This window comes from Budorcas taxicolor, chromosome 11, assembly GCF_023091745.1.
Source record: "Budorcas taxicolor isolate Tak-1 chromosome 11, Takin1.1, whole genome shotgun sequence".
NCBI lineage: Eukaryota > Metazoa > Chordata > Mammalia > Artiodactyla > Bovidae > Budorcas > Budorcas taxicolor.
Window position 1 is genome coordinate 140,257,361 of NC_068920.1, and position 71,770 is coordinate 140,329,130.

Below are 71,770 nucleotides of genomic sequence, written 5' to 3' on the forward strand. Positions count from 1 at the left end.
CCGCGACCACATAGCTATTTCAGAGCAGACGGGGTGCTCTGTGGGAGAATCAAGGTGGTCTGGGGACAAGGTAACCCCTCTGAGCTTGGACCCTATTGTTTGTCAAATGCAGACAGTAGTTCTTACTTTGTGTGGCTGTTGGGGGGAAGGCACACAGTGAATGCCAATTTTCTTCTCTCCATCCTTTCACACGTTTCCTTGGGTTTTGCAGAGTGCAGACAAGCGCCCAGAATGCTTACACTCAGGATGACCAAAGCCAGCAGCTCCAGTAAATCCAGAGCCTCAATGAGCAGGAAATATCCTCCAAGAAGCTTAAAGCCCTTGCTGTAACTGAGCAGTTTGGGATTCCTCACAGCAAACAAATACCAGGAAGTAGAATGCTCCTTTTAGACAGGACGTCTGCAGAATACCTGGCATGTAGCCTTCTGAGACTTTTTAAAATCCAGCTGCAGAGTCACACCTTGTTTTTTGAAATGTATAGAGGAAGTGTGAAATTAACTAGGGAGCCCGTTTTCCCCACCACAGCTCCAAATGCCGCCAAATGTGTTAAGTTGGATGGTCCTGCTAGGTTGCTTCACTTCCTAATGTTCTGAGAGATAGACCTGGTGTTTTGGAAAAGGAGTCTCAGATTCCCCATTTGTCCCAGGAACGAAATTTATTCTCCATGCAACTAATTCTACAAGTTAGTATGAATGTCAGCATCACAGTGAGTTACATTTCATATTAATGTGTCCTTTAATATGGTTATTTAAGCCCCTTCGCAATTATTGAAAAGAAATGTCAATGGTATAATTAGAACATTTATGGTATTTTTTAATTACCTTGGCTCAGGGGGAGAATAAAAGCTCTAGCAGGTAATCTGTGGAAGAATGCTCTTAATTATGCCATTTGCTAAAGCACCCTAAGCCATATTTTGAAGAAGAATAATATTAATGAAACTAATAAGTGTAATAAATGGCTCTTTTTTCCTTCTCCTTTTTCTCTTCCCTCAGCTGTTATCGGAAAGTCTAGAATCTGTTGGTTCTACCCAAAAAGCTTTACCTTTTGGTATGAAAGAAACAAGTAAAAGTGTTCATCACTCACTTCTGTCAGACTCTTTGTGAACCCATGGACTGTAGCCTGCCAGGCTCCTCTGTCCATGGAATTCTCCAGGCAAGAATACTGGAATGGGTAGCCGTTCCCTTCTCCAGGGGAATCTTCCTGGTTCGGGGATCAGACCTGGGTCTCCCACATTGCATCCAGATTCTTTACCACTGGAGCCACCGGAAAAGTCCCAAAAGTGAAAGTGTTAGTCCTAAAACCTGCTAGGCTCCTCTGTCCACAATTTCATTTGATTTTGGTACAGGGAAGTGACCTAAATGCCATTCAGAGAGAAGGGGATTCTCCATAGACCTGAGGTGGCTGTGCTGGCCTCTGCCACAGTTGGCTTTCAGGCCTTATGTTTTGGACTTTACAATTTTCCGTGTAAAACTATTTCTGCTTCCAGACTCCATAAATATTTATCCCTCTCTAAAGCTTCTGTCCACAAGGGTTTCCCTTGTGGCTCAGATGGTAAAGAATCTGCCTACAATGTGGGCAATCCAGGTTTGATCCCTGAGTTGGGAAGATCCCCTGCAGAAGGGCATGGCAACCCATTCCAGTATTCTTGCATGGAGAATTCCATGGCCAGAAGAGCCTGGTGGGCTACATAGTCCATGGGATCACAAAAAGTCAGACACGACTGAGTGACTAACACACAAAGCTTCTTTCTAAAATTGCTGATTTCTTAAACTTCTATTTTCAGAAATTTCATTTCCTAAGTGAGACAATACCTGTCAAATCCTTGGTGTCCTGTAAAACCCTTAATAAATGTAAGATTTGTTCTTGCTGTTAACTGTCTATTCATGGTCAAACTCATCAGTATTAGAACGGCCTACTGGATTCTGACTCCTCTCCCCTGACCCTGGTCAGCCAGCATTGCTGGTCCTGGAAAACTTTCTCTTAGAACAAAGAAAATTGCCTGGTTTCCATATTTGTTGATGTAGACTCTCACTCTTGTGAGAAACAAACCAGAACTAGACTTGCGCCTATGCTTCTGGTCTCCATGAAGCATTCTGTGCTGTCAGAGGAAACTGGAAATGCAGGACAGCCTAACATCCTTAGCATTTGAAGGCCTGGGGTTGGTCCATACTAGTTGGTGTTTTGTTTTTTTTTTTAATCTGCTTTGAAGACCAGACCACAGAAACTGGACAAGACTAAACAGGACCCAATAAAGCCTGGTTGACAGTGTGAAATAGCAAGAAGAAGAGCCAGAGTTCACCTCCTTTAGAGCAAATGACTCATCCCCTCAGGACCTTAGTATTTTAATTTGTAAAAGAGGGATAATAATATCTGTTCTGCCTTCTTTGTGAAGAGCATCTGTAAAATGAAGTGTGTAGATCAGATCATTAAACCTCCTTTCAGCTCTAAAATGCAATGAAACACGTTACTGTGTGAACATGCCACTTGATCAAAAGACCAGACCCATGAAGAGACTTAGAGACTATTGAGCCCACCCTTTTATCTGCATTTTGGAGATGACAATGACTTGCTCAGTATCACACTGAAAGGCTGTGGCAGAGATGGGAACTGAAAAGCTGAAGTTGCCTAACTCCCAGATCTGTCATTTTTGGTCCCTTGAAATTAACATAGATTAAGTGATAAGTAAGCTTTCATATTAGTCAAGATATATAGTTCCCACAATACTGTTATTGGGATAAATATTTTAATATGAATTGAAATGTCATTCACTCAAAATATTTATAAGATATTGTGATTATGATTGTAACAAATTAAAAAGTCTCCACACAGAAGTAGAGAACAAATATATGGATACCAAGGGGCAAGGGGTGTATGGATTGGGAGATAGAGATTGGCATAGATATGTTCAGTTCAGTTCAATTCAGCCTAGTCGCTCAGTCATGTCTGACTCTTTGTGACCCCATGAATCACAGCACGCCAGGCCTCCCTGTCCATCACCAACGCCTGGAGTTCACCCAAACTCATGTGCATCGAGTCGGTGATGCCATCCAGCCATCTCATCCTCTGTCATCCCCTTCTCCTCCTGCCGCCAATCCCTCCCAGCATCAGGGTCTTTTCAAATGAGTCAACTCTTTGCATGAGGTGGCCAAAGTATTGGAGTTTCAGCTTCAACATCAGTCTTTCCAATGAACACCCAGTACTGGTCTCCTTTAGGATGGACTGTTTGGATCTCCCTGCAGTCCAAGGGACTCTCAAGAGTCTTCTCCAGCATCACAGTTCAAAAGCATAAATTCTTCAGCACTCAGCCTTCTTCACCGTCCAACTCTCACATCCATACATGACCACTGGAAAAACCATAGCCTTGACTAGACGGACCTTTGTTGGCAAAGTAATATCTCTGCTTTTTAATATGCTGTCTAAGTTGGTCATAACTTTTCTTCCAAGGAGTAAGCATCTTTTAATTTCATGGCTGCAATCACCATCTGCAGTGATTTTGGAGACCCCCAAAATAAAATCTGACACTGTTTCCACTGTTTCCCCATCTATTTCCCATGAAGTGATGGGACCAGATACCATGATCATAGTTTTCTGAATGTTGAGCTTTAAGCCAACTGTTTCACTCTCCTCTTTCACTTTCATCAAGAGGCTTTTTAGTTCCTCTTCCCTTTCTGCCATAAGGGTGGTGTCATCTGCATATCTGAGGTTATTGATATACTATATATTAAATAAACAATTAATGAGAACTGACTGTATGGCACAAAGAAATCTACTCAGTGCTCTGTGGTGACCTAGATGGGAAGGAAATTCAAACAAAGAGGGGATATATGTATACGTACGGCTGATTCACTTTGCTGTACAGCAGAAACAAACACAACATTGTAAATCAAATATACTCTGATATATTTTTTTAAAAGTCTGCAACTCCAAGGATACTACTAAGATGACTTGTAAAATTTCCTGGTCCTATTTTCCAAAGAATAGCATAAGGATACAGATTGTCTCAGCTTTCAAGTCCCAGGTCATTACAATAACCTTTCACTGTGGAAAAGAACCCAGGATTTTGTTACACAGATTAATGAGTGGTCTGGTGTCCAGTTTTCAGAAAGACAAACAGTTGAGGGAATGACAGTCATGACCCCAATAACAGTCAGGCCAGACGCATGAACAGCTGGGCATTTCACACTAGCCAGAGGTGATTATAAACTCTGCATCTAAGGGCCAGGTAGAGCCACTTCCAGGAAATTGACAAACAGTGCTCAGAGAATCCACTGGAAACAAGAGGAAATAGGTTGCTTCAATGCTTGAGTCTGAATCCACCAGTGGTCCCATGTCACTGCTAGCCCATAATGCACCTCTATGCAAGTTAGAAAATTGCCGAGCTTGGAGCTATGTCAGCTGCACTCCTGACCTCTTCCAGTTACCTCTGTATAGCCCCTGCAAATGGTGGTTCTTGGGATGTGTCCCTTTTGCTCTATTAGCCTTTTCAGTACTAAACTGTTGTTTGCTGTTCAGACACTGGTGGACAGATGGAACGTGTAGTAGTGTAATAATGCAGCCATTTAGGATTGGACAAATCTTACACTGGTTCCTGAGTCATTATGACCTTGGACATGTAAATGCATCTGTCTTAGCCTCAGCTTTTGTCTGTACAATTGAAATACTAATGCTGACCTCATAGAAAGAGAAGTCTACTTTTTCATCAGGTCTACACATGGCATGGTGTAAGTTTACTGACAAACTGTGCTCAATCACTTCTTGATTCCCTGAGTCAAAAGAAGTTAGAGCCACAATACATGTAGTTCCAAATGCATCTCTTCCGTTTTCTTTGACCTCAAGTCACCTCTGCTTAGAAATCAAAATTCCCTTCTTTCCAAAGCAACCAGATAGATATTTTCAGTGAAACCAATTTAGACAGAGTTCTTTATCAAAGAGGGCTTCCCAGGGTGGCTCAGTGGGTAACGAATCCTCCTGCAACACAGGAGACACGGGTCGCATCCCTGGGTTGGGAAGATCACCTGGAGGAGGAAATAGCAAACCACTCCAGTACTCCTGCTGGGAGAATCCCATGGACAGAGGAACCTAGCGGGCTACAGTCCAGGGGGTTGCAGAGACACGACTTAACAACTGAGCACGTGCACGCTTTACCAAAGAACAGTGATTACCCAAGGTGAGTAGTTGGAGTTATCTGCCTCCAGTGCAGACAGTAAAGGGATGCATTACCTACAGATAATTTAGAAACAGTTGAGATAATTTAGAAACAGTTGATCTGTGTTTTACTATTGCTATATAGTGGCGGTTGCAAACAATGACAACAATAAAATGACTACTCCTTGCTGGTGTGGCCCACTTCCACCACCACCCCATCCCTGGGGCCACCACTGCCAAAGAGAAATTTAAGCAGCACAGAAGTTTGGAACTGTGACCCAGGACACCTGAGCCCTAGTCCTCATTCTGGTTGTCTTTACTGTGGAACATTGAGTGACTCATTCATTTATGGACCTTGCCTTTCCCATGTGAAGATTTAGACCATCCTATATACCTTTTTGAGGGCTTCCCATGTGGTACTAGTTCCGCTAGCCAAAGCAGGAGAACATAAGATACGTGGGTTGGGAAGGTCCTGGGTTGGGAAGATCCCCTGGAGGAGGGCATGGCAACCCACTCCAGTATTATGGGCTGGAGGATCATACAGACAGAGGAGCCTGGCAGGTTATTGTCCATAGGGTTACAAAAAGTCGGACACGACTGAAGCAACTTAGCACATATACCTTGTTGCTAGAATGTTAAGACTGAAAACTGAAGCTTGCCTTTGGAAAGTATAAAAGGGCTATAGAGATATGATAGTTCCAAAATTAACAAAAATAACTACTTTAACAATAAAATCAATGTTGCCATGTTCCGTTCTTTAGTTTCTAAGTCATGTCTGACTCTTTTGGGACCCATGGACTGTAGCTCACCAGGTTCCTCTATCCACGGGATTTTCCAGGCAATAATACTGGAGTAGCGTGCCATTTCCTCTGCAGGGGATCTTACTGACCCAGTAATCGATCTCACCTCTCTTGCATGACAGGTGGATTCTTTACCACTGAGTCACCAAGGAAGCCCATGCTCCCTAAAAACATATAAGTGACCATGGATGATGATGCTTTAAAGCCTGTCTGCTGAGAAACAGTGCCGTCACCAGACCTTTGAGGGGCATCCAGGATCTCTGTACACATGGGGCAGTCTGTGTAGGCCATTTGCTCAAGGCAGAGGGAGGGTTGGATGGATTGCAATACCTTCAGTATCAGTATCAGTTCAGTCTCTCAGTCGTATCTGACTCTTTGCGACCCCATGGACTGCAGCACACCAGGCTCCCCTGTCCTTCACCAATTCCTGGAGCCTGCTCAAACTCATGTAATCCAACCATCTCATCCTCTGTCATCCCTTTTTTCTCCTGCCTTCAATCATTCCCAGCATCAAGGTCTTTTCCAATGAGTCAGTTCTTTACATCAGGTGGCTAAAGTATTGGAGTTTCAGCTTCAGCCATCAGTCCTTCCAAAGAATATTCAGGACCGATTACCTTTAAGATGGACTGGTTGGATCTCCTTGCAGTCCAATGGACTCTCAAAGTCTTCTCCAACACCACAGTTCAAAAGCATCAATTCTTCAGCACTCAGCTTTCTTTATGGTTCAACTCTCACATCCATACACGATTACTGAAAAAACCATAGCTTTGACTAGATGGACCTTTGTTGGCAAGATAATGTCTCTGTTTTTTAATATGCTGTCTAGGTTGGTCATAGCTTTTCTTCCAAGCTATGCAACCCCTCAGGATGCTGCAGAAAAGCCTTTGACAGATAAGAATCTTATCAGTAACCAAAAAGTCTAAGCTGGAGTCTAATTAACATGAGAGTTACTCTTGAATTCCTGTCATGTGCAGAGAATCAGACTCATCTATTTTATTTTTGTTTTAAGATTCATTGGTTCATCTTAATTTTCACAGTAATTCTATAGGGTAGAGGTTATAAACTACACCCTAAAGATGAGGAATCCTGTGTTCATAAAGCGTGCTAAGTCTCTTTGCAACCCTGTGGACTGTAGCCTGCCAGGATCCTCTGTCCATGGGATTCTCCAGGCAAGAATACTGAAGTGGGTTGCCATTTCCTCCTCCAGGGGATTTTCCTGACCCGGAGTTTGAACCTGTGTCTCTTATGTCTCGAGCAATGGCAGGTGGGTTCTTTAACCACTAGAGCCACCTGGGAAGCCCATGTTCAGAAGGGGATTCAGCAAACACAGAGGATAGAAAAGGCAGGATGCCACCGGAGTACAAGAATGCCAAGTCCCAGACTCCTTCCCCTGCACACACTGCCTCCCCGAAGCAGTATCTGTGCAGTGTAATCCCTGGGAACACCTACTAGATGCAAGACTCTGCTCGAGTCCCATTCCTGCCCAGAAGCTTCTCCCATCTGTCTCAGTTCTTAGAATGTGTCCCTTCTCTAATGGATAGACAGTACAAAGCTTTGGCCCCAGTTACTTGCTGCTAATACTTAACTGCCTGATGTTCTGGTTATCTAGTCACACCTCTGACTTACTACCCCAATTATGTTTTGATTCCTTAGTAGGTCTTAGCATGGAATAGGAGCTATGAAGGGATAGCATATTAGCCTATGGGTTTTTGTTTGATACAGACTACAGGCCAAGTACTGTGCTGGGTGCTGAGGACAGAAAGTTAAGTTAAAAAGCTTTTGTCTTTGTGTTGCTGAGAGCATTGAGGGTAGAGACAGAGAAGTAAAAATACTCATAAAACCATGCATAACACCGAGGAAACCAGAATTAAAAGAGACACGTGTACCCCAGTGTTCATCACAGCACTGTTTACAATAGCCAGGACATGGAAGCAACCTAGATGTCTGTTGGCAGACAAATGGATAAGAAGTTGTGGTACATATACACAATGCAATATTACTCAGCTATTAAAAAGAATGCATTTGAATCAGTTCTAATGAGGTGGATGAAACTGGAGCCTATTATACAAAGTGAAGTAAATCAGAAATAAAAACACCAATACAGTATAGTAATGCATATATATGGAATTTAGAAAGATGGTAACAATGACCCTATATAAGAGACAGTGAAAGAGACATAAAGAACAGTCTTTTGGACTCTATGGGAGAAGGCAAGGGTGGGATGATTTGAGAGAATAGCATTGAAACATGCATATTACCATATGTGAAATAGATGGCCAGTCCAAGTTTGATGCATGAAACAGAGCATTCAAAGCTGATGCACTGGAACAACCCAGAGGGATGGAATAGGGAAGGAGGTGGGAGGGATTTCAGGCCAGGAGGACACATGTACACCCATGGCTGATTCATGTCAATGTATGGCAAAAACCACCACAATATTGTAAAGTAATTAGCCTCCAACTATAATAACTAAATTAATTTTATAAAAAAAAACACCATATGTAATCTCTATGATAAATTGAACCATAGGGTACCACCTGCACAACTTATGAAGCAGTTGTGGGGACCTGTATGGGGACCCTCTGAAATGTGTCCCCATTGCAGTATTAGCACATGTAGGATTTTAGATGGATGGTTACAATGTGACATTATTGTCAATAGAAGAGCCGTCACAGCAGACTAAACCTGGGTCAGGTCTTAGAAATAGTTGCACACAGATGAGAAGGCAATGGCACCCCACTCCAGTACTCTTGCCTGGAAAATCCCATGGGCAGAGGAGCCTGGTGGGCTGCAGTCCATGGGATCGCTAAGAGTCGGACATGACTGAGCGACTTCACTTTCACTTTTCACTTTCATGCATTGGAGAAGGAAATGGCAACCCACTCCAGTGTTCTTGCCTGGAGAATCCCAGGGACGGGGGAGCCTGATGGGCTGCTGTCTATGGGGTCCCACAGAGTTGGACACGACTGAAGCAACTTAGCAGCAGCAGCAGCAGCAGAGGGTTACCATAAAGAATCTGGAGGGTTTTCTGTATGACGTGATATTTTAAAGTAAGAATCCTGTGGGTTCTTAAAATGATGCTCTTTTAAAAGCAGAGCTTTTTTTTGTTTGTCTTTAACAAGGTGAAAGTTTGGAGGACAGCATTCTAGTCATTGCTTGGAGGTTAGATATAGCACAAATTGTGCAAGAAACTACCAGTCATTCCGTGTTCCCAGGGCATCAACCAGAGGCCAAAGCTGGAGAGGAGGACCTCGTCTGTATTGGTAAGGCACTTGGAGTTTATCTTGTAGATGATGAAAGCTTCTAGTCATCATGATGAGATTTAAGCAGAGGCTGGACTTGGCCAGCAGAACCCCGGCGCCATTACTCCAGCTGCCTGTAGAGGATGTGTTTGAGTGGAACATGCCTGGAGGCCAAGGCTGCACCAGGTTTTATTCTGAATTCTTAACAGAGGTTAACTCACTTTAATCCTTGAAACAGCCCTGTGAAGTATGTGCTAATCATCACTAATCCTGTTTTACTAATATTAGAAATTGAGACACAATTCACAGCAACATGGATGGACCTAGAGATTTATCGTACTAAGCAAAGTAAGTCAGAAAGAAAAAAAAATACCATATGGTATGACTTACATGTGGAATCTAAAATATGACACAAATGAACATACCTAGAAACAAAAATAGACTCACAGACACAAAGAACAGATTCATGGTTGTCAAGGAGAAGATGGATTGGGGAAGGAAGGATTGGGAGTTTGGGATTAGGAGAAGCAAACTATTTATGTAGAATGGGTAATCAATAAGATCCTACTGTATACCAAGAAACTATATGCAATATCCTGTGATAAACCATGATGGAAAAGAATACGAAAAAGAGTATACATATATATATGTGTATATGTACAACTGAATCATTCTGCTGTACAGCAGAAATTGAGGCATTGTAAATTTACGTAAACATTGTAAATCAACTATTCTTCAATTAAATATTTTTTAAAAAGAAATAGAAGTACAGAGCAGTTAAGCAATTTGCCCAAGACTCCACATCTAATGACTGGTAGCCCTAAGATTTGTTCCTAGGCAAGCTACCTCAGGTCCAGACTTTTAACCACTGGCCAAATTAGCTGAGAAGGATTAGAAGCATCAGTGTGATGGTCTTTATAGTGCTCTTGAAGCCAGAACTCAGTCTTGAACTTCAACTCAGTAAATATGAGAAACGAGTTGACCGGTACCATTCAATCACGTAAGCAGTACATACAGGGCTCCAGAGATTGGCCCAGAGTACTAGGTGCTTTGGGCTTCCCTGGTGGCTCAGTGGTAAAGAATCCACCTGCCAGTACAGGACATCTTCCTACATCCTTGAGCTGGTAGAGGGAAATAAAGGTAGCAATTTCCTAGTTGGTCACTGACACAACCTCCTGAGAAGCCCATGAGGGGTCCAGTGAAGCCAGGAGTTGTTCTTCCCAGCATGGCTTCCACGTCACTCCCATCACTCTCTCTACAAACTAGGGAAATAAATAGTAAAAGGTTTTGCTTCTCCTGATTTAAGTTTGAGGCTCATTGAAAAGCCAAAGGGTAAAACTTTGGGTTTTCATCTTCTTAAAAGTAAACGGCAAAGCACTGTGTCACATGCACATAAACAGTTTTCACCAGCTGAATATTTAAACTAGGACAAAATAGCAGGAAAAAAAGAGAATGAAATCATTTGGTTTACTTCATAAAAGAGAGGAGAGACAGAAGGTAAAGACGCTCAACTGTAGAAATGCTTCAGGACAGAAAGACAAAACCCTTGCAGACTTCTCAAGAAGTTCCTGAAGAGGATTTCCTGACCTGAATTTATGTTTACCTCCATCCCCTTGGCTAAGTGACATTGTGGGAAAGAGTAGCACCCTCACTCCCAAACATCTCTAAGACTTCTCTTTCCTCAAGCACTTGGACGACCTGAGCTCAAGGTCTTCATTCATTAACCCATTCCACAGCCAAGTGCTGGGCGAACTATCTTTGCTAAATGAATGTAGATGGAGGCCAAGGCAGTGTGGCTTTCTCTAATTCTTGAGGCAAGAATACTGTAGTGGGTTGCCATACCCTTCTCCAGGGGATCTTTCCCACTCAGGGATCAAACCAGCATCTCTAACGTCTCCTGCATTGGTAGACGGATTCTGTACCACCAGCGCCACCTGGGAAGCCCTCTCTAAAAAGAATCCATTCCCAAATAGCCATGTCCCTGTGGGGTCGCTATAGTTTCTGACTATAAGCCGCTTTCTCTTTTGAACATATAACTAAATGTGTTCATTTGGAGAAAAAAAAAAAAAAAATCCAGCCACCACATCTGCACAAAATGAGCAGTTCGGTGGAAGACAGGAAGGTGGCAGAGAGGGGAATGCGATGTGTGGGGTGGAGGAACATCAGAGCAGGGGAAGAGGGTCATAAATAGAGGAAGTGAAGCTAATTCTCCCTTGAGAGCAACAGGGCAGAATGTGTCGATTTTTCTTACTGCAAGAGAATATGAGCAGTTTGTCTTGGTTCAAAATCTCATGTCACCCAACTAACCTGAAGTTTTCCCCAGAAGGTAGGGGAAGCAGCTTTGAGCACCCCACCACTGATTCTTCAGCAACTGTCTAGCAAGATCCAAAAAAAAAAGAAAGAAAGAAAAAAAAAATCTCATGTGTTACATTTACACCTACTCTCCCTTTTAAGTTGGATTCTTTATTACCACTGGTATTTGGGGTGGCGTTTTAATACCCATGTCAAAAAAGTTGAAAGCAATTTGCACTGAGGCTGTTCTCTAAGGATGTCCCTCTGTTTTTATCAGCCTGAACAGCAGAAAAGTGCAAACTTTCTTCTTTAGTCATTGCCGGTACCCATAACTAGGATGCCGAAACTCCTAGGATGAAATGAATACTCAGTGTGTTTTAGCAGGACATCTATCGAATGAGCCTGCTCATTTCCAGAAACCCTGGCCCCACCTTTGGGCCATTTTTAATTCAGATTTCTATATTCGTGAGTTAATTGATACTTAAAAGGCAGATATGAAGCGAAGAACAAACTTAGGAAAGTATTTCCCACAAATATGGGTCAAAGGGTGTTGCTATGGAGATCAAATATAGATAAGAAAAACACAAGCTTGCCACTGGGGAGATGAACAAGGGCATGAATAAACAGCTCTCTAAAGGAGAAGTACCAGCAGCTAACAAAAGTAGAAGAAAATGTTCACCTCGATAGTAATCAAAGACATGCAAATGTAGGGACAAGGGGAGGCCATTTTTCACCTCCCAAATGGGCAAAGTTGGCAAGAGGGTGAGGAAATGGTCTCTCCTACACACTGCTTATGGGAGGGTAACCTGGCTAGACTTTTAAAGTGTTTTAAAGTCTCTAGAATGCATTGGAGATTTAAGTCTCTTTGGCACATGAACCTCCTTCTATAAAACTAAGCAAACCTGCAGTCAAATGTTCATGAGCAACAACATTCATCATAGTATTTTTTTTTAAGATTTTTTTTTTAAGGTGGACCATTTTTAAAGTCTTTATTGAACTTGTTACAATATTACTTCTGTTTTACGCTTTGATTTTTTGGCCATGAGGCATGTGGGGACTTAGCTCCCCAGCCAGGGATTGAACTCTTACCCCCGGAATTGAAAGGCAAAGTCTTAACCACTGGATTTCCAGGGAAGTCCCTCTACGTAGTATTACGAGAATAAAAAAATTAGAAACAACCTCAATGTCTACCAACAAAGCAATGATTACATAAATTATGTCCTCTCCTTACGATGGCATACTGTATAGGGGATAAAAGCCATATTTATGGAAAACAAATAATATAGGAAATAGAATTTAATATTAAATTATTATTTTAGGGCAAGATATATGAAATTAATACTTCAATACAATTAAATTTTTTTCATAGAAAAATGACTAAGTGTCTGAGTGGTTATTTTTGGTAGTAGGAATTGAAGGTAAATTTTCTTCATTCATCGTCCTTTCTTCTTGGGGGTGGTCTAGTGTCACAGTTGGAAGTATAGACTCTGCCAGGCTTCCTAGGTCAAAACTTTGATTTGTCTACTTTGGTAACTCTGTGATCCTAAGCAAGTAACAATCTCTCTGTGTCTCCATTTCTCTATTTGTCACATGAAAATAATAACAGCAAATAACTTCAAAGGATCACTGAAGATTAATACATGTAGAGAAATTTCATTATACCTGGCCTCAAATGCAGTCAGCATTCAATTATTAGTAGCTGCTATTATAAAGTAACTATCTTTTATAGTTGTCAGTATTTCCTAAATTTTAAAAAGTTATTAATTTAGTGTTTACTTCAGTTGCACGTATACTAAAAAGTTGTCAATTTAAAAATGAGGATTTTCACAGCATTGGCTAGGCAAGGCTGGCCTGAGTAGGTCCTTATATAGAAGACAAAGACTTGGGGATCATAGTTGTCCTCAAGTTGAATCAAAGCATCTAGGTAGTTCACTTACTTAAAAATAAATGGGAAAAAAAGGTCAAAAAGTAGGAAGGAAAAAAGAAAGGAAGGGAGGAAGGGAGGGCAGGTTGCTGACTCCTTGCTGGGCTCTGTGTTTAGCACTCAGGGCACATGATTCCCATACAAACCTTCCACAGTTCCATGATGACAAGAGTAACCTGGGGAGAGAAAAAGAATTATTTTTAAAAGGAAGATTCCCAGGCTCCTCTCCTGAAGCTTCTGATTTGATAAGTCTAGGTTGTAGCCAAGTGATCTCTTTTAATTTAACAAGCAGGGAAGCTGGGAATCACTGACGTTTCAAGAGAGAAGACCTCCAGGGTTCCAGGAGCTATTGAGCCTGGCGCCAAGGAAACCAAGAGCACGTCCAGCTCAGGCCTTTTGTCTAGATTGTTAAACAGAGAGAAACCTTTGGAGGCAAGGAGGAGGCCTGGCTGACCTCCAGGACTTGACGATTTCATGCTATGAAAATCTTTCCTGATAACTTTGCTGCCTGTCATTTAAGGCTGTTCATGTTCTGGCCCATCTTGACCCTTCCAACTTTCCATCCCCCCTGGTTCTCAGGCACATTCTCTGCCCCACTCCAGGAGGGCCCAACACAGTCCCTAGACCATGTTCTCTTTTCTTGGGCTCTGCCTGGGTTGTGTTCCTCACATGACTCTCTCTCTCTCCTTTGACCTCTCAGATTCTCCCAGTTCCTCTAAGCTGGGGCCAAGTGTTTTCTCCAGAAAACTTCTGTACTCCCTTCATTCCTCAGGGACCATTTATAGGGACAGCCCAATTCAGAAATGTATTGTACTGACCTGTATTGCTGAATAATTTTTCCACTTGCTAAAATCAGAAACAAGAATTTTAGTAATGCCTAAATTTTGCCTTGGACTGCAAGGAGATCCAGCCAGTCCATCCTAAAGGAGGTGGGTGTTCATTGGAAGGACTGATGCTAAAGCTGAAACTCCAGTACTTTGGCCACCTCATGTGAAGAGTTGACTCACTGGAAGACTCTGATGCTGGGAGGGATTGGGGGCAGGAGGAGAAGGGGACGACAGAGGATGAGATGACTGGATGGCATCACCAACTCGATGGACATGAATTTGAGTAAACTCCAGGAGTTGGTGATGGACAGGGAGGCCTGGCGTGCTGCAATTCATGGGGTCGCAAAGAGTCAAACACAACTGAGCGACTGAACTGAACTGAACTGAAATTTTGCCTTATAACATGGAAAAGACGTCCATATCTACTGTACCTTTGGAATTTCACAAACCGCCTTGTGAGGTGAATAATATCATCGTCAACAGAGAGCCAAGGAAGCTAAAGTTCAGAGAGGCTTTTCATGCTTGCCTTCAGCAAGATGGCCAGTAAGTGGCAGAATTAAGAAACTGTAGTGCTAGTGAAATGGAGAAGGGAGCGGCCACACTCCCCCTCTCATATGAAAACTTGAAATGTGGAGTGTTAACGAATGGCTCTCTTTGTTGCCTGGACCTGGGGGAGGGCTGAGACATCAGGCTTTGAAAAACAGCTGCACCCCTGGAGTTGAGCCTGTGTCATCTACAGGCTCAAACACTGGGCTCATTACTGCAGCTGTTGCTGGCTTTAGGGAGCCAGACAGCTGTTACCAGGAGATGGATGCAAAGAGAACAGAGGAAATGGAATCCTGCGAAATAATTGTGCCTGTATGTCTGTGCACCATGTTCTCCCTTCTCACAGCTCAAGGCATCCTAAAGATGTTTTCTAATTACTCCCTGTAGGAAGACCAGGTTTGGCAAGTCCAGCTGAGAAAGCCAGGCAGAGAGAAAGTAAGTGCCTCAAACTAGGCTTTCCCGGACATTGCTGAGATGGGAAAGCAGAGTCTTTGAAGTCACACGAGCTTTTCAGTCATCAGCCTTTGTGATTGGCTCAGGTAGAATCTGCCTGCAATGCAGGAGACCTGAGTTCGATCCCTGGGTAGGGAAGATCTCCTGGAGAAGGAAATGGTAACTCATTTTCTGGCCTGGAAAATGTCATGGACAGAGGAACCTGAAGGGCTATACTCCATAGGGTCACAAGCCACCACCTGCAGAAGAGCGTTGCTGGCAGTCCTGAGGAGCCCTGGGCAGGCCTGGGCGGAGGGAGAGACCGTGGGTTGGAGATGAATTTCTCACTCTCCACCTCCCCTCCCCTCCCCTCCCTTCCCCACAATGCAAGCTGTTGCCATCTGACGGATCTTAACAACTTTCTCTGTTGCTGAGGAGCTCTTGGTCTGTTTCCTCTTGATATTCTTACTACCCAGCTTACTTGTCACTAAGGCTTCCTATTGCCTCCTTACCACTTTCCTTCCTTCAGTCTGGACTTTCCCTTCTCACTCTCCTCAGAAGACAGACGGCTCACCCCATTGGCTGATGTACAATTTCCTGCTTGGGAGAAATGGTGCCATCACATTGCCTTTCTAGATCCTAATTTTTTTTTTTTTTTTTCCGGTCTACTCTGACTGGCCCTCAACCCCATGGTGCTGGTCACCTGTATTGTGTTTATAGTGGGTGCCACACAGGTTAACACAAGGCTTTCCTCCTATGGTAGAGTCCACTCAACTAGAATGTAAGCTGAGGACTAAGAGGACAGTCTTCTTGTCTTCTAATTTCCCTCAACTACCCATCACTCATTGTGTGATGATATGTATTCAGTGCCCACTTGCTTGAAATATTTCTTTCTCTTTTCTTTTAAGCTCATTTTTCTACTTTAAACTATCCTGTCTTATGTTGGCTTGAAACTTTTATGGGGCACTTTCCATGCATTTTGACTAGTACTTTATCTCCCGGTTTAATCAAGACACTAAGCGGGTAAGGAGTGTTAGTACTCATACTTCACAGTGAAAAACCTGTGGCTGAAAGAGGTAAAATAACCTGCAGGAGGTCACATGCTAGTGATCCAAGGTCTTAACCATGTGTTACATTGCTTTGCGTAAATTGCCAAAAAGTCCTTTCAAAGAAAGAAAAGACAACGAAGTCGTTCAGTCGTGTCCGACTCTTTGTGACCCCATGGACTGTAGCCTACTAGGTTCCTCCATCCATGGGATTCTCCAGGCAAGAATACTGGAGTGGGTTGCCATTTCCTTCTCCAGGAGATCTTCCTGATCCAGGGGTTGAACCCCAGTCTCCCGCATTGTAGGCAGATGCTTTACAGTCTGAGCCACCAGGGAAGCAAAAAGGAAGTGTACAAATGAAGAGTTTTAATATAATAGATGTTCTAAATGAATGGGCAGGCTGACATTTGGAAAATGAGGTGTTCCTTTACAAAGCCTGGGCTCTTGCTACTATAACCTGAGTCTCATCAAGGAACAATATAATTCAGCCAAGTGTCTGGTCCTCCTCAGATGCCTTCTTGTAACTTTACTACACTGTTGATGACAACCAACTTGCAGGGAGGTGTCCAGACTCCAGTCCTTGTACCTCTCTGTACATCGATTTTTTGACCTCAAAGGACCTAGGGAAAGGAGCTTGCACTCTGATTTCCTCAGGACATCTCTGTTTCCTGTAAAGCTGTGATCATATATCCATGGGCACTGCCTTGGAGGCAGTTCTTTTGTGACAAAGTGGTACCCCATTCTCCTCACCGAACCAACTTTGGGTAAATTAGGAGGTAAGCCAGTGAACTTTCTTGGGAAGCCTGTGGCCAATGTATAAACAAGTTCAACATGTTTTCAGAAGTGATCTTTACCGAGAACACATTCTCGCTGCTCCTCTTTGTTAAAGACAACTGATAACATTACACCTCGATCAAATGCTCTGGTGTGCAGTACTCTCCAGGCCATTTGAGGTAGCTAGCAGAAGGAGACCAACTACACACTTCAGAGGCACCATCATCTGATGTCTGCTAGGCTGGATCCCACAGTGCAAGACAGAGAAGTTTCCCTGGTATCTACCGCTTGGACTCCACTGCCCATTTCAGCTCCCATTAATGAATGCTCTGTGCCCCCATATTTCTTCCAATACTCACTCCTCTTTTATTGCCTTTATCTATTTGGTTGCACTGAATCTTAATTGCTGCACACAAGATCTTTGTTTTGTTACATTGCTCTCTTGTTGTTGGCTCTCTTGTGGTGTGTGGGCTCCAGAGCACAAGAGATCAGTAGTTAGAGGTGTGCAAGCTAAGTTGCTCAGCAGGCGGGATCTTGGTTCCTCAGCTAGCACCCCCTGCATTGCAAGGTGGGTTCTTAACCACTGGGTCACCAGGAAAGTTCCCCTCACTACTTAAAGGAAACCTACTGTGACTTGCTTTCCCTCTTTCCTGAAACGGATGTACCCATTATCCACTGTATCTTAAAACAAATACAAGACCAGGAGGAATTTGCATTTATATTAACTCAAAACACTTTCTATGATGCTCTACTGGGTTCAGGAAATGGTTCTGCTTCTGAAGACCCAGAGGCAAGGGTCAGAACCTTGCCCTCAGAGACCCAGGACTGTGCTCCCCGACAGGGCCTCCACCTGCCACGTGTAGCCGCACATAGAACTTGAAATGTAACCAAAGCTGAGACAAACTCTAAGTGTAAACCGCACACCAAATTTCAAATACTCAGTGTGATTAAAAAATTTTGTTGATTATTTTTATATTATCAATGTTGAAATAACATTGTGGGCATATTGAGTTAAATCAAACTTGTTATTAAAATCATTTTATCTATTTCCATTAAACAAAATATGACTACTAGAAAATTAAAGATTATACATGTGACTGGTACTATTACTGCACAGTTCAGTTCAGTTCAGTCTCTCAGTCGTGTCCGACTCTTTGCGACCCCATGAACCGCAGCACACCAGGCCTCCCTGTCCATCACCAACTCCCGGAGTTCACCCAAATCCATCCATTGAGTTGGTGATGCCATCCAACCATCTCATCCTCTGTCATCCCCTTCTCCTCCTGCCCCCAATGCCTCCCAGCATCAGAGTCTTTTCCAATGAGTCAACTCTTCACATGAGGTGGCCAAAGTATTGGAGTTTCAGCGTTAGCATCAGTCCTTCCAATGAACACCCAGGACTGATCTCCTTTAGAATGGACTGGTTGTATCTCCTTGCAGTCCAAGAGACTCTCAAGAGTCTTCTCCAACACCACAGTTCAAAAGCATCAATTCTTCGGTGCTCAGCTTTCTTCACAGTCCAACTCTCACATCCTGGAGGACAAATGCCATGTGAGGAAAGAGGTGATGCTACGAAGTGTTATAAAGACACCAGAGATGTGCCATGGAGGAGAGAGAAGAGGGAAATAAATATTAGCTGGACAACCAAGAGGGGCTTCCTGAAAAAAGTGACATCAGAACTGGGTCTTGAAATAAGATTAAAGGGAAAAGGCCTGAAGGCATCCATACTTGGATCTAGGATGGGAATTTTTTACTTCAGCTGGTCGGAGGACTGAAACAGATTTTGTGGTGCTAGAGTCTTCCTAGGGTTTCCAAATCCATTTGCCCATTTGATCACTCTGGACAGCGCGTCATGTACTTTCAGAAGCTCTTATAGCTGCAGTAGATTAAAAGAAAGAGGTCGAATGAGATAAGGGCTTCCCAGCTGGCGCTAGTGGTAAAGAACCTGCCTGCCAATGTAGGAGACATAAGAGATGCAAGTTCGATCCCTGGGTCAGGAAGATCTCCCGGAGGAGGGTATGGCAATCCACTCTGGTATTCTTGCCTGGAAAATCCTGCAGGGTTGCAAAGAGTTGGACATGACTGAAGCGACTTAGCAGCAGCAGAATGAGAGTAAGAGAAACAGAGAGAGCCAGAGATTCATTATTCTGACAGTGAGATGGTGGCTGGATCTGCGCACACCAAACAATGTTATTGTCCTTCTTTTTCCTTCTTCAGTTCTTACATCCCTCGCTGATCTGTAGCTGTTTCTCTATGATTCAAAGGCCACCTGACTTGGAATCTATGGCAGTGGGGTCCAACAATATGTTTGCGTAACAGACTCTTCAGGCAAGTCCTAAGAAAGCTGAATTTGAAAACAATTGGTCTAGAATTTTACACTCTCCGGAGTACTTACTGGTACCTCTGACAGTCCATACCATCCCAAGGTGTTTTCCTGGTCAATGCTGTCAGCCTCGTTTGTCCTGCCCTCTCTCATTTCCACCTGAGTGCAACCCTTTGAGCTGTGTACAGCGTCACGCAAGGTCACTCCTCCTAGGCCAAAAGAGCAATGGCCTCCTTCAAGGAGTATCACCAAGCCAGCATTGCTCTCACATACTCACTTCTAGATCAGTTAATTCATTCAACTTGCAACACACATTTGTATCTTTTATGCACCAGAAACTACACTATTCTCTGGAGACACACAAGGAACTGGACGAGGTCCCCAGACCAGGGTGCTTACTCTCTAGAACAGAGGCTAGCAGTGTGACCGAAGTCAGAAATGAGCTCCAAGAGGTGTCAAATACAATACACCATGATAATTGCTATGTTCCCATGTAAACTTTTTTGTTGCTTTAGTTGTTGTGCTGTGCTGTGCTTAGTTGCTTAGTTGTGTCCAACTCTTTGGGACCCCATGGACTGTAGCCTGCCAGGCTCCTCTGTCCATGGGATTCCCCAGGCAAGAATACTGGAGTGGGTTGCCATTTTCTCCTCTAGGGGATCTTCCCAACCAAAGGACTGAACTCGAATCTCCTGCATTGGCAGGCAGATTCTTTACCACTGAGCCAAAAGTTCACAGGTAGGTAAAAGTTATCAAAAAGTTTTCAAGGTTTTGCATAACTGAAAAAGGGCGAAGAGCTACCGGATGGACTGATAACAATGTTCACTCTTCTTTCTAAAATGAGAAAGTGTCATCACTGGCAGGCTAGCAAATGTCATCATTGCAAGCTAGCAAAAATGATGCCAAGTCAGGATCATCAGTAACAATGCCATGATGGGGTCAAGTCTTTGCTCCAGAATTGGTGACATCAAGATGCAGGAGAGTTTCCTTTTGTATTGAGGTCAAAGGTGTCCCTGGAAGCACGACTAAATGCCACCAATGACAGGCTATCCTCCTGATAGTTATGTGTAGATATATTTCATTTCTGAAGAGAATGAAGGTTAGTATGGATAAGCGGCCAAGAAAAATGTTTTGGGAGAAACGGGTTGTGGGCTGTGCCTAAAGAGCAGTTGGGGTTGGGCCAGGGCTTGCTGGGTAAGATTTGAACCTGTTGGATCAGTGTCATCTCCTACCCATGTTGTTCTGAACACTGGGGACCCATAACTGTACAGTTGGCAGGAGTCACTCAGGAAACAGCCTGCTTAGGAATAACCCAATCCACAGCAGGTCTACCTTGGTGCTCAGGAGTGGGAATCTCTGCTTCTGTAGCCAATTCTTCCTGGAGAGGAAACTTCCCAAGAGCCTCTGCTGTGCAGCTGGTATTTGAGGATGCCACACTCTGGCCCCTAGCTCAGCACAACCCAGCAGCGCTTACAGGACTGCAGTAGGGGGAAGGGAAGGAGCTGCCTCTTTGGATTTGAGGTGGTTTGGGGAGGGAGGTGGAAAAGCGGCGGCTTGAGCTTTGAACCTGATCTCTCAACCTCAACAGGAAGACTCAGCACCAGCGACGACTTGGTTATGGCTCCCAATTTGGCACTTCTAAGGCTTCCTCTCTGAGAGTTGGGGGGATGGATTTTTCCAAGAAGGAAGGGAGCTTGCAGAACCTTCTGATTTGTAACAGTCTCAGAAAGTCTGGGGCGGGGCTGCGGGTGGATGAGTGGTCCTTGTGTCTGGGGGAGGCTTTACTGGTCAAAAGACCACCCAGATGTTTGGTTGGTGAATGGCAGGTGACCTTCGATTAGACTTGACCTCTTACAAAATCTATGAAATGACTGCATTCATCTGTTTGTCCTGTTGGCTCTTTGCTCTGAATTAAGCACAGCAGCACGTTTCACAGGCCGGTCACAGCAGCCAGGACACTGTACTCCTCAGCAAACCGCACCTCCTGCCGTGGAAAGGAAAGCTCTGTGTCATTCTAAAATTGCATGGGTTCAGATCTCGAGTCCTCTAGTTACTTGCAGGGGAACCTTCAGTCGGTTGTTTCTCTGAACCAGGACTCATCTAAAACAGGAGGATAATCATTAATTGTACCTCACTGGATTGTAGTGGAGATTAAATATGAAAAAGCACCCAGCATGTGGAGATGTCCATGTGATCTGTCTCTTTCATCTCTCACTTTTAACATAGCAAACAGTCAGCAGGCATTCTCGTAAATCTGATGCCAATTTGCATGAGTCATTCTCGGAACCTGTCTCCTCCATGGCTTCTAGGATTCCTTCCAGCTGTGAAAGCATAAGGCTTCCTGAGATTCTGAGCTCCCGTTTCCAACAGGTTTCTTTGGGGGCAGAGAGTGACTCTGTTCAGCAAATCCAGTGGGGGCCACAGAGGGCAATTCCAAACTAAGTCGTGCAGCTGTTGGGCCTCCAGAGGCCTGTGTGAAAGAGGAGTAGAAGAAAAGGAAAAGCTCAGAGCCCGAGAAGAGTTGCAAAGGAAGACAGCTGCAAGTTGGTCCCGAGTAAATCAATTTGTGACGTTTATTGGGCTATTTCCAGAATAACACCAGCAAGAACACTGGAATGCGGGATCATCTTTTTCTAAGAGGGACCTCAGCTAAGTAGCCTGCAACAACCAGGCTTGGTGACTGGAGTCAGACTGGCTTTGTGAAAAGGTCATATGTTTGAAGATACACAAACCTGAGTTTTCACTGTGCCCCCATTAGGTCTTATCTGTGATTTGGGGCAAGGTTACTTAAACTCCTTGAGCCTCATTTTCCTCCTCCCTTAACAATGACTAAAAAGGTAAATAATGAAACTTGCAGTGAGCCTGTGGGAGTCAGAAATAAAGAAAAGTATTTGCTATAGAGTTGGTATTAATAAATAGGAGCTGTATGACCGTGAGCATAGCACCCAGGGCACATATCCTAGAAACTTCTGGACCTGGAGCCATCATTTCTCAAGTCTGTACCTGGTACAACGTAGAAATATGGGAGCTGGGGAAGGAGGAGGCAGGCAAGACTGAGGGTGGGTGTGTAGAGTAGGGAAAGAAGATCAAAAGGCCTATAAATATCTGTCAAACTTTAAAATGCAAATTCTTTGTCTGTTGCTCTGTTGGGACCAAATCTTCCATTATCACCTTTCTGGGAAGAGCCTGAGAAGGAAAAAAAAATGGTTAAGCATAGTTTTTCCCTTCATGAAGTGTTTTGCTTTGGTTTGGTGTGATTTTTGTGGCCACACCAGGATTTCATTCAACTCTGAGCTTAAAGCACGAGTAGAGTTCAGATGCTAATTCCATATGGTTTTCTCTGTGGATCAACCATGAGTTTCTCAAGGAAACTGTCTAACCCTTACAATAGCCCCTGCAATTGGCATGGTATAGAGTACCTGCTTGTTGAATGAATGAACGGAATGGATGGATGGATGGATGAACAGATGTTAATTCTGAACGTCGTAAGTCATCTTCACCAGTTGATGACCTGGTCCTCTGGGATCTCCTTATCAACACTGGGCTTGGGAGCCATGGTTAGAGGTGGAGAGAGTCCCCTCTGAGGGGCACTGTGTCCCCGAGAAACCCTTGGATGGGTGGTGTGTCTGCTAGTGGCCTGAGATCTGCCCCTTCTTGGACAGACATGATGCTACAGAGCAGCTCTGCCCTCTGTGTGCTGCAAAGAAATGGCCTTCTTGCATGAGTCCCTTTTGGTGATTTGTCTGTGGAGAAAGCATGGAATTCCAGGGGAATCTTACAGAGCAGACCTTCGGGGGTAAGAGAAGCAATCATACATGACACCATATGCCAGGTCCAGGTTCCCCTTGCCCCTGCCCCTTCCCCCACCACCCTGAGTCAGAAACAGGGTACCCCACTCCCTTTCCTCCTCTCTTCTTCCCTTGCTGGCCTTGTTTTTCTTATGAGATTGTACTTATACATAATGGGTGACTGGGTTTTATTTTTTTTCCAAAGACAAAAGAATCTGATACATGTGTCCAGTGTGGAAAGCCCTAAAACACATCATTTGTGAGACTCTTCGTGGACAAGCTCACCTGACTTCATCATATCCAAAAACCTGAGAGCCTTCCTTCCCCATCCCTAAACTGCATCTGCCATTCGAGCATTCTATCAAGTCCCTAAGCACTAGGGAGCCTCTGAGGGTCACCTGGTTCCTCACTGACCACCCTCTTTAGCCTTTTGATGCCCTCTGGTGCCACTCCCTTCACCCAGCATTTATTCATAGTATCCGGTATTTCAAGAACAGATTAGTCTGGTATTATAGCTAAGTTATAAACATCTGGTATTACAGCTAAGTTATAAACATGAAGAGAAGAAACAGGAATTATCCTGTGTGCTCTGCACCATGCCTCACCTAGGTATTGAATCCATCTCAAGATGAATTCAATTTTTCAATGAAAAATTTCAGCATGTTGATGGTCAAAGCTTGAGCTTTGGCTTCAGGAAAATTTGGGTTCAAAGGTTACCTTCGTCCACTTATTCATTCAGCCAGGATGTATTAAATGCACGTTAGATGCTGCTGCAAGCTCTGGGAATATAACAAAGAACCAGACAAAGTGTCTTCTCGTGTCGTTACTGTAATGACATGAGACAAACAAAATACAATTATTTGTGAAGAAAACAGTTGGGGTTAGAGTCGGGAGATGAGGAGGCCACTCAGCTGGCGTGGTCACAGAAGTTCTAGATGAATGGTGTGAAGGACCTTACTATCTGGAGACCTGCCAGAAGTCCAGGCAGAGGGAACAGTAAGTTTAAGAGCTGGAATGTGGAATGAGTTCTGTGTGTTTAAGGAGGTGAAAGAAAGTCAGTGCCTCCAGAGCAAGGTGAGCAAGGTGAGCAAGGGGGAAGAGGCAGGAGATACAGTTAGGGAGACAAGCAGGGCTCGGCCACAGAGGACCTCACAGGCTCTATCCAGGACTTTGCAATTGAGAGGGATGGGAAGTTTTTGCGGGGGTGCTGTTAGAAAGTGATTTGCATTTATTTATCTGGCTGATGTGTGCACAACGAGTGCTTTGAAACAACTAGATCGGTTAGAAGGCGCTCTTAGGAGTTCCTGCAACAGGTGCTTGTCCCTGCCCTTTGGAGGTAGCAATACAACTGGAAGGAGGTATTTGTACTGATGGTGTGACCATGGGAGCGCTGCCTTGCTTCTTTGGGCTGCTTTCAAGATTAATGAACAATGTGCTTGACGAATTCAATTATTATGGGACCTCTGGCTCATTGTGGGCACTCTGCAAAGGTGATTCAAGTCAGATATGAAAGCTAAAAAGGAGACAGAGTTAATGCTCTACTAACTGGAAGGAGATGTTTGTACTGATGGTGTGACCATGGGAGCGCTGCCTTGCTTCTTTGGGCTGCTTTCAAGATTAATGAACAATGTGCTGGACAAATTCAATTATTATGGGGCCTCTGGCTCATTGTGGACACTTTGCAAAGGTGATTCAAGTCAGATATGAAAGCTAAAAAGGAGACAGAGTTAATGCTCTACTGAGAAGCTGAGGACAAACTCGTTTTGAGAACATCTGGCCCTTGTGGTTAGAGCTTTGAAAAAAGGAGATGAAACTTCTGGGATATTTTGTGTCCTGTCTGTCCATCACACCCTTTTCCTTACTCACAAACCAAAATCCCCAACCTCCCCAAGTGTTAACTGAATAATTTTTTTAATTCTGAAAATTAAAGTAGCTTTGGTGATCATTTCTTCAATATTCACAATACTGCTTTTCTGGGACTCTAAACTACTCTGACTTAGTGGCCAGTTTCCTGTAAATAAGATTAGTTGAGGTCATTGTATCTCCCTGATGGGTAGTTTCTTTAAAAGTGCCACAAACCCAAGTAAATCTGGAGCATACAGAAGCCTTATATCTTGCCAAAGAAGCTCTGAAGTTATACTAGGTCTGAATTCAAATCCTGGCATTGCTCTTTAATAGATGTTGATCTTGGATAAATTCCTTAGCTCCTCTTAGCCTCATATATAAATGAAGGTAAAAGTGCCTGCCTTTAAGTTTCCATGGAGCAGATGGGAGGAATTTGAAGAATCAGTAAAGTGGGCAGACAAAACAGTAAATGAACAGTATACGTCATTTCTCTTCTCCCAAGATTCACTTACTTTGCATCACAGTGTGAACCTACCATACTCTTTAATGCCCAATATGCTTTGTCTCTTTCTTCATATGAAAACTAGAGCCAACTGCCTTCTCAAAGAAAAATTATGGTACAGACAAACCTATTTGCAGGGCAGGAACAGAGATGCAGAAATAGAGAACAAACAGGTGGACATGAGGACAGGTGCAGTGAACTGGGAGATTGGGATTGACGTATGTGCACTGCCATGTATAAGACAGGCAGCCAGTGGGAAGCTGCTGTGTAGTGAGGGGAGCTCAGCTTGGTGCTCTGTGGTGACCAAGAAGGGTCGGGTGGGGAGTGGGGTGGGAGGGAGGTCCAAGAGGGAAGAGATATATGTATACATACGACTGATTCACTTTGTTGTACAGCAGAAACTAACACAACATTGTAAAGCAGCTAAACCCCAATTAAGAAAGAGGATGCCATGTGAAAATAAATTGTTTAAATGCATACAGGTTATGGTGGAACACATTTTAATGACATCCTTTGTGATTCATCAATGCAGATTTAGCATTTCACAATTAGTACTGCTAAATCTATACATTAATATGTGTCTCTCAAAAGCCGTTTGTCCTGGGTGTATCAGCGAGGGCTGAGCAAGGCAGCAACATCATTCCCACTTAGAAGAACAAGAGAGCTGATGGCTAGGAAGGTTTGCCCATGGCAGTCAGCTTCCTTCAGAGCCAGGACGACTACTCCAACCGCGACTCAGGTTAAAGAAAGCGTCCTTCAGTCTGTGTCACAGGATGTCCACCTGGTTGTGCCAAGTCCTTTGACACCTCCCATAGAACTATCCCAGCTGTGAAGTCGTGGCGCCTTCATGGGGCCCAGACAAGACAGGTCTGTGTTTGGATACAACCCTATAAAACAAGCCTTCTGACATCTGGCATCTAGAGAGGAAGCATTCTCAGTTTAACAAAAAAATAAATGATTTTAATCATAAGAATTCCTTTGGACCAGTTAAACTAGTATTGGTTGAAGACAAAATAAGACAAAAAGGCAAAGGATTTGTAGTCTACGTTCCCATTGAATAAGTCACTCATTCTCAAAGGACAGCCCTTTTCAGACTCTACTCACAGCTGAAAGGCAGGTATCTGCTGAGTGGGAAATGAAGTTTTTAAGTTATGATGATGCAAACATCAGAGAACTCATTCATTTGGTCTTTGATCAGACAATTCTAAATGTACTGGCATCTTTTGCCATTTGGGAGGTCAATGTCTCCCTTTTCAGGTATAATGCTGAGGAAGTCCAGACACTTAATCCGTAGTAAAGAAATTCTGCTTTGATGCTTACGAAAAGAATTCTTCCAAAATTAGCAAAATATTCAAAGTCATTCTGCCCACAGAAGGGTCAGCCTACTTTGCTGATGACCCTCCTCACCACTGCCAAACAATTTATTGAATTTATCTGGAACGGGGCTGAATAAGCCATTTATTCTGACAATCATCAGAAAAGGTTCCACATTTTTGGATTACTTCTGGGGCTGACTCTGCAGCATCTCAGTTTAAAGGCAATGTGGCAAGTCCTTGCAAGAGACTAATACGAGCTGTTAGTTGAGCCCGATAAAAGCTTTTCCTGGCTGAGAAGGTGATAAATGTTGCCACGTTGATCTGCAGATGAAAGGCAGTTGACTTTAGTAATATTATTTAAGCTGTTTTACCCTAAGTGCTACCAGCACAACAGAAACAGTCAGCAGGTGATTGAGCCCCTTCACCTTCAGAAAGCAAGACATCTCGCCATGGCACCTTAAAATGACTAAAGCGGACTAGTGATCAAGCAACCATCCAAACGGATTTGATCTTTCTCCAGAGAGTGGAAGAACTAAGATCCTGAATTCATTACCAGCAATCAGCACCCATTCACGGAATGCTTTCTGTGCCAGCCCCTCTGCTAGGTGCTACAGATTCAGAAATACAAGATGTTCACAGCTTGGGTGTCTGAGACAAAAATGCAAGTCAACTGACACAAAACTACTTATAGCTAATATCGTAGATGTCTATAGGGACTAGCAGAGATCCATAAGAAGCTATATAGTTTTCTTAGAGGAACTGTGTTTACACTGAGTCTTGATTGGTAAATAAGAATTAGTGAATCAAAGAATCAAACTGTGCAACACTCTGGGTGCACACAATATTGCAATGCAGTCCTTACAGAGATGTTGAGAGGATAAAAACTCTTGTCGAGAACCTTTATTTGCACATTCATAGTAGGTATTCAAGAAATGTTAGTTTTCTCCCTTGCCCAGTGGTTTAAAATTCCTTCTTGTCTTCCTTCTTTTCTGTGACCAGGTTGGGTGCAACTTGGGTACTTAAATGTGTGAACTGATGCACTCACACATACACTTTCATACGTGGTTTGTATTTTCAGAATCCTTTAGCATCCAGGTCAGTTTCTTTGCTACATTTCTTTTATCCCTTTGCCCTAAGATATCCTAGTTTGCTTTCTGCTCCAAATTCCTCACTACTTCTCTACAACTCCTGGTGATTCCTTTGCCTGCATAGTGATTTATTCTATCGAGCCTGGAGTTCCAAAAAAGACTCGTGACTGTAGTCTGCCAGGCTCCTCTGTTCATGGGAAGAATACTGGAATGGGTTGTCATTTCCTTCTCCAAGGATCAAACTGGTATCTCTTGCTTGGTAGGTGGATTCCCACCGCCCCCACACACACCCATGCCACCTGGGAAGTCCATGTCGAGGTTTCTTGAAGTATTCACTCGTCCACTGAAATGTCCTCTGCTAGTAATACTGCTCCAGTTCTGTCAATCAAATTGGTGCCTACCCTTTACACAAGACACAGGGTTAGTCGCTTAGTCGTATCTGACTCTTTGTGACCCCATGGACTGTAGCCCACAAGAGTTTTTCCAGGCAAGAATACTAGAGTGGGTTGCCATTTCCTCCTCCAGTGATCTTCCCAACTCAGGGACTGAATCCAGGTCTCCTGCACTGCAGGCAGACTACCTTCTGAGCCACCAGGGAAACTACCCTTCAAAGCCCAGGCAAATCTTTCTGTTTGCTGAAGGAATCTTCCTTCCTCTGAAAGACTCCTATAGTATTGTCTATCTCATTCATTGAACAATTCTGTGCTTGCCAGTACAATTTATTCTTAGGTGTAAATATGCCACATTGCCCTACCTTGCTCTAGATTGTCAATTCCTTGAAAGAAAACAATGGGTTTTATTCCACTGTCTCTCCTGGCAGTCCTTGACATTTGATGTGCATAATACTTATTTAATTGACCATGAGTTAATGTCATCTAGATTGAATGAATATTCACTACCCAAATGACTTCACTTGGAACCAGGAATCAGTTACAGCAAGACTTGGAACTACATCCAGGGTTAGATATGTCAGGCACCTCGGAGCCTCAACCCATCTCTACCACTGTACTCATTCCCAGTGATGTCAGAAATTGGTTAAGTAAGCAGATCTATAGTTAGGAGAGAAGCTTTGGCTAATGATCCGTGTCTGAGTCATAAGCACATAAGCAGCTGAAGTCATGAGGGTAGAAAATATCTAGAGTGAATAAGAAAGAAAACTGAAGGAACACAAGTATTAATATTGAATAAGCATGAATATTTGCACCTATGAGGAGTTTAAAATGATAGCCAAGGAGGAGGGAGATAAACCAAGAAGCATTGTTGACATGGAAAACAAAATAATAGAAGATTTCGAGGAAAGTTCAATTGTCCTCGATTCTGCAGAAAGGTATATTTAAGACTGTAAGTTGTTTATTAGCTAATATGGAGGTCAATTGGTGACCTCGACAAGAAAATATACTGAACAAGGATAAACTGCTTGATTTCAAGACTTACTATAAATCTACAGTAATCAAGATGGTGGTGTTGGAGTGATGATAGGCAAACAGATCAATGGGAAGAATAGCAACAGACTCACACTTTTCATGGGCCATTGATTTTTCAACAAAGGAGTCAAGGTAATTCAATAAGGGAAAATTTCTTTTCAACAAATTGTGATCATGCAAGTGGATATCTGTATAGGAAAAAAATGTCCCTCAGTTGTTATCTCATATGATACACAAAAACCGACTTGAAACAAATCAGACCCAAATGTAAGAGGTAAACACCATTTAACTTGGAGGAGAAAACAGAAAAAATAGCTGGGACATTAGGTTAGAGAAATATATCTTAAATAGGCCAGTAGGAACAAAAATTAATAGACATAAAATTTTAATTATTTTGCTTTCTTAAAGACAGTTAAATGAAAGACTCAGGGATATAATATTTGCAAAACACATATCTGACAAAGAGCTTGTATTTAGAAAAAAAGTAACACTTATAACTGAATAACAAGATCATAAACTACCCGATTTAAAATTTGGCAAAAGAACTGAAATTTCACAAGAGAAGACACACAAACGCCCAATATGCACAATACTTCTTCAATTATCAGGAAAAGACAAAGTCACAATGAGATCCACCATCCACCAATTAGAATGACTAAAATGACTGACAACATTAAGTTTTTGTGACAACGTAGCACAATTAAAACCCCAATATATAGTTGTTGGGAACACAATGGTTTTTTGGAAGACTGTGGTAGTATCTTAAAAAATTAAACATATGCTGATCAAATGAACCAGCAATCTCATTCTTATCTATCTGAAGTGAAAATATATGTCCACCTAAAGACTTCTGAATATTCATGGCCACACTATCCATAATAGCCAAAATGTGAAAACAATTCTATTTCCATCAGCTGATGACATAATAAAAAAATTATGGTGTATTAATACTATGTCATTCAAAAAATGACATGGCATCCAGTCCCATCATTTCATGGCAAATAGATGGGGAAACAATGGAAACAGTGAGACTATCTTCTTAGGCTCCAAAATCACTGCAGATGGTGACTGCAGCCACAAAATTAAGACACTTGTTCCTTGGAAGAAAAGCTATGAAAAACCTAAACAGTGTATTAAAAAGCAGAGACATTACTTTGCCAACAAAGGGTCATATAGTTAAAGCTATGGTTTTTCTAATAGTCACGTATGATGTGAGAGTTGGACTATAAAAACGACTTGAGTGCTGAAGAATTGATGCTTTTGAACTGTGGTGCTGGAGAAGACTCTTCAGGGTCACTTAAACAGCAAGGAGATCCAATCAGTCAATCCTAAAGGAAATCAACCCTGAATATTCATTGGAAGGACTGATGCTGAAGCTGAAACTCCAATACTTTGGCGATCTGATGTGAAGAGCCGACTCATTTGAAAAGACTCTGATGCTGGGAAAGACTGAAGGCAGGACAAAAAGGGGACAACAGAGGACAAGTTGGTTGGATGGGATCACTGACTTGATAGACATGAGTTTGGGCAAGCTCTGTGAGTTGCTGATGGACAGGGAAGTCTGATGTGCTATAGTGCATGGGGTCAAAGAGCTGGACACAACTAAATGACTGAACTGAATATTCTGTCCTACTACTCTACAATTAAATTATGTCATACTACTCTACACTATAAGATATTAATATATACAACACATATGTCTTAAAAATGTACTAAGTAGAAAGTCAAAGACTATATATTGTATGGTCCTGCTTACAGAAATTCTAGAAAAAGCAAACCATAGTGAGAAAAGCCTATCAGTTGTTGCCTGGGATCAAGGCTTGGGAGAGAGGATTAACTGCAAAAAAGCATAGAGAAACTTCGGGGTGATGGATATTTTCCATATTTTGATTGTGGTGTTAAGTTACACAAATGGACATAATTACCAAAATTCATCAAACTTACACTTAAAACGAGTGGATTTTATTGTACGTAAATTATACCACAATAAAAAGAAGTCGGTGGAAAAGGAGTCGTTAGGTATATGTCTGAGAACATAAATCTACTGCACATGGGGTCAGGTAAGCAGTTCAAATCCGAATTAATTACTCCAAAGTAGAACTTCATCCTCATCCTCTTCAATGCATAGTACTGGGGTTTTGTTCAATCTAACCTCGGAACTTAGAGCTGTACATGTATCTATACAGTAATTAATGTCCAATGTATGCCAAAAGCATAAGTCCTTGAAAATTAGTTACACTACATGTGCATTTAAAACTGAGATTACTAAAAATATGTGTTACTAGTTCAAAACTGGCTAAACTCTAAAATGTGGTAAGTTCACCAAGGAAATAACACTCTTGGTAGCCACCATACTGCCAATTTTCCTAATGTCAGGCCTTCAAAGTAAATTTATTGTTTTCATATGTAAACTCATGTAATTGGTAACTATTCTATTTAGAGGCATATGGGAAATTTTTAAAAGAGGAAACTTATAGCAAAGTCAAACGAGTTTTCGTTATTGTTGCTGTTGTTTAGTCGCTAAGTCATGTCTGACTCTCTGTGACCTGAAGGACTGTAGCTTGCCAGGTTCCCCTGTCCATGGGATTCTCCAGGCAAGAATACTAGAGTGGGTTGTCATTTTTTCCTACAGGGATCTTCGCAACCCAGAGATGAAACCCACTTTCTCCTACGTCTCCTTGCTGGCAGATTCTTTACCACTGAGCCACCTGAGAAGCCCGAGGACGTATCTTTGGACCTTCCATTCTGTCTCACTGATCTGTATCTACCTTTATGGCATTCAACACATTCATTCCTGTAGTTTTATGGTAAGTTCTGAAATCAGAATCAGAAGGGCAAGTACTGCCTTGTCATTTCTGTAAAGATTATTTTGCCTATTCTGTGTCTTTTATATTTCCATATATATTTCAGAATTAGTTTATCAGTTTCTATACAGAAATCAGCTGGAACTGGTGGGGATTGCACTGAATCTGCAAATTTGTTTGGGAAGTATTCTCATCTCAACATCAGGTCTCCTGATCCATGAACATGGATGTCTTTTCATTTATTTAGATTATCTTGAATTTCTTTCAGTGATATTTTATAGTTTTCAGAGTATATATTAAGTGTTTCTTTTGTTAAATTTATTCCAAAGTATTTTTTTGTTGTTGTAAAAAGAATTTAATTTCATTTAGTATTATTTAGTATTATTGCAGTATAGATATACTACTGATATTTGTATGTTGACCTTGTATCCTGCAACCTGTTGAACTCATTGATCAGTTCTAATAGTTTTTAGTGAATTCCTCAGAATTTCATAAATACGAGGTCTTACCATTGCAAGTAGCAATAATTTTACTTTTTCCTTTCCAATCTGGTTCATTGGCAGGACTGATGCTGAAGAATTTTTGAGTGGTAGGTAAAGTAATGAATAACTTAATATTTGGAGGTATTGATGTATTATATGTTGTTGTTTAGTTGCTAAGCTATGCCTGACTCTTGTGACCTCATGCTCCCAGAGCAGCCCGCCAGGTTCCTCTGTCCATGGGATTGTAAAGTAAAAAAAACTAAAAATTAAAAAAAATATATATATATATATATAAGAATACTGGAGTGGGTTGCCATTTCCTTGGGCTTCCCTGATAACTCAGTTGGTAATGAATCTGCCTGCAATGCAGGAAACCCTGGTTTGATTCCTGGGTGGGGAAGATCCATTGAAAGGATAGGCTACCTACTCCAGTATTTTTGGGCTTCCCTTGTGGCTCAGCTGGTAAAGAATCCGCCCGCAATGCAGGGGACCTGGGTTCGATCCCATTTCCTTCTCCAGGAGGATCTTCCTGACCCAGAAATCAAATCTGTGTTTCCTGCATTGCAGGAGGATTCTTCAACCCTGAGCCACCCAGGAAGCCACAGATTCATTTTTTTCTTACAAAAAGGGAAAGAAAAAAGTGCTATAAAAAAGAAATCTGGTTCCCATACCACTATTAATTAGTTGCATGATCCCGAGCAAGTTTCTAATCCTCTTCTGGTTATACACCCTATGTTTCAAATCTTTGTCCACTTGGCATACCTGTGAACCTCTGGAGATATGTAAGAAGTAGCTTTCCAAATTTAATCAACTACTACAACCATGAGTTTCACTATATATAAAATTTTGTGAATTTTATTTCACAAAAGAGAATGAGATTACTGAAACTGGAAGAGCAGTTGAAAGTATCTTCACATTGAAAGTAAAATAAATTTAAAAAAAGAGAGTAAATGTAACTCCCAGAAAGGTACAATAGAAGACATGAGAACGCAGGCAATTATAAAGAGTTATCCTCTGGGGAACAAGTTGTAATATCCAAAAATGCTTTAGAGGCTTGTGGAAGAAATGAGTAAAAATGAACAAAAGGGTGCATTTACTGTTTAGTGCTACGCAAACATTTTAAGGATATAACTAAAGCATAATCAATAAAGATATTTTTTAAAATGGAAAAAGTATGTTATAAAAATATACATTATCTAGAGTTCTCACTACAGAGGATAATGCTTTAAAACCAAAGTTTTAGGGAACATTTTAATTACAGTTTTGATTAAAATGGCAAGGGTCTCATAATATATAGAACCACATTAAATTTTTCTACTACACATTAGTCAGATGCCTTCCTTCTGCTTCTTCTAACAGTACTAGAATACTAAGTCATACCTGAATACTTTAAACTTCAAGTGTTTTGGAACCTTAGTTTTAATCTCTGACTTAAAGGAAGAGGACTATCCAAACAGGTACCAGAGTCATCTTTATCCTTATGGTATCGTAGAAAACTAGGAGGCTCTTTTGGGGCATCTGGGAGACAGGCTTCTTCATTTCTAGCTGTTCTATAAGCCTGGACACACTGCTCAATTTCTTTAATATATGCCTTAGGGTTACTCAATTTGTTGGCATTTTTCTTGAGCTGGGTTGGGCTATGCTTCTGAGAACTCTGCTTCACTTTTTGAGTTGTGGATTTAGCTTTCCCAAACTTTGGGACACTTTCTTCATCAGAGGAAAGTCTGTCAAGGCAAACACTCTTCTTCATTACAGTTTTCCGAGCGATTTGAACGCCAGCTTTTCTACTATGATATAAAGCAGCATTTGGTGGCCCAGTTCTAACAGTGGAGGTTTTCGTTCCTGGGTTATTGACAGACAAGGGTACAGATGTATTTGATTTATCATTTTCTTGAAATAGTTGGTCTCCTTTTAGAACTTTACAGTTTCTAGATTCATTTTGCAAATGAATTCCTAGAAGATCCTTGGAAAGATATGGTAGACAATGAGAAGTACTATTAGCAACACACTGTTCTTTTACAGTAAGTAGTGAGAAAGTTTTTAGGTCAACATCTGGTTCTACAGTATTCTGAGGATATGATTTTATAAGTATTCGTTCCTTTAAGGGTAAATCCTGAAGATGTAAATCACTAATGCCAGAAAGTAGGTGCTCCTCAGGATTAGTCTTCTGAAGATCCCAACAGGACAGTTTATTAACACTGGTGTTGTGCCGTTCTGATTCACAATACAACTGCTCTGGATTATTTTTTAAACTGTCAAGAATAGCTGTTTCAAGTTCTGATTTTAAACCATGAGTAAATGTGTTCCTGGGGATGGCCGGCGAATTACTAGAAGAAGTACTAAAAGAAGTACCTTCCCAGTCGATGGTGCTCAAGTGTAGATCAGCAACTGCGGATATATTATGGGATGAGGTACTAGGTTGACTAGATTCTGCAATTAGAGACTTACTGATATCTTTAACTTGCTGCACAGCCAAAGATCTTGGAGAAGATATTGACTGTTCTTGTGTAGTCAAACAGACAGCATCTTCAGGTAAGAGCACGACATTCAACGGTGTGGAAATAGATTCCTCGGGTGATGCAGAATCAGGGGAAATTTCCAAGCTTAACTTGGAATTCTGCTTAGGAAAGATTTCCCATGTGGGTTTTAAAGTCATATGTGACTGAACTTTCATCATCTCATCTGATTCTTGCAAACTGTTTCCGTTAGACTTAATTTTCATGCCTGAAAAGAAACAAACATATAATACAATTAAAATCTATTTTATTTATTTTTTACGCAGGCATCTGTTGGATTTATTGTTACATGTAATAAAGGTAATTTTTGCAAAGTATTTTTTAAAATAGTGAATAATATCTTAAAGGACAGTGGGAAATCTATTTTAAATCTATTTTATTTTCTTTAATGTGGGTAAATAAGAGTTCAGATCAGAAATCTATATGATCAATTTTTGCCTCTTTTGTCTCAGGGCATTCCTGAAAACTGCTTTATACCTAATTATAACAAAATAATTACTAATAAAATATTATAAAATATTTTCTTTCAGAAATAGTATTATTACTGTCATGTTATAAAAATGTTAAAATTTCTTCACTGAGTTCTGGGAAATAAAATATATTTATAATCCTAAATATGTTATACATACTAATTGCTCAATAAATGGTTAGTGTAATTACTATTATTAACACTCAGTTAAGTTAGCAGAATAGTTTTTTCCAGGTTTTCATATTTTAAAACAAAGTATGTCAAGACAAAGGAGCAAGAGTATAATCCTTACTATTGATTTTACAGAATCAGCAAAATTTGGACAAGGTAGATTCAAATAGGACAATTCCTTTATGTGTGCAGCATAAATAGTTATCAAATGTGATACTTACTTTTTTGTTTCTTCCCTTTATTTTCTGACTTTTGTTTTTTGTAAATAGCAACAATCTCAGGATAAGCTGCTTCAAACAATGACTCTTCTTCTATTGTTTGTAGAGCCAATTCTCCATGTTTATCTTCTGTAGCATAATGTTCTAATGGATTAAAAATACAATAAAACAACCTTAATAACAGATCTGAAATACTCCATTTTCCCAGGTAACTCATTTTACCAGGTCAACTAGGTTATTAACAAATGGATAACTCATGCATTACAGGCAGACGCTTTAACCTCTGAGCCACCAGGGAAGTCCCTGAAAATCTTACTGTACAACATCTCTATTCTAATAATCTGTTGATACAGAAGTGATCTTTTTCCACCTGGCAAGAGCTGGAAAGAAATTCTATTTAAATTAGAACTTTAAATTTCTCTTGTTTTAGAGATGGTAGGAACAGCTTAGAGAAAGGTTCAGTTCAGTTCAGTCCAGTCGCTCAGTCATGTCCGACTCTTTGCGACCCCATGAATTGCAGCACGCCAGGCCTCCCTGTCCATCACCAACTCCCGGAGTTTACTCAAACTCGTGTCCATCGAGTTGGTGATGCTATGCAGCCATCTCATCCTCTGTCGTCCCCTTCTCCTCTGCTCCCAATCCCTCCCAGCATCAGAGTCTTTTCCCATGAGTCAACTCTTCGCATGAGGTGGCCAAAGTATTGGAGTTTCAGCATCAGTCCTTCCAAAGAACACCCAGGACTGATCTCCTTTAGAATGGACTGGTTGGATCTCCTTGCAGTAGCCAAGAGGGACTGTCCCTCACCCAACGTCAGGGGTGGCGGCTGAGAGGTCAAGAGAAAGGTTAGTCAGTTTTAATTCAGTATAATAAGTGTAAAACTCCAGATAAAGCATGAAAACAGACAACTTCCTAAAACTTTAACATTGGTTTTCTTTAGTAGTAGCTTCTGAAAAGGACAGAATTGAAAGGTCATCAAAACTATTACCATTTTCCAGATTGCGTTTCAAAGATTATCAGTCTCTCAAGGAAATACCCAGGCTTACTTGGACTCACAAGAACTCAATAAACAAAAATGAGAATGCTAATGTGTACATTTACAATAAGAGATACATAAATAGTACACTAGATTCTTATGTTTATCCTATATGAGGGCAAAACTACATAAGAAATGTAAGTTAATGTGTCCGAAGAAGAAACAATGGAAACAAGTGAACTTAAGAGTATTTCTTAAAGCAACCTGGGGTACATTTTCTCCTTAAGGGATAACTCCAACAAGGATAAATGAAAGTGGGCACCTAACCCTGAGTTCTAGACAGAAGAGATGCATGGCCAAACTGGGTTAATGGCATTGTCTTTCCTGAAAATACACTGTAGTAGGTGAAATTGTTTCTATATGGTTTTCAAAATTCTTTAGCTACTTTTCTGCTATTCCCTTGGACAGCTTACGTAATTCTTTATCGTTCATCAACTAGAACTTATTGATAAATCTGTTCTCTCACTCAGTCACATGTAATTATACAATCTAATTTCAAAGCCAAACAGAAATGAATTTGGAATTATTTTCCATTTTAAGTGCTCAGTTCTTCCCCTGCCTTCAGTTTTGGAGCTAATTCAGAGTTCACTGTATTTCTGCCTACAGAAAATAAGAGTCATTTGATACTATAAATTCCCATGAAAACTAAACACAGTAAAGAAAGAAGAGGAAGGAAAGGAAGAAAGGAAAGGAAGCACCACAGGTGCTTCATTCTATCAGCAACCTTCATTTCTTGAGAACTGATTATACAGTGAAATCCAATGACCAGACTATTTGTAGTAGTATTTTCTTTAGAGATAGACATCAAAACCATTTCCATATTGTTTTTGTAAACATTAACTACAAAAGGAATATCAATTTAAGACATTTAAAATTTGCTATGAGTTACATATAGTACAGGTACACTGATGTATGTGATTCATTTCTTTTTTATATACACACATGTTTTACGTATGATATCTGCTAAACATACATGACTAAATGTTATAAATTTTCCTTAAAGTATGTACATACCAGGCTTTTCCCATTCTATTTCAAAACAATGAACTCCATTTCTGATTCGGGTTTTAACGATTCTGAAAAAAAAAACAAACAAACCACATCTAATGGGGTCTAATTGCATGAGTTATTTGGAAATCTTCAATTTGTTGATTGAATAACTCAATGCCCTCTAATTTTTATTGTTTTAATAATATTCTAAAGATTCTGTAAGGAACTACTGTATAGTTATTTCTGATTTGCTTATTTAAAAGATAGTGTTTATAATTGTTAGATCTTATCAGATAATCTTCATATGTCTGCAAGTGTCTTGCCAACCAGTGAATAATTTTAATGAAGTCTCGGTTGCCAATTATTTTTACTCAAAGCTTTGAAATATTACTCCATCATTCTGACGTCTACTATTGTCATCAAAGATGTACGCTAATGGATTGTGACTCCTTTGGAACTTATCTTTTTTAATACTTTCCCAAAACTTTTTATTTTGAAATTTTTCAAACATTAAGAAAAGTTTCAAGAATAGTAAAATGAATAATCATATACCCTTCACTGAGAGTCACCAATTCTCAGTTTCAGCCCCTCCACTTACTTTACATTTCTGTTCCCTTTCTGGTCCACTGACACTGAGATAATTACCTAGTTAAGCCTAGCTACAACTTTTTATAGGGGCCTCCCAGGTGGCACTAGTGGAAAGAACCCACCTGCCATTGCATGTTAGACATAAGAAACACAGGTCCTTGGGTCAGGAAGATCCCATGGAGGGCACAGTAACCTATTCCAGTATTCGAGAATCCCATGAACAGAGGAGCCTGGCGGGCTAAAGTCCACAGGCTCGCACAGAGTCAGAGACAACCGAAGCAACTTAGCACAGCACAACTTTTTATATTTCTTTAACAGTCTATTATTACTACATGTTTGAGGCTGAAAAGTATCAAAGCATCAACTTACTATGTTATCTTGACACTAATCCCTGAACAAGATTTTAATATTCCAGCAGACCTTTCCTCCATTCTTCTAAAACAAAGAGATATATTGATATATCTTGCTATTAAAGATATTAAGAAGAATACTTTAGATCATAAGATGTTCCCATGAAAACATAGGGAGTTGTCCATACAATTCTTTATATTACCGAATCGGTTGCAGTTGATTAGAGTTCCTTCGACCGAGCTTCCTTTCTGTCATGTCATAGTGGGTCAACAGTGTCAACAATTTCTCACATGCATAGTGATTGGGCCACTCCATTTTTTCAAGAGTAAATCTCTGTAAATGTAATAAAAAATATAAGACTTCATTATCTCTTGGTGAACAAACAGCACTCTCAGGTGATCTTATCTTTTCTGTAAGAGCTAACTAATATTAAAAGTTGTGTCAACAGGAAGATTCCCATAAGCAGTGAGCCTCCTAAGGAGGCAATACTACACAATGATTTCAGTGTGAGGGTTCTGGGTCTGAATGCCAGCATATTTCCTCGATGATGGGTAAATTACTTAAACTCTTTCAGGCTCAGGTTTTCTCTCTGTAAAATACAATCCAGCACACGGATTATGAAGTTAGGGAAGATTACACGCAATGTGTTAAATATAATATCAAATTTTAAATGTTCAATAAATGTTGGTTGCCATTATTATTACTGTGGTTGGTAGAGCTAAGCAACAAGCAGTTACAATTTATCGAGTGACTGTTTTTCTACTTACTGTACTAGGGGTTAATACAAATAGTCTCATTTAATCCTCAAAGTGACTTCACAAGATAGGTAATCTTGTTTCTATTTTTGAGGAAAACACATATCTAGGGTTACATGGTAAGTGACAGACTGTCCAAATTTAAATTTAGGTCAATGTGCTTGTAAACTATACTGTCTTCCGAAACAATATGCTTGATCTTTACATTCTCCAGTTATTAGCATCTCTCCCTCAACACAGTCCTGAATACAACACATCTGCACATGGCCTTTAAAGTGTCTTGTAAAGAACAGCGTAACTGTGATTTGTCTTACGGTCTGCAATATATAGCTACTGTGTGACAAAGGAATGAAAAGTACATATAAATGCCTGCAAAATACACATGCACTCAACAGCTATCTACTTCAAACCTCCTCTCAGAGCAATCAAAGTGATTACCCCTTCTTTTCTTTCTAGTATCCAACTTTACACTGTGAAGTAAGAGTTTATTTCCAGATACCTGAAACAATAATAAATCAGGTCTTTGGTACCTGACTGCCTTCACCAATTTATCCTTGTTCAGAAGGAATTCTTGAGTAACCTAGCAAAAGAAGAGAAAGTAAGAATGGAGACTTCAAACTTTTATAAAAACCTTCTGAGATAAATACATAGTTGAATTATTATTCATTACCTCATGGAATGGGAATCCCTCACAACTGCAAGCTTTTCTGAAAATAAGTTATATACAGGTTATTAATCAGGCAATTTTAGATAGACTCTAAAATCATGTATGGATGTGAGAGTTGGACTATAAAGAAAGCTGAGTGCTGAAAAATTGATGCTTTTGAACTGTGGTGTTGGAGAAGACTCTTGAGAGTCCCTTGGACTGCAAGAAGATCCAACCAGTCCAACCTAAAGGAAATCAGTCCTGGGTGTTCACTGGAAGGACTGATGCTGAAGCTAAAACTCCAGTACTTTGGCCACCTGATGCGAAGAGCTGACTCATTTGAAAAGACCCTGATGCTGGGAAAGATAGGGGGCAGGAGGAGAAGGGGACGACACAGGATGAGATGGCTGGATGGCATCACCGACTCAATGGACATGGGCTTGGGTAGACTCCGGGGAGCTGGTGATGGACAGGGAGGCCTGGCATGCTGCGGTTCATAGGGTTGCAAAGAGTCGGACACGACTGAGCGACTGAACTGAACTGAAAATCATCACCTCTAATCTCATCTCCTTTACTGAAAAGTGTCCTTGCACAGTATACCAGTTATCAACCTTCTCACTGAAATATTATTAAATTACTACCTTATAAGATGGCCGAACTTTTGAACAGAATCAAGAAAGGGATTTTGTGAAACATTATTAATCTACACATGAGGGGAAGTTATGTGGAAATAATTCAACCAAAGGTATATAAATAGGTCACACAGCAGAAAATACTGAGTGCAAAAATATAACCTTACTTCTTAATGTTGTTTTCTATTGTACTCAGTTGCCTCTCATTTTCTGCACGGTGCCATTCACAAGGACAACAGTATTCATAATCATGTGGTTCACAGTATCGATCAGTTTGACATAATTTGCATCCAATACGTTCATGATCCTTAGATGAACCTTTACGGAGACACAAAAAGTATAATTTTCACTGCCTTTTAGAATTATCTTCTATATACTTTTTTTTTTTTGCCTTACCTAAATTTTCAAAAACAAACACTGCCTAGCGTAACACCTAGCATATAGAAGGGTTTCAATACATTTAGGTTGAATAGAGTAATAAACACAACAGTAATTCTTAGGATAAACTAAGTCCTTAGCTGTTACGATCACTGACACTATTTTATTTTTTGTAAATTACTGTTCTATCTGAAAGTGTTAATTTGTAATATGAAACTGTACATTTAGAGTAATCAATGGAAGACTGTGGAGTACGTGGTAGTTACATACAAGAAGGATATTGTTGGTAAAAATTATTTAGTCAATAGAATAATTCTTTAAAGAATATGAAAGGAATACAGCAGTTATTACCTCTGCTAGTGGCTAGCTCTCAGTTACCTATATAGCTATTTTTAAACTAAGCTTGGAATATAAACAAATTCTGGTTGTGGCCTGGATGTTGGGCCCTAGTGACCATTAAAAGGAAAGCATGACTACCTTCAGCACCGTCTTGAGAATACATGAGAGCTTACATAAGTGATATAACCTAAAACCACCATTCATAAGGCATCAAAAAAACAAAAAACAAAAAAAACCACCCTGCAGAATGGCATCTTATCTATAAAAACATTTATTTCTTCCATGCTATCATCTATAATTCTTAAATGCCAATGAAAATATATTAAGAAAAATAGATAGAGCAGAATTTCTTTTAAAAGATGAGCTAACATCATCTCCTAATCTCTTCTGAGAGTAAAAGGCTTTTTTGACCCAGTACATGTCAGAAACATCTTTTTTTTTTTAAGATAATTCTTATGTTGCAAAGAGAGAGATGGGCTTTTTTTTAGTCTATTTATTAGTTCCCTGATCAGGGATTGAACTCAGGCCTTTGGCAGTGAAAGCATGGAGCACTAGCAACTGGACTGCCAGGGAATTTCCAGGGACATCATTTTTTAAATCAAGACTAATGAGAATCCAAGCTATTTTCAGTAACAGTGAACATGTATTAGAAATTAATGTTAAGTCACTATCTCCACACACAATAAAAATACACCATATAAAGATAAACAAAACACTGATATAAAACACTTCCATTTTCCCCTAAGATTTATCAGTACAATTTTTTCTTAAAATGGATTTCTACATTGGAAACATAATTTTAACACTGAAATAATTTGGTAATGCAGTCTGAAGCTACGGTTACCCTATATCTATCACTGATATGACATTCCTTCTCTCAGTCAGTATTTACTGAGTGTCTACTGTGTCTGTGTGACACAGCTCCTGACTCTGCGGGTTCCTAATCTGGTAAGGAAGGTAGGTAAGTAAACAGTACCAAAGGAACAGAGATGGAACATAGGTATATACTAAACATAGGTAGCTTGACAGCAGTGTTCTAGAGATATCATTCCTTATGTCTGCTTACCTGGATGGGAACACACAGAGCAATGAGCCAGTTTGTTAACGAGTACTGGTTGTGAATTAGAGTAACAAGATTTTTCATTCCACTGATTAAACCTTTAAAAGAAAATGGTTTTAAAAAAACAACAAACAAATACTAAGGTTACCAAACTGCCATGTTCTCAAAGGTCACACTATTCTGATCCTTTCCACTTGCCTACTTATTTTCCCTTTGGCAGTAAAGTTGCTGTCCTAGCCTGGGAACATAAAAACATAAAAAAATTTAAAACTCAGGGGAAGGTTAGTCTAAACTAATAAAAATCAGAATGACAGATTATTATAAGAAAATATAATCTCATTATTTTCAACTGTGAAGACAAACATAAAATATTGCCAAAAGTTCACCTTTGCTGAAACCGTCTCAATAAGAATGATTTATAGTTAGCCAACATTCAGAAAACAAAGATCATGGCATCTGGTCCCATCACTTCATGGGAAATAGATGGGGAAACAGTAGAAACAGTGTCAGACTTTATGTTTTTGGGCTCCAAAATCACTGCAGATGGTGACTGCAGCCATGAAATTAAAAGACACTTACTCCTTGGAAGAAAAGTTATGACCAACCTAGATAGCGTATTCAAAAGCAGAGACATTACTTTGCCGACTAAGGTCCGTCTAGTCAAGGCTATGGTTTTCCTAGTGGTCATGTATGGATGTGAGAGTTGGACTGTGAAGAAGGCTGAGCGCCGAAGAATTGATGCTTTTGAACTGTGGTGTTGGAGAAGACTCGAGAGTCCCTTGCACTGCAAGGAGATCCAACCAGTCCACTCTGAAGGAGATCAGCCCTGGGGTTTCTTTGGAAGGAATGATGCTAAAGCTGAAACTCCAGTACTTTGGCCACGTCATGCGAAGAGTTGACTCACTGGAAAGACTCTGATGCTGGGAGGGATTGGGGGCAGGAGGAGAAGGGGACGACAGAGGATGAGATGGCTAGATGGCATCACTGACTCGATGGATTTGAGTCTGAGTGAACTCCGGGAGTTGGTGATGGACAGGGAGGCCTGGCGTCCAGTGATTCACGGGGTCGGAAAGAGTCGGACAAAACTGAGCAACTGAACTGAACTGAACTGAGGAGTCATATTTGCTTGCTTTTCCTTTTTTATTCTTCACAATTCCCAAATCATTCCTTAATTCATCCCCATGCCAAAGTACACCTTTGCTTTCCTGCTTTGGAAAACGGTAATTGCTGATATTAATAATGAGTTTATTAAAGTCTTAGCTCTATCATTAGCCTTACAGTGGAAAGAGAGGCATCTTAGGAAAGAGCATGAATATCTGAAATCTTTCTCATGGTCATTCCAATCTTCATTTCTACCACTTGATGCTTCTTTTCATTTACTATCGTATACCTACTGGAGGCCAAGATTATTTTAACTGTCTCAGTGTCCTGGTTCCTTTCCTTCTATTCATTCTATGCTTTATTATCATCAATATTCTTTTTTATAAAACACTGCCCTCATCAAGCAAATGTAATTGATAGATTCATTTTGAAAGCTCAAAACAAAACAGCAGAGTTTGCAAACTTCAGTATACTCTTAATTTTCCTGAATCCTCAAATGAAGTGTTAGTTGCTCAGTCATGTCCGACTCTTTGCAACCCCGTTGACTGTAGCCTGCCAGGCTCCTCTGTCCATAGGATTCTCCAGGCAAGAATACTGCAGTGGGTTGCCATTTCCTTCTCCAGGAGAATCTTCCAGACCCAGGGATCAGATTTTGCTCTACCGCATCACAGGTAGATTCTTTACCTTCTGAACTACCAGAGAAGCCTGAATCCTCAAATCATATAGGCTAAATTCATTATACAGTGTGGATATAGAACAAAGGGTAGTGAAGTAAAACTTTTCATCAAGTGTTACTAATTAAACATTTGCAACATGTCAGACATTTCATTTATAGAAAAATACAATATTGAAGTATTTAGATAAAAATAATTTTAAATAAAAAATTATGTTGGTTTATCTTTACTTGCTAATAAAATAGTCTAAGATAGCTTATGGCAAATGTCCATGGTTATAAATAAACCCGTTTGACATCTTCCTACTTGTGTTTGTAGTGAGCTAATAATATTGACGATACAAAGCATGGCTTAGGACATGTTCTTTTCAGCTTTCTTTGGAAAACATCAGAATAAATAAGTGATTGTCAATGAAAACATAGATCAGCTTAAAAATACAAAACCCTCTTTTGGAAAGCCCAATACTTATTGTATACACTATTAAATTCAACAAGACTAGAAGACTAATGTCATAAGCAAAAATAAGTTTTAGTTACCTCTGAAGTAAACTTTGCCCTTTCAAAATCTTTATCAGTTTTAATGCTTGCTCTTTTCCAACTCCAGGGACTCCCTTTCAGCAAGTGGGAAAATAAATTCAAATGTTAATCACTAGAGAACAGATTGAAGGATGATGCATTCATTCAATGTAGGACTGTGCAGCTCAGAGAAGAAGGTAACTCTGTGTGCAAGACGCATTGTTAGGTGTAAATGAAAACTGCAGAAGAGAATATGGTGTGGCTTAGATTTGTAGGTTAAATAGCAATTATAGTATTAACTTATGTAATCAAAAAAGTCAGAGAGTTACATACAAAAGCACTTATAGTTTATTTTAGGAGAGGGAGGAACAGCATTTTAGATGAACAGCATTTCATTTTCTATGTTCATTATTTTGATAATATTTTAACTTAAGAAAATTAAAACAAACATTTAATTTCTAATTATATATATATATACACACACACATCTATCTATCTGTATAAATAAGTATATTCACATGATAATTTCTGGTTTAGATTGAGTCTTCTAGTTCCTATAAAAGTTTATTAATATGTTTTTGTAAGCAATGCTGCTCTTTAGCCAATATGTATCAGGATAGACATATCAGTGTTAAAATACTTCCAAAGTGGTTAGTAAACAGTCACTGCCCACATATCCTGAGTGCCTGCTGGCAAAGGAATCTTCTCCCTAATGTGAGTTCCCTTCCCAACCCACCTACACCGAGGATTAGGGTTACACATGGCACAACAGAGGGTACCAGAAGCTCGTTCCATTTCTACAGCCTATGTCTTTAGTAAACCAGTTACTAGATATTTTGCATGTGACCCTTCTTGTATTAGCATTTAGTTACATATTAGATTTTTTCCAAAAATTTTTTCAGCAAATTATGTTATTATAGTAGTGTCTTAAAGATCATTAAGTACAATGATATAAATAGATAGCAGTTTTGGTTGCAAAGATATAAAAAATCAAATAGGCAAGGCTAGTCTATAATGTAATAAATACCACTATAGCTGAAACTGGTTTTTGTCAGTTCAAGTCTGCAAATTTTTTCTTATGATATTCAACACTGGGTTGTTTCCAGACTTTAATTATGATGCAATTACATATAGGAAATAGTAATTTTCTATTTCAGAATGAGAACTATAATAATTATTTTTTTGTGTTATTTAACAGCTTTTTTTCCTCCTGTTTTCTTTTCTTGTTAAAAAAATGATTGCTTTCTCTATTTGGTCACTGGTGACACAGATTAAAAATCAGAATTAACAATTTTACTATCCTATTATTTTTTCCCTCTTCTATGCCCCAGTGAAAAAAAATACATGTCATCCCTCTTTAGACTTCTCTTAGGTATACAGTCTATAGTATAATGAAGGATTTTAAAAGGATACAAAGATGATCAGCAGGGACATAATAATGGGACTATATAAAAATAGCAGAAGTTACAATATAAAACATTTTGTATTTTTAAATATCATATTTATGAATGGGGTTATTATTTTAATTCTTAATTCATCCCTCACCTATTATACCTGTCACTGAGTATGTATTGTTATCTTAAGATATAAAATAAAAAGGCTTTCATGAGCAAAGCTCAATGCAGTGCTAAGAGGCATAGAGGGATGAATGACTTAGCTCAATAATCATGTTGCCTAGCAACAGTAACAATAACATGGAGCATGTGTACAGTTAAAAAGTTACTATGGAGATTCAAAACCAGAACACAGACAAACAGTGATAGAAACTAATATTGGCATGAGACAAGAAAAGAGTAGCTCCTATTTTTCTAAAAGGACAGTTGAATGTGAATATGAATCTCTTAGAGTAATAGTATACTGAGATTCAGACTGTAGTACCAGTTATGATTCTATTCTCATTTATAACATTCAGTGTCACAGTGAGCGAGCATTTTAATGTCACTTGAAATATTGATTATTTTAGTTACTGAATAGTTTATTACACCCATATCTAAATTAGATCCTTAACTATATAATACCATATTATATTCATATTTATGTACCATGTAAGGTATGAGAAAAAGCCACTATGAATACTAAATAAATACAATTTCAGCATACCTTTGGAAGATAATCACAGCCAAGTAGTATTGCCAGCCCAACCAGAGCATCTCTATTCAAACCTAGTTTACTCTTGATGGATGACATTGTGTAACAGTCAACATGTGGGTCCTAGAAGAAGGTACAGATTTTGTTTCATCTTCAGAAAACTAAACAAAATCAACATTGTAAAATATAATTTGTCAAAGTGAAGTCGCTCAGTCGTGTCCGACTCTTGGTGACCCCGTGGAGCCACCAGGCTCCTCCATCCATGGGATTCTCCAGGCAAGAATACTGGAGTAGGTTGCCATTTCCTTCTCCAATTTGTCAAAGCTGCCTCTAAATATTTATCCTAAAAGTTTAAAATTATCTTGATCACCAGAATCTTCATATAACCTAACATTTTAACATCTGAAAATAAAATCAAGTTTCAAAAATAGCTTTAAAAAAACTATAGTAGTAATTTTTTTCTTCTTGTTTTTTGGTGTCTACAAAAGTAGATTTTCATCTTACATAATTAAACATAAAATGTATATTATAGAAAGTAAACATTCCCTGTAAACGCATCATCTGAAGTAACTATTATTGATAGCTACGCATATTCCTTTAAGAAACTTTCTTTAACACATATATACAAATGCTTATTTATAGTAAAAATAGGCTTATATAAAAATACTATTTTGCAATATTTCTCGCTCACTAATACATTTGGATATCTTAGTTGCTTCAGTTGTGTTCGACTTTTTGCAACCCTATGGACTGCAGCCCTCCAGGCTCTTCCCTCCATGGGATTCTCTAGACAAGAATACTGGAGTGGGTTGCCATGCCTTCCTCCCTGGGTATCTTACTGACCCAGGGATTGAACCCGCATCTCTCATGTCTCCTGCATTGGCAGGTGAGTTCTTTACTACCAGAGCTACCTAGGCCTTAATGACTGCTTACTATTATACTAGATGGACTCCAAGACAGTTTTTCTCAATGGGGACACTGGGAGCATTTTCAGAAAGATAACAGAATTCTCTGGCAAATGGCTTAGTTTTCCTGGCTTCGATACATCAAATGTCCATAGTCTCCCTTGCTCAACCCTGAACAGTTAAAATGAATATGTCCCATGTATAGTACCTGCCTCCATGAAAACCATGGCTGTATTTAGCCATTCCCTATCAATGGGCATTTGGGTTGTTTGCCAAGTTTTTGCAAGTATTGACAATGCTGCAACTACTAATAACATCCTTGTAGGTCTCTCTTTGCATACTTGGAGGTGTTTTGAGGCTTACTAACAATGGAAATTCTGGTTCAAGGCAATACATATCACATGACATTTTATAACATATAACTGAAACTGATTCAGAAGTATACCATGTGAAACAAATCAAGTTCTTAGAGAAATCCACATTTAAAAGAGAATGAACCATGCAGTAGTGATATTTTTAATATGAGTAAACATTTTATTTAGCAATTGCTGTGTACCAAGCATTATGGTAAAGAATCCCCCTTGCAATGCAGGAGATCCTGGTCCTGTCCCTGGGTTGGGAAGATCCCCTGGAGAAGAAAATGGCAACCCACTCCAGTGTTCTTGCTAGGAGAATCCCATGGACAGAGGAGCCTGGTGGGCTGTAGTCCGTAGGGTTGCAGAGAGTCAGACAAGACTTCACGATCATGTGCACACACACAAAAAAACACAAGCATTACGGTAAGCATTTTATACATTTTAGTTTATCTAATCTTCTAATAATCCCCTTTAAAAACTTAGTTTTTAAAACAAATGCTGAAAAAGAGAAAGAAAAAATACCTTGGTGTTCATAGTGAAATTCCTATAAACAGTCTGGGCCCCATAAAGGAAAGTGTCTCCATCATTGGTGAGGCAGCCATCCACATAACCACTGGCGTTGAGGTAGGCACACATGGCTTCAGCTTCACCAGCAGCTTGGACCCAGGGAATTCCTAAGCATTCCAGCATATCAAGACACTGAAAAGAAAAAGTAGGTGCAACAAATCTAGGAACATTTGCATTGCTGCTTTTTATGGTGTTTAACTTACTGTTATATTACAAATACTAATAGCTTTTTAGTTATGTTTTAAATTATGATATTTAAGAAATAATTGGAAATGTGAACACAATACTTTCGAGCATTAAGGAATGAATGACTGCTGAACTTTTATGTACATTAATAAATACTGTATTGAGTCATGACTGACCCATTAAGAGAAACAATACTATGTGTGGGATTTGCTTCAAAATAATGTGGAAGTAGGGAAGCAGGTGGGAGTATAGGTGAAACAAAATTGCTCAAGTTGATAATTTTTAAAGATTGGTGATGGGTTACTTTTGTATTATTTAAAATTTTCTGTAATGAAAAGCTAAAAATTTTGATGTCAATTAAAAAGTAATCTATATCCAATTAAATATTAACTTAAAATTATTTTTTTAAAATAACGAATATTCAGTTTTCACTGTTCAGTGTTATCTCAAGAATTTAGAAATATCTTTAAATTATAATAATTAATCACATTAACATTTACATTTGTAAAACTATAGCAATCCTTTTCACATGATGACCATCCCAATATGAGCTCTTCTGAAGAAGTTGCAAGTACACAATTTTGGCTTGAGAACTTAAAAGTTCACTTTTTATCACCTCCTCTGTACAATGAAACTCTTATTGTGGGAAACCACACAGGGGCCAGTTGTTGGAGTGCTCCAGGGAAGTCACAAGTCTGTGCAGGATGTTTGTTATCAACCTCCTGATGTATAAATAATCTGCTATAGCTTTCTTTGGGTTATGAATTTAACTCTGTTGGGTAGCTTCAGCTTTACAGCTTCGTGCATTCTTTTTTATTGTATGTCACACTCTCATTCCATCATTGGGGAATACTGGGTATGGTGAGGAAAAGTGGCTATTTACTTGCTTCTAGAGGGACAGAATAAATATCTCTTGTTTTAATTGGTTGTTTACATGTTATATTATGTAATAAAAAACCTCTGCCAGATGTTGCCCAAGGTGGACAAGGTTCAGAAAGACAAAGTACCAAGTCAAAAAAAAGGTACTTTTCAGGACTCCGGCTAGGCGACCTTAGGGAGACAGACTTGTTATAGGTGCTGCTCAACTGAAACATAGTTGTTTCTTCCTTACCCCTAGATAAGAAGTATCCTTTCATAAAAAACAACAAGAGATTCCAGATTCTTGTGCTGCTGGTCGCTTCAGTCGTGTCCGACTCTGTGGGACCCCATAGACGGCAGCCCACCAGGCTCCCTGGGATTCTCCAGGCAAGAACACTGGAGTGGGTTGCCATTTCCTTCTCCAATGCATGAAAGCGAAAAGTGAAAGTGAAGTCGCTCAGTCATGTCCAACTCTTAGCAACCCCATGGACTGCAGCCTACCAGGCTCCTCCGTCCATGGGATTTTCCAGGCAAGAGTACTGGAGTGAGGTACCATTGCCTTCTCCAAGATTCTTGTGCATGTCCTCCTAACTCTTTTCAAAAACTAGCACAGAATTTGTGATGAGGTTGGCTGGAATTTTCCCTGCCCTAAGTCTCTATGATGTGGGGTAGAAGTTGTTTTGGAGGACTAATTTGTGCTTTTCATGCTTGCAACTAAAAATGGCACTAGATTAGGAGAACGTAAGGCCTAGCAACAGACTGTAGAGAAATATGATAATGATTAATGGGCAGGCAACACTGAATCAACATAAAATGTCTAAGTACACCACAACTGGTGAAATAAAGAAATAAGAATAGAAGCATTTTCTCAAAAAGACAAATACCTTTTTGCTTTATACTGGGTGTTTAGTGCCTTCATATGTGAACCATAGATATTTCTAGGAACTGATATATAATAATTAGAATACAATACAGATATTTTCTTCAATTATTGATAGTCATTAAGATGGAATAATCACTAATTGAAAATTACTTTTTTTAATCACATGAAAATAAAAAATAGAAAAAAATGGACAAAACTTCTGGAGAAAAAAGCTTATTAATTTGTGCAATGTCTTTTAAAAGAAATTAAAATTTTAATCAACATTTAAGAAGACAAACAGGGATGTGAACTCAAAACAAATATCATAAAAGGTTTATATCCTTAGCCTATAAAGAAATTGAACAAAACAATAGTAAAACCTCAAAAAGGTTAAGTGGGAAAAGGATATGATGGTCATTACTTACAGAAGGACTAAAACTAACTTAATGTTTAACTTCACCATTAAAAGAATATGACATATAACTATGTATTATATGTATTTATATGTACTATATAAACCAATAAATGTCTTTGACTTTGTATATAATAGTACAAAGATAGAACTCTTAATATCCAAAGATTTTGTGGATGCACTGAAATTGCTTATCTCATATCTGTACTGGTAGGAAGTAGTTGGCAAGAGTTATATAAAATCCTTCCTAAACTTAGGTCTATCAAGCCCACTTTGGGTAATTTATTTTCAAATCACAAGAAAAAGCTATGTTCACAAAAAAAATGTTTCTCACGATTTCATGTATAATAGAGAAGAACTGAAAAGCAAACAATATACACTATACAACCATGGGGAATGATTTCAAGTACAACCATTACAAGTAATAATTCTGAATAGAATATGGTAACAGGGAAATACGGGTATGCTACATTAAGTGAAAAGTCCAAGATAAAAATTACTTGTGCATGATTATGACTTTAAAAATTAAACACATTTAAAAAGATACAAAATAGTTATAGCTTCCTATTGTTTTACTTATACACTTTATCTTATTATAGATTTATCTTTAAGATATATATTTTGTAACAGATAAACATATTAAAATAATAACTTTTTATAATTACAAAGCCCTGAGGGAAGCCAAATCAAATTCTATCTATCAACTATTATTAATCCTGAATGAGTAAAGTATGAATTAATGAGACTGCTATTCTGGGAATTTGTTAAGTGCTGAAGGTTTCATGAAACTTAACATATTAAGTCCCAATTATGTACCAGTTGCTTTAGATATATTTTCTCTGATTTTCACTATAACCTTGTAAAGTATTATTACCCTCATTTTACAGAGTAGGAAATGAGGTAAAGATAGGTTAAAAATCTTGCCCCTAGAGTTTCTAGATGCCAGAATCGGAACTTGAACATGGGTGTTTCACTCCAAAGCATAAACGCTCTTCTCTATTCACATTGGCCTTTTAGTGAAGACAGTAAGTATTAAAGATATTGACCAACAAAGTTTATTACAGTAAAATACACTCTTTAATTCAAATCAGAATTATTGAATCAGGCCCGAATGCTTACCTCCTTCAAGACTGACTTAAAATGTGATCTCCCTGTTTTCTGAGACCATGTTTTTCCAGAAGGTCCATATCGGACCTGATTCCTCTTACTGATGACATCAGCTTTCAGGTGGGGGGGTTCCCCTTCCATAACGAACACCAGCTTTACATCCATTAGCGTTAAATATGAGATACGAAAAAATAGATTCCTGAAATAGAAAAAGTTAATGATACTTTAATCATCATATATGAATAGCAGAAGTCAACACTGCAGAATGACATAATGGCAAAGACACTAGTATCAAAAATGCTACATGCAATAATGTCTTATTTATTATGATTTTCAGTAGACTGAACTGAGAAACCACTGCTTGTTTTTTAGCAAAGGAGATTTATGATTATTCTAATTGCAACGTGGGAAATGGTTTGGAGGAGGAGGAAGCCAAGAGAAGAGGGAGGGAAGCTAGTGAAAACTTCATCTCAACAGGGCATATAAGAGATGTTGTCATACACGGAGGTAGTGCTTCTGGAGAGAAGTTTGTGAATGCAACATATGTTCTGGAAGGGGAACTGGCCAGACTTCAGATGGACTGGATACGGGGAGAGGTAAAGCAGGGGAAGAATGGCTCCCAAATTCCTGGCTTTTAGTCACTGAAACATCCTAGGGGATATGTTAAACAGGCAGTCAGGTCTACGAGTCTGGAGCTTCAAGGGTATGAAGTACAAATTTGTGAGTCACCAGTATGAGATGGCTCATTGATAAAGAATCTGCCTGTTAATGCAGGAGACGTGTTCAATCCCTGGGTCAGGAAGATCTCCTGAAGGAGGAAATGGCCATCTACTGCAGTATTCTTGCCAGGAAAATCCCATGGACAGAGGAGCCTGATGGGCTATAGTCCACAGGGTTGCAAAGAGTTGGACACAACTGACTGAGCACGCACACACACAATATGGAGATGGCAGATATGGGCATGTGAATACATTTTAAAATCTCAAAATGCAAAATGGCAACAACAAAACAAATGAAGTGGAAACAAAACCAAGAAGTCCACCTACCTATATTCTGAGAATGTTTACTTTACCTGAGGTGGGGCTTCATGACTGTCCCAATCATTTTTTTGACTGTCTGTGCTTCACACACCCAGAGACTCAGATCAACCGCAATGGTTTTCCCACTGAGACTGTGCAAGTGGACGTGTTGTTTAACAGGCTCCAAAATTTGCCACAAGTCATTTACTCCCATCCTGGTGGTTATCTGTTATTTGAAACAAACTTTTCAAAAGATTGTTAAAAGACATAGAAGCTCAGAACAAAAATTTAGACAGTGTATTTTGAGCTAGTTGGGGGTGATTCATAAATAGTATTCTCATTTTCTTTTACTAGTCAGCTCTTCAGGATGAATCAAGAATACCTGAAACATTAAAAATGGTGGTAATACACTTAGTGGCTACAAAAATACTGATGCAGCAGCTGAAAAGTTATCAGCAGAATATAGCATGCTGAGTTTGTCCTTAAAATCCACTCATATCACCCAATATGTTTCTCTGTATTGCTGAAAAATAAAGTTACTTTAAAATTTAAAGTCACCAAATGTCAATGGTTGTCTCTCTTCATTCTTTCTTCTTTTCCACGCTGCCTGTAGCAGTGGCTGACAATAAAATTTTTCACATGGTCACATTAATACTGAATGAAATCTGGAAAATAAAAGGAAAAATTACCCTCATCCCAAAGGGTGGTAATTGGCTTTGCTCCAGTGAATAATAAGAGCTAACAAATGCAGAGAAAAATCGAAGGAACTGGTAATGTGTATTTGTCTTGTTGAGAATTCACTCCTTGATTTACATACCTAAAGAGAGAACAGGACTAGTCCTCTATCATAATCAGGAAAAAACAAAGAGACAAAAACAAGGAAGAATGCAAACACACGAACAAAAGACAAAAACACAGGATTAATGAAGGAAAACTCTGATGGATAAGTGGAGGGGAGATAGAAAATGAAGACTTGAAGAATAGGTAATTATTTTTTTTTAAAAAAGAGCATTGGCTTTTTAAATTACAACGTCACACATGTTCATTGTGGGGAAATAAAACATCTTTTTAAAGAAAAATATTTTAAAATGACCTATAGTCCCATTTGGGCTTTCCTGGTGCCTTAGCAGTAAAGAATCTGTCTGCAACGTAAAAGAGATGCAGGTTTGATTCCTGGGTCAGGATAATCCCCTGGAGGAGGGCATAGCAACCACTCCAGTATTTTTGCCTGGGAAATCCCATGGACGGAGGAGCCTGTAGGGAGGGCTGCAGTCCACGGGGTTGCAAAGGGTTGGACATGACTAAAGCGACTGAGTACAGGAGCACAGTTTCACTATTCAAAAAAAAAGCTGTTAAAACTGTTTTCTATGTACATGATATTAAAAAAAAAAAATCAGCTTAAGCTCTGCTATCGTAACCTGCTTTGGTATTTTCTATATGCAAGTTTTCCTTTATTAAATATCTATAGCTGTTTTGAACTGTGGTGTTGGAGAAGACTCTTGAGAGTCCCTTGGACTGCAAGGAGATCCAACCAGTCCATTCTGAAGGAGATCAGCCCTGGGATTTCTTTGGAAGGAATGATGCTGAAGCTGAAACTCCAGTACTTTGGCCACCTCATGTGAAGAGTTGACTCATTGGAAAAGACTCTGATGTTGGGAGGGATTGGAGGCAGGAGGAGAAGGGGATGACAGAGGATGAGATGGCTGGATGGCATCACTGACTCGATGGACGTGAGTCTGAGTGAACTCCGGGAGCTGGTGATGGACAGGGAGGCCTGGCGTGCTGCGATTCATGGGGTCGCAGAGTCAGACACAACTGAGCAACTGAACTGAACTGATAGCTGTTTTTCTTTTCCTTTATTATTTGATAAAAACTATTATGTAGCATTTGAAGATTCAGTCTGACTATATAACAGATCAGTTCAGTTCAATCGCTCAGTCGTGTTCAGCTCTTTGCGACCCCATGGACTGCAGCACACCCAGCTTCCCTGTCCATCACCAACTCCCAGAGCTCACTCAAACTCATGTCCATTGAGTCAGTGATGCCATCCAACCATCTCATCCTCTGTCATCCCCTTCTCCTCCTTCTTTCAATCTTTCCCAGCATCATCAGGGTCTTTTCCAATGAGTCAGTTCTTCGCATCAGGTGGCCAAAGTATAGAAGCTTCAGCTTCAGCCTCAGTCCTTCTAATGAATATTCAGGACCAATTTCCTTTAGGATTGACTGGTTGGATCTCTTTGCAATCCAAGGGACTCTGAGGAGTCTTCTCGAACACCACAGTTCAACAGCATCAATTCTTCGGCAATTAGCTTTCTTTATGGTCCAACTCTCACACTCATACATGACTACTGGAAAAATCATAGCTTGGACTAGACAGATACATTACAGATATCCTCTGAGTAATGACCTTATTTCCTTCTAAAAACACAAGGATATAAAAGCATATTAAGACAAAAAACTATCATCATAATGTAAAACAATTCTAAATAAAATGCAACCGTACTGTCTGCTCCTTTAACAGAGTCCATAGTAAAAGTAAATGCTCTCAAGTTGTACATGACTGCAAAGAAAATAAATGCTGGAAGCATGGTTGTCCTTCTCTGAGCTTTTCTGAATCTTAATTTTAAATGTGGCCAGTGTTACCACAAGTAGTATTTTGCGCACTCATTTTTAAGAAGAGCTGCACAAACTTTTGCTCATATGTCACTTTAGAAGGAGTATTATAGATTTAAAAAGAGAAGAAAGCATTAGCTAATGGTGGTTCCAGTGCTTGTACTATTTCACAAGAAGGCCCACAGATTGAATGTGGGTGACATTGCAGCAGATGCAGAATCAAGGTCTTGCCTAAATATTAAGTAACGGAATATGGATATAGTCATATTTCAATTAAATATGTGGTCAATAAAAAGCAATGTTCTATAACTTTATGAGTGCATGAGTATCAAACATGACTTCAGTATGGCTTTTTTAGGGATGAGAGTCACACCTTCTGGTTTATTGCAGAACACCTAAAGAATGAGTCACCTGGTCTCAGGCAAGGTAGATCTTTTCCCCAACCCTTCCAGATCTAAAGCTCACTCCTTCCAACCACAGCTCTAATATAGACAGTGATGAATAAGGGTGTTGGGTGTCACATAGTGCAGTGTTGTTTGTCATGGCACACACAAACACACATTTATGTATAGGACTGAAATGTAAACTGTACTCCTTCTTTGGTTAGGCTGCACAGGGATCTTAGTTCCCCAACACAAGCCCCTTGCAATAGAAGCCCACAGTCCTAACCACTGGACTGTCAGGGAATTCCCTTCTCCAAGTTATTGATAAAGAAAATCTAACCTCCTACTTTATCTTTACATGGATACACAATATGGACATGAGATTGAGCAGGCTCCAAGAGTTGGTGATGGACAGGGAAGCCTGGCATGCTGTAGTCCATGGGGTCACAAAGAGGCGGACACGACTGAGTGACTGAACTGAACTGACAATGGGCATCTAATTCTTGATTCCACCATCTCTCCTCAAAACTGTCTACCCTTAGTCATTCCCAAATACTCAGTTGCTTAGGCCAAAAACCTAGCAGTCATTCTTGATTGTTCTCTTTACTAACAGCAACTTGATCAGCAAGTCCCTTGTCTCTAAAACACACCCTAAATCCCAGTTTCTGAAGAAAATTCCCTTAGTTCTTTCTGCAGTCTCCTATCTGGCCTCCCTGCTTCCACTTTTTACTACCTCCTGCTGCCGCCGCTAAGTCGCTTCAGTCAGTCGTGTCCGACTCTGTGCGACCCCATAGATGGCAGCCCACCAGATTCCCCTGTCCCTGGGATTCTCCAGGCAAGAACACTGGAGTTGGTTGCCATTTCCTTCTCCAATGCATGAAAGTGAAAAGTCAAAGTGAAGTCGCTCAGTCGTGTCTGACTCTCAGTGACCCCATGGACTGCAGCCTACCAGTCTCCTCCGTCCATGGGATTTTCCAGGCAAGAGTACTGGAGTGGGGTGCCATTGCCTTACCTCTTACTCCTACACAATCATTAGAAGCTACACACAGAAGCCATTTCATTCTTTGTTCCTTTCTTGGCACCAGCTCTGCCTCTGAAGTGATATTAAGTAGCAATGGTAAGACTGTAAAGCATATAAAGTTCCAAAAAGGGACAGAATGTAACAATTTTTAAGATATCCAGGTACAACTAGATTTAAATATAGAACTGATGGTTCTTGCATGAGGTCATGATCAACCTGAAAAGGTTACTTGAAAATAGCTCAGCATTGAGTAAAATTTAAAAACACTGCACATAGCAAACTCACCCTAAACTGTATAATTTTATGTTCTGTTTTTATTTCAATAGGGTGCAATTTGAAATTTTTTGTGGTGTAGGATTTGATGGGTCTCTACTCATATTTTATAACATAATGACTTCACTGACATCAATCTGCTCATGCAATCAATGTATATTATTTATATAAAAAATCTCCTAAAATATTAATTCTATAGAATTAATATGATGCAAGAACACTTATGTGAATAAGAAAGTCAGAGAAACCTATAGCAAATAATTTTATAGTCTTACTAGTGGTTTCAATTTATTTGCTTTAGTGAAAAAGCATTGGACTTGGGATAGAAAACCTAGAATTTTGATCTTGGATACATTAACTGTATGTGTAACCTTGGGAAGACATTTAACCCATCTACAAAATGAGAGGTGTTAAAAAAGATGAATTACAAGATTCTGACATTCTTTGAATCTCATCATCAATTTTGATAGCCTGGTATTTAAACTCTATTTCAGATTATTATCACTTGGTAGAAAAAACATGGATTTCTAGTTTAAAGAAAGAGCTTAAGAATCCCCTTCAGATTAAAACAAAACCAAATCCTTTGATGTAACCATATGGTGCCCATAAATCAGTTTATGCTCCTAAAACTTCCTTAAAAGCTAATAAGCTTTTATTGGTTAATTATAAAACTGAATGAGGTGAGAAAAGCACAGAACCTTGCTAATTCCACTAATGAATCAAATTTAAAGAACACAAAAAGAGGTCAATGGTCTTATTTATGTAAAAATATACATTTTATTAGTTTTCCAGTTTTATTTTAGGCATAAACATTAGAAATCTTTTTTAATGATAAAGAAGGAAATACTTTTAATTTCCCAATTCTCATGTAGATAACTGTATTTTCATATAAAGTTTGGTAAACTGTATAAAATTTATTTCAGTACAGGATTATACTGTATAGGATATACCACATAATTTCACTAACTAATGCTATGTTTATTGTTTTATTTTCATCTGAATTTAGCCTAAACTTTGAAGCACAATATAACCCAGGCTTAATATGCTAATAGTAAACACTTATTAAATGCTTATAATTTACCAGAACTCATCTTGCTACTGGAGATACAGTAGTGAAAAAGATCAAGCCCTGCATTTAAGGACTGTGGTTAGGTGAGCTTAGAGATAAAAAGGGAATTTCAACAAGGAGACAAGTACAGGCACAGAAGTAAGGTTAAATAGAGGAAGAGGAGTATATAGATCTGAAGAAGGCAGCTTACCTAGTGTAGGGCATCAAGGAAGGCTTCCTAAAGGAAGTGACAGCTAAGCACAGACCTCCCAACCGTGTTTCCCATCTCTTACCAACAAGGACCACTTCCGCCAGAGGCTGTAGAGTTTTCATCTATTTTGACTATGTCGTATGTGTGTCATGGCAAGGGCCAGGATCGGGGCATATATTTGATTTTCTTTAGAAGTAAAGGGGTAGGAACTGTTTTTATTGGAGACCTTAAGTTTGACATCAGTTTCTTTGGGGGTGTTCTGGGTTAGCGGTAAAGATCTTTTTTCCATCTAGAAAGGAAGTGTTGGAGTACAGAAAGTGGATTACATAGCTAGATTAGCATGTCACGGGAAGAGTTGTGTAAAGACTTAAGTGGGAAGCAAAGCACTGAAAGCTAAGCCAAGGAATTTACACTTTCTTTAGTTCCGATGTTTACTGAGAGGGTTTACAATGTAAACCAGGCACGAGCTGGTGGGGGCGGGAAAGAAAGACTGTATATATAAACAACCACAAAGCCTTAAGGTAGTTGCTACGAGGGAAGTTATTTTCAAACACAGAGTTAACACCGAACAGGAGGAACACCCAAGTGTGCCCACAGGGTGATCGAGAAAGGCTCGCCCAGGATGCCCTAGCACCTGGCGTGGGACTTTGCCCCACGGGGCCCTGGCGAGACCATCTGGGACTCAGGGCCTCGGCTCTGCGCTTAGCGGCGGCGGATATCTCCCCCGCGGGGGCGAGCCGCGGGGTGGGGAGACCCCGGGTTCGGAGAGCCAGGGCAGGCCGGGAGTTCCGGGCCGCGGTCCTACTCGACCCAGAGAGAACGGCAGGAGGTGTCCTGGGAAGAGGGGAGGGCAAGATAAGGACGCGAACATAGAGCTCGCCTCCAACCAGCTTGCAATCGCCCCTAGATTGCAAAGGAGCGGGTAGAGGGGCCTGGGCGGGGCCGTCTCTCCACAGATCCGCGCGGGACTTACCCGGACAACCCTGCTTCCTTGGTTTTTGGAAAGACGCCCTTCTGTCATTTACCAGTTTGGTCTGAATTCTAACTACTGCTGCCTCCAAGTTTCTAAATGTCCCTCTACTCAAAAAAAAAAAAAAACCAGAAAACGATAACTTTTTCCCTTCCCAAGCAAAGCCTAGAGTTCGGAGGCTAAGCACTCAGGCCCGGAAACCTCCCCGGAAACCACTTGAATCCGGCGCCTCAGCCACGCGGCTCCGCCTCTTCCGGGAAGTGACTTCCGCCTTTCCGCAACCGCGGCCTTACACGCCGCGGCGGCGCCCAGCCAGTCGCTGTACGCATGCGCGGAACTGTAGCCGCCGTTAGGGTTCCAGGGTAGTTTTTTTTTCTCTCCGCTTTCAGTTAGGCAACTCACCCGCCCCGACCCCTCCGCGCATCCCACAGTCGCAGAGCCCCGGCGCTCCTCCCAGCATCCCCACTGCCCGCCCAGGGGTACTTCCGGCCCCGCCTCCTAGACTCCAGTGGCGCGAAAACTCCGCAGCGCGCACGCGCGGGCGGAGCCCCAGCGGGCGGAGGGAGGGGCGGGGCGCAGGCGCGGAGAGTCCGGAGGTGGGGGCCGGGGGCGGCGGGGCTCCTGCCTTCTCCCGCGGTGGGCGCGCGGTGTCTCGGGGACCAACGGCTGCTGGGCCGACTGCGAGATTCCACTAACGTGGCTTTAGCGTCCTGTGCTGCGGCGGCAGTCCCGCCGATCGGGGGTTCTTTGGGGGAGACTTCGACTTGTTCGAGGTAGGCTAAGGGCGCGCTCCGTCGCCCTCTCTTGCTTCGGATCCTCCCTTGGCCGGCGCCCTCCCTCAGCCCACCCGGTGGCGGCCGGGTCTTTGGAGCCGCGGCGGTGCCCAGGGCGCGCGAGTCAACGGCCGGCGGTGATCTCCGCGCCCTCTCCGCCGGCGGCGCGGGTCCCTTCAGCCGCAGGAAACTAGCCGGTGTCCGCCGGGCCCCTCCCTCGGACGGCTCTAGCGGCGGTGCTTGAAAAATCCCGTCTCCGGCTAGCCTGAGGGAACCTGGCGTCCGGCCCCGAACGGTCCCCGTTAGGCTTTGATGAGTGGTTTGAGGGGGAGAAGGGTCAGGGGGATGAGTCTGGGCTCGGGGATTGGGTTCTTATCACCCCCTCTGATGACCCCTTACAAGTAACAACTTAACTACGTTTAAGAGATATGTGTAAACATCCCTGAAGGTGGCTTTGTTGCTAAATGCCAGTTTCAGGAGAACGCAAAACTGTTACCTAGAAAAATTTAAATTGTGACGTTTGGAAGTTTTATGATGGCCTGTCTTTCCCCCTTATTTTCTTGTGGAGATGAATTGGAGAAGAATCAGTACTGGGAATTCCAGGACACAGAGCTCAAGGGTGGAGGAAGGGCTGCAGGACACTTTGGGGCATAAGAGGGTGCTGTGCTTAATTCATACGAGAGCAACTATTTGGTGTTTAAACCCTGAACATAGAACTTACGTGAGTGCTTGCTACTCTGTATATGTCGTGAGATTGAAAGGGAGTGTTCTAAATACAAGCTATTCTGGAATATATTCAAAAGAAGAAAAAGTCCAAATGTTCAGATTTTTAGATGGCTGCTGTGTAGTCTTTTAAAATACTCACTAGCTTGTGCACTGGCTTTTAGATAGTGCCATGGGTGTATGTGGGTGGTAAGGGAGCATGTTAGAAATACTTAGATTCACTTTATCTCCTTTTACTGTGAGAAATATGCAGAGTAATTATTTCCTGTAGGAATGTGTGTTTTCAGTTTTCCGTTTTTTTTTTTTTTCCCTTGAATTCCAGTAAGTACAAAGAAGTTTGGAGAATACCAGAATATTACTTTTTACATGTTTTTGTATAAGAACCAGTGTTGTGTGACCCTGAACAGGTTGGCACCACCTCTGTAAATTTCATTTCCTGTTCTGTAATTGGGCTTCCGCAGCAGGTCAGATTGTAAAGAATCTGCCTGCAATGCAGGCAACCTGGGTTCAGTCCCCCTGGGTCAGAAGGATCCCCCAGAGAAGGAAATGGCAACCCACTCCAGTATTCTTGCCTGGAGAATCCTATGGACAGAGGAGGCTGGTTTTTTATTTTACTGACTTTATTTTACTGATTAGATGTAGAATTTTGTATAAAACCTGCCTAAATCTTGATGATCATTTTTAGATCTAAGTTAGGAAAATTAGTCAAAGCCATACTTGGTTTACTTTCAGGAACTAGTGGCTCAGCTGGTAAAGAACCCACCTGCCAATGCAGGAGACTGGAGACTTGGGTTCATTTCCTTCGTCCTGAAGATCCCCTGGAGAAGGAAGTGGCAACCCACTCCAGTATTCTTGCCTGAAAAATTCCATGGGCAAAGGACCCTGATGGGCCACAGTCCCTGGGGTCGCAAAGAGTCACACAATTGAGTGCCCACACATGCAGGTATTATGTTTACGGCATAATTAAACATCACAGTTATATATGTGTATATACATATGTAAGTCCAGATGACTGAGAGTCAAGTGTAGACACTTAAGTATTTTTTATTCAGTAGTTAATGAGATACATCTTACTCACTAGTTTTCTTGGTGAACAAATTCAGAATAGTTTCTGTGACTTTCTTAGTGCCACTGCCAAATCTCCAGCTTTGTTATTGTCTCGATGCTGAGTCTTGTCTTACTCTTTCGTGACTTCGTGGACTAACCCGCCAGGCATCTCTGTCCATGGGATTTTCCATGGACAGAGAATTCTTTCCATGGCAAGAATACTGGGGTGGTTGCCACTTCCTTCTCCAGGGGATCTTCCCAACCCAGGGATCAAACCTGAGTCAACTGCATTGGCAGGCGGATTCTTTACCACTGAGCCACCTGGGAAGTCTCTACTAGAATCTAACTCTATTATTTTGCTGCCTACTGGCCTATCCATCTCAATTTCCTAGAAGCACTTCAAACTCAATGTTTTCAAGAAAAATGAATGAATCATTTGCAAACCTCAGTCTGCTGATGATAGCATTTACTATTAAGAGTAAAGATTGTTTCTGAAAATTAAACACAAGATAAAATTTTATACAGCAAGCCGAACATTAGAGGGACATATCACATTAGAATCCTTTTTGTAGTTTTATACATTACCAAAGGAGGAACAAGATGAGCAGACAATTTCACTGCCTATAAATAGTCACACTTGGTTAAACTCAGTTCATGCCAAGTGGAACCTAGACATTAAAGAAGTTTGATTTGGGGTTTTGACAACCTGGGTTTGGATCTAGGCTCTGCTAAGATACACCTAGATAAGTTTGGGTATCTTTTAAATGAGCTTCAGTATCCCCTTTTGTAAAGTAAGGGATCACTTATAAGGATGTTGAGAATTAAAGGGTTTGTACCTCTTAATCCCCTTCACTTATTTCACTCTCCTACTTCCCCCTTCCCCCTTTCTGGCAATTATCCATTTGTTCTTTGTATCAGAATCTGTTTTCATTTTGTTTTGATTTTTAGATTTAACATATAAGTGAGGTCATATGAGTATTTGTCTTCCTCTGAGTTATTTCATATAGTATAATACCCTTTGGGGCTTCCCAGGTGGCTCACTGGTAAAGAATCCACCTGCCAATGCAGGAGATTGGAGTCTGATCCCTGGGGTGGGGAGATCCTGTGGAGGTGGAAATGGCTACCCACTCCAGTATTCTTGGCTGGGAAATTGTATGGTCAGAGGAGCCTGGTGGGCTATAGTCCATGGGGTCAAAAAGATTCAAACATGACTTAGTGACTAAACAAAAACAGCAATACCTATGTTGTTACAAATGGCAAGCTTTCTTTTTAACGGTTGTATAATATTCCATTGTGTGTATGTGTTTTGTTGTTCAGTCACTAAGTCCTGTCTGACTCTTTGCAGTCCTAAGATCTGCAGCACTCAGGGGTGCAGACTTCCCTGCCCTTCACCATTTCCTGGAGTTTGCTCAAACTCATGTCTTGAGTCAGTGATGCCATCCAACCATCTCATCCTCTGTTGTCCTCTTCTTCTGCTGTCCTCAGTCTTTCCCAGCATCAGGATCTTTTCCAGTGAGTCAGCTCTTCGCATCAGGTGGCCAAAATACTGGAACTTCAGCTCTAGCATCAGACCTCCCAGTGAATATTCAGAACTGATTTCCTTTAGGATTTACTGATTTGATCTCCTTGCATTCCAAGGGACTCTCAAGAGTCTTCTCTAGTACCACAGTTCGAAAGCATCAATTCTTCAGTGCCCAGCCTTCTTTATGGTACAGCTCTCACATCTGTACATGACTACTGGAAAAACCATAGCTTTGACTATATAGACCTTTGTTAGCAAAGTGATGTCTCTGCATTTTAACACGCTGTCTAGGTTTGTCATAGCTTTCCTTCCAACAAGCAATCGTCTTTTGATTTCATGGCTACAGTCACTATCGGCAGTGATTTTGTGGCCCAGGATAATAAAATCTGCCACTGTTCCACTTTTTCCCCATGTATTTGCAATGAAGTGACGGGAGCAGATGCCATTTTTGAACTTTGAGTTTTAAGCCACCTTTTTCACTGTCCTCTTTCTTCCTCATTGAGAGGCTGTTTAGTTCCTCTTTGCTTTCTGCCGTTAGAGTGGTATCATTTGCATTTCTGAGATTGCTGATATTTCTCCCAGCAGTCTTGATTCCAGCTTGTAATTCATCAAGTCTGGCATTTCAGGTGGTATACTCTGCATATAAGTTAAATAAGAAGGGTAACAACATACAGCCTTGATATTCCTGTCCGTTGTTCCATGTCTGGTTCTAACTGTTGCTTCTTGACCTGCATACAGGTTTCTCAGGAGGCCGGTAAGGTGGTCCGGTATTCCATCTCTTTTAAGAATTTTCCACGATTTGTTGTGATCCACAAAGGATTTAGCATAGTCAGTGGAGCAAAAGTGGATGTTTTTCTGGAATTCTGCTTTTTCTATGATCCGTGGATGTTGGATGTATATGTGTATTGTGTCTTTATCCATTTATCTGTTGATGGGCATTTATATTGCTTCCATATGTTGGCTATTGTAATAATGCTGCAGTGAACATTGGTGTGCATGCCACTGCTTTTGTTCAGCACTGCTTGTCCTTTAGAGACTGGTCTGTTTTGCCTTTATTCTCACTCTGTTTCATTTGTGCTCTATATTGAGGCCACAGGGATATTTTAAAAACACACATCTGAGTGTTCAGATTTTATTACCTGAGTTTTGCTCACCTATAATTGTTTGATGGGTGGACTAATGATTTTTTCACTTATTTATTATCTGTTGTATCTCATGTATATATTCCAAGCAGTGTGCTTATATTTCATTACATTAAAAATGAGGTGGTTTAATGCAGAATGAGTTTGTCTGTGGTGTGATAGGAGTAGAATTGGGAATGAGGTAGTCCCTGGCAGATTCAGAAGCAGTAGCAATTTACCTTTCTTTAAAACCTCTGTTTTCTATTGATATTTCCAATTCTGTTATGACTGTTCTCACTGCTGTTAGGCCCTACTTTGATATTAATGGGAAGTATGAATTACTAGGTACTCACATTAAAATGGAAAATTTAGAAATTTATAATCCTGTGTGAAAATGCTTTTGGTTTTTCAAATTTCCTGTGTATATGCTTGCTATAATTAACCCTTGGTGATTGATTTTTTTTCCTCTTGAACTTATTTTTTCTTGATAATCATATTTGTTACTATTCCTGCTTTGATGGAGCTTGCTTTCTGCAAGGGAGAAGTAATATGATCCTTAATTTTGAATTTTTTTATTGTAAATAAATATTGAATACCATGAAGAGCTTTATGAATGTATTGAAAATCCCAGAGGGGCTTTCTTCCCCCCCTATTTTTATGTTTAACAGGATATTAAAAGTATTTTTCTTTACATCTGTTTATATTATCTTTTTAGCATCTTAGAAACAGTTCTACTGTTGTAACCTGTATTTAAGTCTCAGGACATTCACGTGTATTTTTAAAAGTCCATTATCATTAAATTAAAGAATGATTCCTGTTTTTAAAGGTTGGATCCTTCGGTGTCTGTTAGATGCATGTTGCCATGGCAACCTAACAGCAAACTGCAAATCCCAGGCTAAGTACAGCAAATAAAAAAACGTTGTCGTCATGTAGCGCACTGTATTCTGTCTTGTATAGGATCTCACATTGATTATGAGAAGCTAATCACACGTACCGTCATTCCCCTTCCTCCCCCGATTTTACTTGAAAAATGACTGTTTTCTAGTGGTAAAATACTAAGATCAATCAGCTGATGTCTGAGTGTCAGCTAACTGCAAGATCATGTATTAAGCATTAATGAAAACTGTCTAAAAGGACATTTAATATTGGGAAAATGGAGAAGCAATGCTGCTTCTTTGCTCTTCTGTGATAAATAAATGACTGTAATTGAGTAAGAAACAGGTATGGGTGTGAGAAAAGACAGTGTTGGGAAAATAATAGTCTGGTAGTGTTCTAGGGAATTTAAATCAGCTGAAATTAATGAATATTAATTCTTGCTATTAAATAATTTGAAAATTGTGTTTGAGTTTCAAGTTCTGACTTGTGTAAGAGATTCAAAATAAACACTAAGTTACTTGTCAGAAAGATGGTGAATATTATGTAATTGTGACTATAATGTTAGTACTTTCTCAAAAGGCATTTGTTTAGGTTAAATGTCCTTTGGATGTTAACTAATATTCCCTTTAAATGGTATTTGATTTATCATGATACATTAGGTTCCTTGTTGCATTCAGGACAGGATAAAGTCCTAAATTTTTAATGTTGTTTACAACAATTCTTCTCAGACTTAATGTACTTGTGAGTCACCCGAGACCTTGTTAAAATGAAGATTCAGATTCACTTGTTTTAAATTGAAGTCTGAGATTCTGGATATCTAGCCTGTTCCTAGGAGATGTAGATGCTGCTTGCTGGTCCTTGGACCACACTTTGAATATCAAGTCTGCCACTCGTTCTGTGGCTGGCTTCTCTGCGGCCCTAACTTTATTACCGGTAGCTGTGCCTTGTCATTTATGGCAGTATGTCATGGGCATGCCTACAGTATTCCCTGCAGTAGCAGTTGGCCGAATGTAGTCCAGGCTTCCATGAGACTGTTTCAGAGGGGCTACAAGATCAAAGTTGTTCTCATAATTATCATAAGATGTTATTTCCCTTTTTTACTTTCATTCACTTGTGACTACACAGTCGAGTTTTCTAGAGGTTGTAGACGTGTGATGACGTCCGCTCTGATGGCTGATACAATGTGTACTTGTGGGTTGTTTTAATTTTTTTTTCAGTTTTAATTTATAATACGGTCAATATTGTTAGAAACAAAAGCCCTCTGAGGTCCTTGGTGCTTTTTAAGACGCTGCAACCTTTGAGAACTGCTGCCCTCTGGTTTTCTTAGGCCATGGACACAGAGACTCACATCTGGAACTTGACCAGAGCTCTTTCCATGGCTTGAGGTGGCTGTTGGGCTGGGGTGTGCGCCTTGCTTCTCTAGGCGCTGGTAGAAGGCCTTCTCTGTCACATCCAGTGGGGAATGGGAGTAAATATAGCATCCTGTTACACCCTCTTATGGGTAGACCTCTAGGTTCTTCATCAGATGTCCCTATCATGCCTCCCTACTTGGCCTGCACAGCCTTGTCTGACTCTGGCCCAGATGGGATGTTGCGATGCCTCCTTTTAGCATCACCAAAAGGAGGTCCACACTACCCACTTGACCTTTGCTGATGCAGGGGGTGGTGAGGAAGGGACAACAGTTCTTTTAATGGTATTTGACTAGAGTGATTATTGTCTGAAAGTCTTCTTGTTAGACTTCCTTTTCCTGGCCTTTTGTCTGGAGAGAACAGGCTTTCATTAAGCCTTTTGTTTCCCCCTGCACCTCTTGGTGTTTCCCCTGTTGCTGGCTTCTGCAAGTCCACAGTAGTTGAGGGAAAACAAAAACTCAGTCAACCACCGTGACATCTTTCCTTGGATTGTGAGGTTCCTAGCAGATGCAGATGCTGCTTGCTGGTCCTTGGACCACACTTTGAATATCAAGTCTGCCACTCATTCTATGGCTGGCTTCTCTGCTGCCTTTTTCAGAGTTGTGTTATGCTTGTTTTATAGTATATAATTTTCAAGAATGTTTTACTAAGCAAGAGGAATAGGGAAAATATATCTGTTCCACCTTCATAGAAATGGAAGTCTCTGATTGCTTTTTTCAACTTGCACTTTGGGTCAAAGAATTCTGAACTCCAGCTCCACTGCATAACTCTTATATTTGATTGTCGAAAAATATATGAGTAAGTATTAAAATATTTTTGTTAAAGAAAAACTAGATTTGATAAACATAAGTAGCTACTTTGGGGAGAAAAAAGATTAATTAAATAGAATTGACGTGAAAGGAATCAGGACCACAGTTGAGGATTGTCCAAAACAAGGTAATTTTGTGTAATAAATTTGAAGCTTTAAATTATCAGTGTTCTGGAAAATAAAATTACAGCAGACTTGTTCTAGGAATCTATAGTCAACCTGTAATAGCCAGTATACGAAAAAAGAAATTGAAATGATTTCATAAAATTAAAATAGTCTCCGTTATCTAATAGCTTTAAGGTTAGTTCTTTTTCACTTTCAAAAAAACCTTTCAGTGTCATGCCATAGTGGTGATAGCAGAGCATTAAAAGATAAACTACCCAGTTCACTTAATGAAGCATGCATTGTCATAATAAAACTTGTCAAAGATAGTTCCCCAAAACAGTTCCAACAAGATATGTATAGATATTTGATATTTCTGCAAAATTGCTCTGTCAGTATAAGTTTGGAGGGCAGTGGATAAAAATTAAGCACTGTATGTATCTCTCCCCTGCCCTCCTCCTCTCTCTCATTTGTACTTTAAAGTCCTTATTCTCCCACTTTGATCTATTTCTTGCTGTCTTTGTAACATACTCCACTGGCCTCCCAGTGCACACCTACATGTCTGACTGGCTTCCTTGCCATCCATACATCATCAAGGTGAACTATCCTTTTTTCTACTGAGGACTGAGTTGAATCTTTCAGTCCGAATTAATGAGAGGGAAAATCTCGTTTAATCCCCTGCTGCCCAGATACCTGGCACAAACCTGCTGTGATATAGTTCTGGGGGCACCTAAACGGATTGAACCCCACTCCAGTACTCTTGCTTGGAAAATCCCATGGATGGAGGAGCCTGGTGGGCTGCAGTCCATGAGGTCGCTAAGAGTCGACCACGACTGAGCGACTTCACTTTCACTTTTCACTTTCATGCATTGGAAAAGGAAATGGCAACCTACTCCAGTGTTCTTGCCTGGAGAATCCCAGGGACAGAGGAGCCTGGTAAGAGGCCGTCTATGGGGTCGCACAGAGTCGGACACGACTGAAGCGACTTACGAGCAGCAGCAGCACACAGATTGAAAGTAGAGCTATTTTTCATATTCTTGTATCTTAGAAATTTTTTGTTACCTCTGCTGTGGATGTTTCTCATTATTCAGCAAACAGTTATTAGGTACCTATCACTTTAGGGCTCTAAGAGAATTTTTAAGAAAAAAATGGAAGCAACAGTTCAAGTAATCATACCATTTCAACAAAAGACCATCAACTTGGACTTAAGGTGCGGCATTTATGTTTAAAAAAGCTTGATGATGTTAATTTTCTAGAGACAAATTTTAAGGAATATTGGTAAAAACAAAAAAACTAGATAATAAGCCTGGGTTATTTCTTAGAGAACAGTGAAGTGACACTACTCAGTTCAGTCACTCAGTCGTGTCTGACTCTTTGCGACCCCATGGACTGCAGCACACCAGGCCTCCCTGTCCATCACCAACTCCTGGAGTTTACTCAGACTCGTGTCCATTGAGTCGGTGATGCCATCCAGCCATCTCATCCTCTGTCGTCCCCTTCTCCTGCCTTCAGTCTTTCCCAGCATCAGGGTCTTTTCCAATGAGTCAGTTCTTCGCATCAGGCACCCAAAGTATTGGAGTTTCAGCTTCAGCATCAGTCCTTCCAGTGAATATTCAGGACTGATTTCCGTTAGGATGGACTGGATCTTCTTGCACTCCACGGGACTCTCAAGAGTCTTCTTCAACACCACAGTTCAAAAGCATCAATTCTTCGGTGCTCAGCTTTCTTTATAGTGCAGCTCTCACATCCATACATGACCACTGGAAAAACCAGAGCCTTGACTGGACAGACCTTTGTTGGCAAAGAAATGTCTCCGCTCTTAAATATGCTGTCTAGGTTGGTCGTAACTTTCCTTCCAAAGAGTAAGTGTCTTTTAGTTTCATGGCTGCAGTCACCATCTGCAGTGATTTTGGAGCCCCTCCCAACCCCAAAATAAAGTCTTTCACTGTTTTCATTGCTTGCCCATCTGTTTGCCATGAAGTGATGGGACCAGATGCCATGATCTTAGTTTTCTGAATGTTGAGTTTTAAGTTTCTTCTTGCCAACTTTTTCACTCTCCTCTTTCACTTTCATCAAGAGGCTCTTTAGTTCTTCTTCACTTTCTTCCATAAGGGTGATGTCACCTGCATATCTGAGGTTATTGCTGTTTCTCCTGGCAGTCTTGATTCCCACTTGTGCTTCATCCAGCCCAGCGTTTTTCATGATGTACTCTGCATATAAGTTAAATAAGCATGGTGACAATATAATACAGCCTTGACATACTCCTTTCCTGATTTGGAACCAGTCTGTTGTTCCATGTCCAGTTCTAAGCATTGCTTCCTGACCTGCATACAGATTTCTCAGGAGACAGATCAGATGGTCTGGTATTCCCATCACTTAAAAAATTTTCCACAGTTTGTTTAGATCTGCACAGTCAAAGGCTTTGGCATAGTCAATAAAGCAGAAGTAGACGTTTTTCTGGAACTCTTACTTTTTCGATGATCCAGTGGATGCTGGCAATTTGATCTCTGGTTCCTCTGCCTTTTCTAAAATCAACTTGAACATCTGGAAGTTTATGGTTCACATATTGCCAAATCCTGGCTTGGAGAATTTTGAGCATTACTTTACTAGTGTGTGAGATGAGTACAACTGTGTGGTAGTTTGAGCATTCTTTGGGATTGGAATAAAAACTGACCTTTCCCAGTCCTGTGGCCACTGCTGAGATTTCCAAAGTTGCTAGCATATTGAGTGAAGCACTTTCACAGCATCATCTTTTAGGATTTAAAATAGCTCAACTGGAATTCCATCACCTCCACTGGCTTTGTCCATAGTGATGTTTCCTAAGGCCCACTTGACGCATTCCAGGATGTCTGGCTCTAGGTGAGTGATCACACTATTGTGATTATCTGGGTCACGAAGATCTTTTTCGTACAGTTCTTCTGTGTATTCTTGCCACCTCTTCTTAATATCCTCTGCTTCTGTTAGGTCCATACCATTTCTGTCCTTTTATCAAACCCATCTTTGCATGAAATGTTCCCTTGGTCTCTCTAATTTTCTTGAAGAGATCTCTAGTCTTTCCCATTCTGTTGTTTTCCTCTATTTCTTTACATTGATCACTGAGGAAGGCTTTCTTATCTCTCCATGCTGTTCTTTGGAACTCTGCGTTCAAATGGGTATATCTTTCCTTTTCTCCTTTGCCTTTGCCTTCTCTTCTAGTGCTAGGCAAAAGCGAAAGTGAAAGTCACTGGTCTTGTCAGACTCTTTGAGACTACATGGACTATACAGTCCATTACAAATACGCTTCTTTGGGGGAAATAATTAGTACTAGTTTTATATGATTCAGTATTACTTTATAATGTGTAAAAATTGATGATTTCTCTGGAGTAAGTTCAGAAGGCATTATTCCATCTCATCAGTAGATCCACAGTTTCACAAATAAAACCATTTACCTTTTGGGAAATTAGGAGTTAAAATCCTTAGATAGAAAAGAAAGAAAGA

At 40.4% G+C, this 71,770-nt stretch overlaps 1 protein-coding gene across 1 annotated transcript; it reads right to left on the minus strand.

Moving 5' to 3' along the window:
• Positions 1-33,993: 33,993 nt before the first annotated feature.
• Positions 33,994-59,963, minus strand: GEN1 (GEN1 Holliday junction 5' flap endonuclease). The gene is made up of 14 exons (XM_052649518.1): positions 59,916-59,963; positions 53,447-53,619; positions 52,387-52,573; positions 48,905-49,081; positions 47,134-47,244; positions 45,055-45,128; positions 42,750-42,841; positions 41,134-41,284; positions 40,359-40,395; positions 40,188-40,268; positions 39,136-39,266; positions 38,019-38,080; positions 35,975-36,115; positions 33,994-35,321 (listed from the first exon to the last, which is right to left on the minus strand). Exons 1-14 carry the CDS (start codon positions 59,961-59,963, stop codon positions 33,994-33,996), a joined length of 2,793 nt encoding a protein of 930 aa, XP_052505478.1.
• Between the last annotated feature and the right edge of the window lie 11,807 nt (positions 59,964-71,770).

Excerpts from the sequence above, each read along its gene's own strand:
- GEN1 (XM_052649518.1), bottom strand. The coding sequence starts at position 59,963 with ATGACAGAAGGGCGTCTTTCCAAAAACCAAGGAAGCAGGGTTGTCCGG. Across the intron at positions 53,620-59,915 it reads AAGGAAGCAGGGTTGTCCGG|ATAACCACCAGGATGGGAGT; the intron begins GTAAGTCCCGCG and ends TTCAAATAACAG. Across the intron at positions 40,396-41,133 it reads ATAGAAAACAACATTAAGAA|AAAAGCTTGCAGTTGTGAGG; the intron begins GTAAGGTTATAT and ends ACTTATTTTCAG.